This window comes from Strix aluco, chromosome 24, assembly GCF_031877795.1.
Source record: "Strix aluco isolate bStrAlu1 chromosome 24, bStrAlu1.hap1, whole genome shotgun sequence".
In the NCBI taxonomy this organism is placed as follows: domain Eukaryota; kingdom Metazoa; phylum Chordata; class Aves; order Strigiformes; family Strigidae; genus Strix; species Strix aluco.
The window spans coordinates 4,709,413-4,776,746 of NC_133954.1; the positions used below are offsets into that span (position 1 = coordinate 4,709,413).

The window sequence follows — 67,334 nt, forward strand, 5'->3', positions numbered from 1 at the left end:
GCAGGACTGCACCTCCAGGAGCTTTGGGCAGCGCTGGGGCATGTCCCAGAGCTCTGCCCCACAGCCAGCCTCTCCCGGGGACAGGGAGCGAGGGGTGAAGCAGGGGACAGCGCACACTGTGGAGCCCAGACTGTCACTGCTGACCCCTCTGCGCACCTGTGATCTCCCGGAGTGAAAGCTTCAGCTTCCAGCGGACACAACATCTGCGCCCTGAACCCCGGGGTGGGCAGGACAGCCCCGCTCCCCGGGTGGGTTTAGACAGCAAACTGGGCAGGATCCAGCCCCCCAGGCTCAGCCCACTGACCTCCCTGTGAACCTGCTGGCTGGTAGCATGCTGAAGGGAGTAAGAAGGCTGGAGGCTAGCTAGTGCTGGGAAATAAAAGAGATGTAAATAAAAAGAAATGTATGCCTCTATCGCCATGAAGTTATCTCTGTGCTGCCTTTATCCGCCCAAATAGAGATGGCAGCAAAAATGACGTCCCTAGATTCTGTAAAAATAGCTTGAGAAGTGAAAACCAAAATAGCTTGGTAACTGAAAAGCAAAATAGCATGAGAAATGAAAACAGGAGTGTGGTTTGGTTTCAGGGCCTTTAGGTTTTGCTTAGCCCTTTTTAGTCAAAACACTGATACTCATACGCTTGGCAGAGTATCTAAACCAGCAGCAACGATGAGGATGAAACAAAGGCTGCCAACCTAGTGACCTGCTGCTTGAACTGGGCTCCCTCTTCCGTTGGGTCTCCTGTGGTTTCTCCTTCCAACCCAGCAGCTCTGGGGCTCTGGTGCACCCTCAGCCGTTGACTCCCCAGCAGCGTCTCAGCCCGGCAGGCTGGGAGCCACAGCGCAAGGCTGGGTATTGCTGTCACCGGTGACAGGTCATGGAGGTTTCCCCTTTCTCCCGTGGGTGATGCACAGGACTGCGGAGTCGTGGGGGCAGTTTGGTCCTGGGCAGGACTGTCCTAGAGCAGAGCAGGGGTGGCAGCAGCTGAGGGCAGCCTCGCTGGCAGGGCCGGGGGTGGCAGGGCCTGTGGGGGTGATAGAGCCTGAGGGGGTGGCAGCGCCCAGGGCTGCCTCAGGCCCTGCCCTGACACAGCAGCCGGGTCGGCGCCTGGCCCGCGGCAGCTGGGCCGCTCTCAGGGGAGGTGCCGGGGCAGCGCTCGGCGCGGAGGGGCCTATCGGGGCGGTCCCGGTCCCGGTCTGGGGTTGCGGTGGGAAGGGCCGAGGCAGCTCCGAGGTCGGCGGCGCTGTCTCCCGGTGAACAACAGCTCCGCGGCCCCTCATTGGCGGGAGGGGCGAGCGAGGTGATTTTTCATTGGCTGGGTATTGCGGACAGGGGCCAATCGCGATAGAGCTCTGTTACCGTGCTCCGGGCGGGCGCCCCCGGAGTTTAATAACCGCGTGGAGAAGGGCGAGAGTCACGCGGCGCGGGGAGGCTCGAGGCAGCTGCTCGGCTCCTCATTGGCCGGAGGGCTCCGGGCTTGGCCAATCCCCGCAGCGCGCGGGGCGGGCCGGCGGTTGGCCCGGCGCGAGGCTAACGGCCGCCTGTCGCCTCAGGCGCCCCGCCATGGCCGCGCGCGGGTGGCGCGGCCGCGCTCGCTGCCGGTAGCCGCCGCCGACCCGGGGGTTGCCCATGGAGGTGAGGGACGGGGCCGCGCCACGGGCTGGGGAGAGGCTGGGCGGTGCAGTTCGTCCTGTCAGAAGCCCAGCGGTCGGTTGGAGCTGTCCCGGGCTCGGGCTTCTCAGTGCGGCAGCGCCCGCCTGTGTGGGGCCGTCTGGACCTGGGCCTGGCCTGTGGTAACGGGTGATGTGAAACTGAGCTCGAAGGTGTCAGGAAAACCCTTTTCAGTGTCCTGAAAAAGTTCCATTTGGGAAAAATATGAGCATCTGTGTTTTGGGGGGTGTGGGGGGTGTCACAGATTTGTACCAGCTCACTGTACCTGTGCATTTGTTTATTTGTTGAGCTCACAAATCGTGTAAGTGCTAGGTGTCCTTACTGAACAGGGAGACAACTACAGAGAAAGCGTGCTGTAATTAGTATAAGCAGTGGAGCTGTGCTCCACACCAATTCTGACTTTGCTTGTACACATATTTGTCAAATGTGTCTTAGAAAAACAGCGTGTTAATACATTGGTGTAACTGTGGCGTAAACTAGAAGGAAGATCACGCTGTGTACGTTAGATGTGGAGTCTGTTTTCATCAGATACAGAACATTTCTTTTAGAGAGGAGTGCTCATTCAGAAAGCTTTCGGAACGCTAGTCCTGTGAAACTTGAACTTTTTCTGAATGTAATAAATGTTTCAAATGAGCAGCTATGGTAATATTTTAAATATTATGCAAATAGCTTCGGGTTTTTTATTTGTGAGCTAAAGGGGTTTTAGCTAGTCAGTTTTATTTTAACTATAAATTTCCTTGTGTACCTCACCTGAGAAAGGGAAGGCGCCTAACGTTTTGTTTTCAGTCCTTGTTCCTACTGGCCAGCCATTTCTGAGCACTTCCAGGTTGATGATGGGGAGAGGGGTGGTTTTGAGGTGGAAGTTGTTTCTCCCATAGTTACAGAATGGGACAGATTTCCACCGTAGCTCCCAGGGTGTGTATTACAGCAAAATTCTAGCTCCTGAGACCTGAAAATGCACATACATGCATTCATGTAATGTAAATGATATAATAGAAACAGTGATGAAAAGACAAGGGGTGTGTAGTGATGCACAGAAGGCTAAATGGTGAGAGGGATGATAATTCTCCTGCAGCTGCTGTTCTGTGGTGGTTCAGCCCTTCAGAAGCTCAGCTAATGTACATGGAGAGAATGCAGGTTTCCTCTTAATCTGCACTCCTCCGTCTGTAAACAACAGGTGAATTTCTTGTGTGCTTTGTTGGGTTAAGGTTTTCTCTAAGGGTAAATGTGAAAGTGTTCTAACATCAGTATGTACAACTAGTTCCTTGAAAACTCAGATGGAGAGAATCCACAGGTAAATTAAAGTGCTAAAGAAGTTAATGTTGGTATAAAATCTACAACTCTCAGGTCTATGTGTAATTATGTCCTTTGATGGCTCTTTTTTCCTTGTCTTGTATAGCCTAAAGTTGCATTCAGAGGTGGCAGTCGCTGCTGGAGTAGCGCAGAAGCCGGCGGGAGGCTGACAGACGTATTCAGTAGCATAATGACAGGCTCTGGCTCACTGTATGGTTGCTACAAATCACAGGTTCAGTTGATTATAAATGAATTTTTTATATCTGTAAGAGTTTGGGTTGCTTGTAAACAAAATGGTCAAAAAATATTTCTAATACAGTTGCTTATAGTGGTGAACATAAATCACCATGTTTGATTTATTCATAATAAATCTCCATCATATTCATGTTCATCAGAAAGGATAGTGGCTTTTTTTAATACAGTTGCAGGTGAAGCAATATGTGGTACTTAGTAAAATAGTATTTCATTGTGTTCTTTGTTCTTCTGTTAGCATAAACAATTGTAGACAAAGCAAGGAGCAAATGACTATTTTTAGGAAAACTGCAAAGTCGGTAAGAAGGAGAAGCTTGGGTATTTCTATGGCATACCACAGACAGAGTCCAAACATTCACATACACCCGCCCGTTGAGCAGGGGGTTCTTAGTCTGACCAGTAGAAAATGCCATGTCAGTTTAGTACATCAGGTATCTCTTTTCATTTTTGCCTTTCGTAGCCATAAACTGTCACCGAGGTAAAAGACTCGAATGAAAACTCATTCCCAATACCTTCAAGAACAGACCTGTTACTTGCTCTATCCAAGACTTGTGTGGCTTTGTTCTTCCGTGTCCTTCAGTCCAGCAGCTGGGCATCTTTTTTTGCTTACAGAAGTATTTTACAGACATGGGGAACTGAGACGTGAAGTAGAGACACCTGTCCATAGTTAGGCAGAAAGCCTTACTGGGAATAAAACCTGGTTTTGTGTGTTGCTTTCTGTAGCTGCTGGATGACTTTGCTCCATAAAGGAGCACATCATGTATCTTTAACATTCAACCTTGTGAAAACACCGTTAATTTTTTCATTTACTAAAAGCTGAGAAAGCATATAGTGTGTAAACCAAACAAGCAATGGCTCCTTTTCACTTAAACTGGGTAGAAGGCCTTTTGTCTGGAAAATAATTGGTTGTAAGTCAGTAGCTTAAATAACCTGTAATGATTGGGAGGAAGGGGATGTCTCCTGACTCCTGTCGGTGATCATCTGTTACAAACTAGTGCAGATGTTTTAGGCTAACGTGGCCTGAAATTTTTATTCCAGTGCACTGGGCAGTAGTCGCCAGCAGAAGTTACCTGTAGCATCACGTCAAAAGTATGTGGCTTGCTTGCTTCTCGTGCTCTGGTTACTCTGAGGGGGAACTCAGTTACAACCATGTAGAATGATGAAATGACAGTTTGATGTGTTTAATATTAAAATCACTGCTTTTATTGTACATAAAATGCAGAATGAAGAAAATGTAGAGCTGTCTCAGACCTACAGTTCTGCCCTTTCAACATCAGACTACTCTGCACCTGTGGACTGTTCCCTTTTATATACACCATGGTCTACGTATGGAGATGATACTAAGCAGCCTGCTGCTTCTCAGATTAATATGAAATCCAGGTAGTCGTCTTTGACAGAGAATGTGTGTGTTGGAGGAGATGGATTATATTTTTTTGCTTAACTTAACAAAATATTTTGAGTGAAGTGATTGTTTTAACTAATATGCAATCCATTTTCAGGATTCAGCCTGAACAGAATGATTATGGCAGTGAAACAGATTTATATGGACTGGTGTCTAACATCTTGGAAGAACAAGATAAATCGCAGCCATATTGTGCTGAGGGGTGAGTGTGTTGCCATGCAGGCACTGCTGGCGTTCTCTTCCTCTGACAAAGACTTCCCTCACCCATCTCAGTGTCTGTGTTCTGTTAGTCATCTTCCTTTGCATCTGCTGCTGGCAAGTCCTTGTGCTCTTTATGCTTTCCCTTCCTTCCCCCTACTCTTCTAATATTTTGCTTCTGATACTTGAAAGCTTTTCTCTAGGTACTCAAATTACATGGTAGCTTCTGGCTTTCTGGTATTTGCAAAACTTTTTAATTGGCATTTTTTAAATTAGTCCTTAACAAGCATTGTGGAAATGGTGTATTAAAATAAATCTCCTTTAATATATGCCTTGGCCTGGGGTTTTTTTAGATCAAGATTGAATTCAGACTTTAGGTTTCTTTCGTAATTAATTTCAATTCACAGAAAGAATATACAAAACACGAAATCATACTCTTTCACACTTTCCTGAACTGGCAGGAGAGAAGAATTCATGCAAAATTAATGTTTCTTGATGTGAGTGCCACCTAAGCAATATTTACATATCTAAATGTCAGATTTATTATGCCTATATTCTAGCACCAGAAGAAACTGTTAGATAGTCATCATAACTTGTCACAGAAGGATCCCCGAGACACCTTGAGAGTTCACTGTCTTTTGCTCGAATCCAAGTATTCTAGGTCTGAGGGATGAGACAGGGAACCCAGTTCCCAAGGTTCCCAAGCCAGGCAGCACTCTTCCTTTCCGTCTTCCTAAACAATTCCACTGATTTCCACATGTGTGCTGAGTTCTGTGCTTGAAGTGAGGGAAAACTTTAGAGAGAGTTTTGATCAAGAGAGAGTTTACTAATTCCTTTGCTTCAGACAGTGAAGGTTGGATTTCTGTTTTCAGTGCTGCCAAACTTGGCAGTGACTGTAATGACTTCCAGGCACAATTCCATTGCTTACTTAGTCTGATTACAGTTTTCCTTGACAGTCGGTGACCGATTGTCCTGTGTTAATTCATGGTAATTAGTGAAAGGAAAGGAAGTGTGCTGAGATGCTTTTTCTTGATGTACCTTCAGGAAGCAGTGTAAAACACAGGCGATTCTGAAGCAGGATGATACAGAGAAGCGTTTTGTCTGGAGTGCTAGGATGTGGCTTTGAAAGGTTGTGGGTAGTTTTGGCAGTATGGTTATCTTAACTTGTTACTTAGCCAGGAGTATTTTGGTGGTGGTGGATAGTAAATCTCTTGACAGGATCGACTGACCATAACTTGGTATGTGCATATCGCTTGCAGCTTGAAGGCACTGTGCGTAGCTCCTAAGGTATATGGGTGGGTTTAGACAAGACAGAATCTGTTTTCTCATCTAGTTAAGGAGATGCAGTAGTGGGTAGAAGTTGGACTAAGACATCTTTGAATCAATCGAGAGAAATGATTAGGGAAGAATGGGGTTCTTAAACCTTTTTCTGCATTTGGGAATGGAAGAGGAGCACCAAGAGAAGAATCTAACCATGTGTTTCTTGTTTTCCAAGGAGCTGCACTTCCAGCTTGAAGTCAGTATGGCCCATGAATGCAGCCAGAATCATAGACCAGCATGACCTGTTGCCAGAAACTAAAAGACCAGTTGTTGGAGCTGTATCACAACAGGGTTTTTATAGCAGTGAACCTGTATCTGCTGCCGAAAAACAGTACTTGCAAAGTGGTAATTTTGCATCACAGCAAAAAGTAGATGAATGTTATTGTGGGTTTACTGACATAGACCTTGAAGAGCAGTGCTTATACCCTTCTAGGAACGATCACGGCAACTGTTACAACATTCAGACTAATGAGAATATTAAGACAACACCTGTATATCAGAACTATCCATACATAAAAAACACCTTTACACCCCAAGTTGGGCATTCAGAAGTATTCAAAGACTGGGGAGCCGATGCTTATGCTTACAGAAGGGAGAAGGCGTGTCTCAAAGGAGCAGACACGCAGTGGCACCAAAAGCGGGCAGAAACGTTTCTTCCACAGTTTCACAGATATAATGAAAACCCAGATTATAGTAGATACACTGAATATTCTCATGCTAGTAAAGCAAAGCCTAACAAGAGTACCAACTGTAACCTCCAAGAAAATAAGTTAGTAAATGGAACCACTGAGGCACCACCTCTGGACGCAGAACCCTATAGTAGATTATTTCAAGTTAAATCAGGGACTCAGAAGAAAATAGAAGATAGAATTTCAGATCAGCAAAACTTTACATTTCCCAAGGCTGTAGAATTTCTATCAGAAAAACAATTTGCAAATGAAGCTTCGTTCTGCACTGATTTGGGGCAAAAATTTGAATATGGACTAAAGTCTTCTGCAGCTTGTCCAGGGAATAGTGACTGTGCAAATGGTGTAGAAAAGCAGCAGTTTTCCAAGTCTGATCTTCAGAATTCTGAATTCTGTAAGTCACTTCCACTGTTACCAAACACAGCAAACCCTTCAGCAGGTGCTAATGTGAGGCCAGCTTGGATGAATGTTCAAACTAAAGCCACTGCTTCTGTCCCATTTCAGAATCCAAGTCCTTTGTTGAAAGTGAATAATCATTTACCTGCTTTTCCAAAAAGTTCTAGTCATTTTAATGATTTTTTTCAGGTACCATCTTCAAATTTCCCTTTAAATAGTAATTTATTTCACAAGTACTGTCAAGATAATCCTTCATTTTTTTCAAGTCTTGATTTTGGTTATAACACTGCAGAACGAGCTCGGAGTGCTGCTTGCATGGAGGCACTACTTAGGAATGGAGAAGAAAATCTCATTGAGTATTTAAGTGAAAAGAAATTAAAGCAGCCAAACAGATTCTGTGACAATTATTCAGCTCAGCAGTTTGGGATCATTGAAAATATGAACAAACACCATTTCCACTTGAAGCCACAGAGTCAACATTATGATCTGGAAGGACAAATATATGCAGAGGAGTTGCTGCAGAACATGTACCAAGATTTAATGGAGTCTCAGGGTCAGTTTAATCTCAGGCAGGGAAACAGAGACAATAACACCGTCAATCCCGTGACTCGCCTGCAGGCTCCAAGCTTTTCCAACAGTTGCATGATGGGTGATTTTAGACCCAATAAGCAGCTGGGTTCAAGTGCATTCCCCTTGAGATCAGGTCGCCTTGTTGGCCATTCCATTGTCCCCCCAATGGAGCCTCACAACTTGTTCTCCCACGATGATTTGAAACGCTTCTACCCTTATTTTAATGATAAGATATATGGTGACAGTGCTTTTTCTAGTTTTGTACCAGCATTTGGATTTCAGAAGCGAGTTAAAACCCATAGTGGGCCTGCCAGCGAACTTCATGTTAGGCTGGAAGAATGTTATGAACAGTGGAGAGCTTTGGAGAAAGAAAGAAAGAAGGTAAAAAAATAAAAATAATATGCCATATCACTGATTTGATTTAGATCTCATACTACTCAGGCCAGGTAGTTATGAGTTGAAATGCTTAATGGGACTTCAAAGTTAAAAGAGTTTGCTTCCCTGTGTATTTGGACTGAAAACAAGTTTTGAAGGTTTGTAGCCTGGTTGGGAGCATAATGAATGTTGTATTGAATGTTGCACTTAAAGCAGGAATTCGGTGACTTTTGCAGTCTCTGGGTTGGGGTTGGGGAAGGTGTGTTGTATGACTGACAAAACCATGTTCCTTTTTTTTTTTTAACACAATAAATACAATGCCTCTGGAAACTTTGAAAGCAAATCCATTAATTATATGTTGAATTGGGACTAAACTTTAATCCTTTTAAGAATTAATTAAAATTCTTAGGTCCTATGCTTTTAGTTGTTAAATGAGTTCTTCTCACCTCCTGTTTCCCTGAAGTTTTAAACCAAAGATGAATGGGCTCTTTTTTTTTCCCCAGAAACAGAGGCCGAGGAAAGTCTAATATTAAAACACTGAAAGATTCAGGTAGTTCTGCATAAAGCCCTACTCAAAGCACCTGCCATTTTGGTCATCAGCGGAAGTGCTTCAGGCTCCCCTTGTTGAATGTAAAAACTGTTTTAATTTCACCGGTTTAGCTGGTATTGAAATTCAAAAAACGATCTGGAGCTGTAACTTCCTGAGAGGGAAGTTGGCCAAATGTTACCTGGGAATCGTGGGGCCGGGCCTTTTGGCTGACAGCTTCTCCCTGGAAGCTCCACCGAAAGAAACTGAACTGTGAGGGGATTAACATGGGTTTTTTGCCAAAGTGCTTCCTGACGAAAACTGGTTGTTGCTTTGAATCACGGGATTAGGGGGAGAATGAGCATGGTTTGAGGAGGGGAGGCTGGTGTCCAGGCTTCACAGAAAAGTGCAAAAGAGAGAGTTGACACATGCTGAAAAGTTGGGGGGGGGGGGGGGGAGGAGGGGGAGAAAAATTAGTCTGCAGCTTTATGTGAACAACCACAAAGCAATCTAAGAAACACAATTTTAAAACAGATTTAGCTAGCTATGTATTGTTACAGGTGATCCAGACATAACAATGGGGTGAGAGGGATAGAAATTTGAAATCTTGAAGTCAGGTTTCAAAGTAATTTTCTGATGGCAAAATAAAATATGATTTCATTTTAACAAAACGAAACAAAAAAATCTGTAGTTTCTGTAGTTTGGCAAAATTTAGATTAATTGATGACTTAAACAATTTTACTTTAATTTTATGGGTGAGGTCCAAATCTGTTTGCTCATTCTTTCTTGCCTTGTAATTCTGACTTGCCTCCATTTTATTTACAGGCAGAATTAGTACAGGCTGTAGTCAGAGTGTGTGAAGACATAGCACTTCTGAAACACATTATGTTGGCATAATTACTTGAGTTGAACTGCTTTGAGTAAAGCAGTTGTTTTGTCTTACCAAATGGTTAAATCCTAAATGCCTGAATCCTCATTATCTGCTTTAAAAAAAATACAAAATCCTAAGGGAAAGAAATTGTATATCTGATATTTTTTCTTGATCCTGTAATAAAGCACACTTTGCAGCTTGCATTCTTACTGAGTTATTCTTTTGTTTTCCTGCAGACTGAATCGGCTCTTGCTAAGAATTTCCAAGGGAAAAAGGTTTCCAGCGCTAACAACACTCCAATTCCAAGGCTGGCATCAAACCCATCAAGAGTTGATCGCTTAATTGTGGATCAGCTACGTGAACAAGCCAGAGTGAGTTGTAGGACTAAAAAAAAAAATCTATTGAATTTATCAGACAGAACTTAGAGTATAGGGTAAGATATGCAAGATGATCAGAGGAGCTTTTACCAAAATAGCTTTGTGCTTAAATGTTGTGCAAGGAGTAGTATTTCAGCAGTCCCTGCTAGGATTCTACCGCTCCAGGTTCACTGCTGCTGTTACCAGGGAACCCGCTGAGCGCTGAGGCTCACGTTTACATCCGTACGTGCCAGGAGGAATGTGGTTTCTAGTACAAGAGTGTGCGTGAGATGCCTGAATCCAGTCATCTAGCCGAACTGCTCGCACAGCTCTAGATGTGCCTGCATTTTGAGCTGTTTCGAGCAGCTCAGCAGAGAAGTAGTCATTGTAGACGCTGCATTAGAGGAGGTATTTGTGGGGAAAAAAAGCAAGTTTGTTTAATGTTTGTAAGACTTTGATACATATTTGCTTGAGAGTCTTGTATTTTTTTAATGCTGAATGGTTATTTGATGCAACTTCAGCCTGAATTTCTACGTTACTAGTTTGCTGCTTAAACCAAACAGCCATAACCTGTAGGACAAGTGTGACTGGTGTCTTTTGAGCTGCCTGTAGCTCTGTGGCCAAACGATGGTGCCAGTGTGCAGTATCGTGCTACTTTGTGAGGCGGCAGCCTGCGCAGAACTCTGCAAGGGAGACTAGAGGGAGGAGGCGAGCACAGGCAGAGCTGATCTGAGCTGCCAGCGGAATAGCGAGGGTCTGATCTGGCTCTTCGGAGGCTGAGGGGCCCGAGCCAGGATGCTCCTGCTGCAGGAGGAGAAGTGTGGGCCGAAAGTGCCGAGCCGAAGCCTGCCCCGGTGAGGGGGTGTGGGACTAAAGGCAGCAGCTGTTGTGAGAAATGCTGGTTCTTGGAGCAGCCAGTGCTGCTGAGCTCAGCGGCTCCCACGGCAGTGGGGGGGAGAAGCAGTCTTTCCTACCGGTCTAGCCCAGGTGAAATAAGCCGTGGAGCCACGTCTGCTTAGTGCCTGCTGAAATCCATCTTGTGCAACTGCCTGGTTTTGTTCATACAGCTGAGTAGAGAGCATAGTGAAAGATGTGTTGATGGGCTTAGTGTACACTTTTAAAACTACTGTTCTCTGAACTCCAGAATAGTCGTCTTGGGAAGTTTCCACTTTCAAAAGGCTTGCCTGTCCTTGTCCTAGTACTTTAAAACTGCATCTAAAAAAGGACTTAATCCTTTTAGCCATTTGAGCTAAACTTTAGGGTACAGAACCTCAGACACTTGCTAGGCAGTCACGGAAAAGTAGTTTTAAGGATGCTCAAAAGCACAGTGGGGCTGTTGGATCTGGATTCTAACATCAAAAAGCTTAGTGACCGCCAAAGAGAAACACTGGTGCAAAGGTTCAAGTGGAAGTTGAGCTGGATGAATCTTGGGATTAACTCTTCGTAATGTGGAGCATCTAGTTAAATCCTCTTGGTGTTCACGCACGTTGGTTTTCTTGTTTGAGACTTCCACTTGCAGTTGCTTTCAGTTCCAGAACAAAGCATAGCTGATGGAGAGGTGACAGTAGCTTCCTTCACTATGTCATCAGTAGCTATTAAAACACTTAATAGTCAAAGAACAAACTTTAAACCAGGATCTCCTCCCTGCAGACTGTATCTCGTCTGCCTTGTGTCTGGAGAGATAGAAGGTGCACAGCTGTGTTGTAACTGGAGAATGCCGCAGTCACCCCACGCTGGGCCTGGACGTTCAGCTCGTCCTGTTGAAGCTCTTCTATTCTGCACCAATAGTGATTTCTGCCAGAGAGAGCAAACAGTCACTTACTTGCAGTAGTTGAGGGTACCTATGGGCAGAAGAAAGCTTTATAGTTCCTGCTCCAAACACAGTGTTTTGTGAAGAACAGTCATCAAACCTGGGCCTGAAACGTCAGCTCTTACCCCTGATGTGTCCTCACTTCTAGGCTGCGGGGCCCGCGGCTCTGCTGGCTGTTTGGCTGGGACCCTGCGCTCCAGCACTCAGCCTCAGGTGATGGTTCCTGCTTTTCCCAGTGAAGGATCCGAACTACTCAGCAAGCCCTGTGACAGTCAAAAGGCATCAGTTGTGCTTTGCAAGAGAAGGGCAGGTTTAGGTAATGCCCCTGAGTCATGAGTGGAAGCAGGCGTCTCTTGGGAGTGCAGGGTGAACTTCTGAAAAGCCTGAGGGGATGGGAAGGTGAGCTTTGAGCCATCCGTGGTTCCCAGTGGGTTGCTGGGGCAGCCCAGCTTTGCTGACTTTTGTGGATTTTGCTTTTAGACACCTGGCACTTCTCCCAGGCTCAGTGTAAGGAACGCAGGCATTTAACTAACTCTCAGCCGGGGATCCCACTGGATGAGGTTGTGGTACCTGAAAACCAGGTCTTCAGAACTAAAGTCCTTTTGTGGATGTGGACATACTACTAAGACTGGGAAATAATGACTGTCAGGTTCATCTACTTTGTTTCACTTGCTTACATGATCCTACTACAGCATTCCCTAAAATCTGGCTTTATCTTCAGAAACAATTCTAGTGATTTTCAAACAATCTTACCTACTTTAGTTTCCTAGGGATTGATTCCTTAGTTGTTCATGTGAAGTTCTTCCTTCACTTTTTTTTAAACTCTCAGCTTCCTTACAAATGTCACTTTTGTGTTTATTGGTTGTTGCTGCTGTCACAGGAACTTGTGCAGTTTATTCCTACATTCCCCCTCCCTCCTCAGGCTTTTGCCGGATCTGAGGCAGAGCGTGCTCCTTCCTGAATGCTCTCCTGGGCCCTTGGCAAGGGGCGGCTGCTTGTTCTGCTGGTGTGGATGCTGCTACCAAAATAACTGTCTTGGCCAACAGCCTGCTCTGAGGATACTTGGGGCAGATTGGGCAAATCGTCTTGGTTCAAAGGCCTTTGTTAGCCACCCTTTCTTACATTTTAAAACCTCCATGCCAGTCCTTTTCCTAGGGAAGCCTACTGTTGTTCTGTTGCAAGAAAACATCAAGAACTTTGCACTGTGCCCGCTGTTTCTTACTTTTATCTGTGGATGGTCATTAATCATCAGGCTTCTTTATAGGTCATCAAGTGTAGCCACTGCCCAATGAACATTATGAATTTGGAATATTTAGTTTTATCTCTTCCTGCGGACCAGTAACCAGGTTCTTCAGTGGTCTGTGAACCATGGATTGAGGAATCGCTCACCGAGGAGAAATTCATAGCGACATGACTGTTGTAAGATGAAGGTGCAACTTTTCAATTAACTAAACAAAACTGAATTATTCTGAATGTTTGTGCTCAATATTCTCTGAACGAGGTCCTTCAGTGTTGAGTATCCGTCCTGAAAGTCAGCCTGCGCGTGTGGTTCCACAGCAGCTTTAGCCAATCCCACGCTGCCCGTTGCTTTGTGCTGGCACAGCACAGGGAGATCATCTGGGTGAAAACTGGCCAGTCTTTGTGGGATTGGTTTTCACCCAGATAAGTGCAGCAGTGCTGATGGAAGGGAGGACCACAGGAATGCACATTGTCATGGAACCCCCTCCTGTTACCTGGTTGTCTCAAAGTTGTATATATCTCTTATTAACTAGTAAGCTGCGTCCTGATACTTGGGTATTTTAGCTTTGCTGTTGCGCTGTGCACACCCAGCTATTCCAGAACTTCAGCTTTGGAGAAGAAGAAACCCTAGGTAAGAATTTAGAACTACTTCAACTATAGCTTTATGAACTGTTCTTAAAAGAAAATAATGGTTATCATTAACCTGTTCTTCCTAATCTAGTTAATTTTCATGTAAGTCTAGATGAGTATAGTTTGAACTCCTGTAACATGTAAAATGTTCATTAGGTTGTGACTTTACTGGGAAAAATGGAGCGCCTTCGCAGTTCTCCCCTTCATGCTAACATTTCTACTGCTCTTGATAAACACCTGGAGGTAATTCGTGTAGTGCAGTCACGTAGAAAAGATGAAATTGTAAATGCTTCAAATCAACAGAGGCAAGGAGCTCCCAGATGCCAAGATGACAGAGGTATAACTTATGCTTACATATTTTTAGAAGGTGGCTGAAAAATTCTACACATATTGCAAGTCTATATAAAAAATAAGTGTAAGGGGTTTTGTGTTAAAGTTTTAATTCAGTTTTCAGTGTCTAGAGCTTTGGGAAAGGCGTATGGGGTTTAGATGATGGTTTTTAGAGGATACTAAAACTGGGTTTTAGAGATAAATGGGTTAAATCAATTTGGAGTGCATTTATTCAATTAATAAACTAGCAAGTAATGAAAAGGTAGTGGGGTTTTTTGGGATTGGAGATGATATTAAGATATTGCCTCTTTCTTTTTGCTGTCCCTCATATTCCCCTTCCCATGCCCTCTCTAGCGCTCTCTGTATTTCTGTGTAGAACTTCCTTGGTATCTCCATGCTGAATCTGTGCAAAGAGAGCAAGATGGCCTTGCGTTATGAATGGATTTCCTCTTCAAGCATGTTCTGTCATAGAGTGACATAAAATACAAATCATATTTTGGATGGATACACAAACATATATTGGTCAGAATGTTTTTATTCTTAATGGTATCCAACTGAATATTCAGCTTAATCTTTCACTAGTGCACAGGCAGTCTGGCAGATTCCCTTCTCTGAGATGTGAGTCAGAATAAATTCCTGCAGCCTGCGATGCTCTGACCTACTGCTTTGTGTTGGAAGCTTTCTTACATCTCTGAGAGCCCTCTGTTCACTTGCTGCCTTTCTTTCCAGAGCTGAATTAGGTGGATTATTTTACTTCTTTGGCGTGTCCAATCATGCGGTTCTGTTATTCTCAAGGTTACTTCAAAAGATACACTATAGCAATTTGTCTTTTCACCTGTTCACCATCATTCTTGTTTCTCTTTACCTTGATTGAAGATTCTGTGACTTGTTAAGATGAAGGGGGGTTTTTGGGTGTTGAAGCCTGTGAAAATAATTGGTGCTGGCTTTACTTGGTGCTACTTCTTAACCAGTGAGCTCTTTGGAACTGAGTCCTCTGGGAAAGAGCTGCCAGACCTCGAGGTCTGCTCCCTGGTCCAGCTGCTTTGAGAAGAAGAGGGCTTTGTGCAGTGGGATCCACCTAGAAGGGTTGTGCTTTCCTTGTCTACCTCATCCTCCGTACTGGCTGTCTGCAGGCTGTGTTAGCCTGCTGTGGCAACTGGGGACGATTTTCCAAACAGTAGATTATTGAATGTAGTAACTGTATTTGCTGCATGTCTGGGAAAGCCTTGATGCCTGAAGCTGTGCATCGCCTCTCTTTGGCAGAGCTTTCTTCGTGTTAATAGTTTAGTTTTGTTTGAAAAGAGGTCTTCCCTGGCCCAATCCTGTTTCCACAGCACCTTTTTATTCCATCTGATCTGATATTAAGTATCTGTCTGATCAGGCAGGATCTGTCTATTGTGTCCTCTATTCCAGGAACTTTGATTTAAACAAAATTCAAACGTAAGCCACGGTTGCCTTTTCTCCCAGCTCCCCCCACTTTAGTTGGCACACAGATTTACTTCAGTGGGAAGCAGATGGATCTGAGCTGCCTCATATCAGTTGTATTCATGCACAAAGTGGATCTGAAAAATTTTGCTGTTACCCTCTGAAGTTGTGGGACCGTACGAGGTATCTGGCGGTTGTTTGTAAACGTTTTTGACCACTTAATGAAGTTCTGGAAGAAATCACAATGATCAGAAAAAGGATTTTATGGAGTGCTGTCTGTCACCCAGAACAACCATCAAGCCTTTCAGAGCTGTCTGACCATACCTCTGCTTTGAGATTGCCCAAGATTTAGTTTTCAAGATCTTTCAGAAGGATGTAGATGTTACAGATCATCTTCTGAGGGGAGAAAAGACCTTTTTAATATCTCTCAGGCCCTGCATTCAGCCAAAGACTCTTCCTTATTACTGCAGGATTTTCCCTTCTTCCCTGGGTAGTGACCCAAATGCCAACCATATCTTACAGCTTTGAGATGCACACTTACGTGAGTGTCACTTTTTTCCCAGCTTCTTCTGGGCACTCCAGGTGACACCGTTCCTGTGGTCTCTTCTTGATTCCACAGAGCTTGGTGTGGAAATTGGAAATTTGAAAATACAAGACCCAATAATCACATCCTCCCACTCTGTATTCTGTCCATTTTTTCTCTGGAGTTATCCTTCCAAACGCTACCTTCTAAAATTCTTTGGATGGCTGACACTTGTGTTGGACAAGTGGATTTTCATGGTGATTCTTCACAGTTACCCAAATAGCTTCCTGTACCACTCCTTCCAGCTGCTTTAGCAGTGGTGGTGGCAGAGGAATCAGTGGTCACTCCCTGCAGAAGGAGGGATGTCTCGGAATGTTTCACAGAAACCAGCCTGGGGAGTGAGAGCCAGGCGAGCTGGTGAAGGGGATGGTGAGGGGATGAGGTTAGGCCTTTAAATTCTGCCCTTTTCTGAGGCACCCGCAGTCCCACCAGGAGGGCATGCCTTCACCTGGAACAGTGACTCCAAGGATATTGCTTGAAGGTAGGTGCCAGCTTTTTGCAATAAAATGAAACTGCAGTTGTGCTTTACTGAGCACGGGCCCTTGGAAGAGCAGACTTTGACTTAAAGTCTTCTGCTGCTTCCAAACCCCACGGAATGGCCTCAAGTTGTGCGAGGGAAGGTTTAGACTAGATATTAGGAAGTATTTCTTTACAGAACAGGTAGTTAGGCGTTGGAATGGGCTGCCCAGGGAGGTGGTGGAGTCCCCATCCCTGGAGGGGTTCAAGAGGTGGGTTGACATAGCACTGAGGGATCTGGTGGAGTTGGGATCTGTCAGTGCTGGGTTAACGGTTGGACTGGATGATCTTCAAGGTCCTTTCCAACTGAGATGATTCTGTGATTCTGTGATTCTGGAAGCATTTGACCAGGGATGCACACGTGCTCTTGGCACAGCCCAGCACACAGTGTGGGAACCTGCCCCAGAAGAACGTGTGAGTTCTGGCTGAAAACTCCAGGGCCTAGGAGAGGGGATTGGATTTGTTTCTCCACACATAGTCTGGAGTTAAAATCAAAGCATCATCTATGCATTCAGTCGTTGCTGTTGAATAAATGGAGCCCTGCACCACCCTACCCTTTACAGTAAAGCGGTGGGGTTTGACACGTTTGCAGAACGTGATCTGTATGCTTTAATAAAATGCCACAAACGAGTTATTCCTTCACCTGTCTTACCGACTTCTTAGGCAAGATGGGCAAAGGATCCACTTTGTGGATGTGCAGGGGTTGCTGTGAACATTCAGCAAGGAGCTCGCACAGGAAGGGGCGAGATGCCTGTAGTATGTGTGTGTACGTGGAATTCGTTCAAACCCAGAGGTGAGCGTAAGGCTTTAGATACTCCTGGGAACAGGTGACAGCTCAGCTTATTTAACAAAATAAGTACCTAAACTCCATATACCTGCCTCTGTACAAGGGCCTAAAAATCACTACTTAGATTCAGCTTTTACAACCTTACAAAGAGACAGACGCAAAATCAGGCACTAAAAAGGGTCTAAAAAGTTTTCCTGGGTGAATTAATCCCCAACAGTGCTTGCTGATGACCTTTAATAAAGATTAAAACGCCGTTTCCTCCCTGCAGATGTGCTTGCTCTTGCTTTGGCAATTAAAGAGATGAGCGTAGCAACACGTAAAGCACGTACAACTCTCTGGTGCGCGCTCCAGATGACCTTACCGAAGTGGTTAGCTGGAAAACTGGATCCAGAGAAAGCTCTTCGGGAGACGGTGCAACCTGAAGAAAAAGTGTGTGGAAATACCAACAGCTGCGGCATCCTAAATCAGAGGGCTGAAGTAAGCAAGCACTAATACCAGTTGCATGCAGAAATACACTCCACTGTGTGCATGTGTGAGAGGTGATACACTAATTCTTTTTAATTATTTGTCACGTTTGAACTACTAATATTCATATTTAAAGCTGTGTCTTGACAAGAAGTTGAATTTGCTTTCAGGGCTCTCAGGTTCTTCTTAAACCATTAACATGACAGGCAGCACCAGAATATTGTAAAGCCAAACTGGTGAATGTTAACTTAATTAATTAGTCTGATTATTTTTTAACAGCCAAGATGTTATTTAACTTCTGCAGGTGAACCCTGGTGTACAACTGTTCCGATAACTTCTTTTAGATTTGCTTTAAGAAATAGGTTTTAAAATAATGATTCCTGAAGACTGTAGTTTAATGGAGTGTCCAGTCAGTATCAGATAAGATTGTGATGTAAAAATACTTTCCTTATTAAACTAAAACCTGGAAACAGGAGGAAAAAATGCTAAGAATACCCAATATTCATGTAAAATTAAATATTTGAAATATATTTATGAATTTGAGATTTTAAAATGTAAGTTTATGAAAGGAGATGCACCAGGTTCTACTAAATTACTGGTATGACAAAATTGCTGCTGTGAAACCATGCAACTTAGTCAATGCGTTCAAATCATTTGGGCATGCTCTTGGGGAAAAAAAAAGAACCTTTGTTTTAAAGTATTTAAACATAATGAAAATATGACCCGCGCAGAGGATGATCGTACACACACAAAGCTGTGCAGCAGCTGAAATAATGAGTATTGGTTTTAACACCTTAACTTTAAAATTGGAAGAGGTATCACAAAGTTCTGCAATTTAGGTTACCCTTTCACTAGTTTGGTTTGAAATTTGGTTGTCATATTTTAGACTTATTAGTTTACCTCTGCATTTTTGACAGCTATTAATACTTGGTGTTCATCTGCATATCTTAATCTGTACGGAATAGAAGTAACTTATTCACGGATATGAAATGTTGGTATTATGTGGCTCAGGAGATACGGGGTTTTAACACTTCTAGCATCGCGTTTATAATGTGTGGATTAAATTTATTCAGCTGTCCTTGCCTAGATACCCTGATATTTTAAATGTCTCTGTTCTTCCTACTTCTGGAAATCCCGATACGCAAAAGGTGTGATCACACCACATAAATTGTCAATAGATGATGTGAGAGCGAAGCCAAATGGGAATGCAGCAGGAAGCGGAGTAGCTGCTTTGATCCCTGCAACGCCCAAAAGCACTGCCCGGTTATGGGGCAGGAGAACAAAGCACGTCTTCGTGGCACAAGTCACTGCATTGAGCTTTGTTGAGTTTAACCCAGGATACGTTGATGTTAAGAGCAATACTGTACTGACTTCAGTCTGTCTGGTAGGAAATAAATTAGCTTTTGTTGAAGAGCATTTGTTCTGTGCTTGTCTTCGTAGCCTCAGCTCCTAGAACTTGATCCGGTAATGGGGATTGTAATTTCCAGTTAGTCGTTGAAGTACGTTAAGAGGTACCAGGCAGGGGTGATACTGAAATTACTCTCTTGTAGGGAGAAACGATGGTAACGTTCGACAAACCCAGGGAGAATTGTATCAGTGCAGTGAAGCCGAAGTGGTGGATTTTTTCTCCCCGTTAGTTACAGGCTTTGTGCTTGCGCAATGGTTCCGGTATCTGCGCTGGAGCTCTGAGGGGTCTGGCCGGTCCCTGCTCCATCGGCCCCTCGCTGTTGATGTCAGGACCCTGCGTATCCTGAGCACCAGCCGGGCCCAGCGCCCCGGGACCAGGGGGGCTCACGGCAGGGGGGCAGCTGAACCCCTTGGGTGCTGTGGGGGGGGGCTCACGGCTGGGGGGCAGCTGAACCCCTTGGGTGCCGTGGGATGGTTGTGGCTCTCCCGCCCTGCCCCAGGAGGGCTGCTGAGGCGGGGGCTGGCCCTGCCCCATCCCCAAAGGGCCTTTCTGAACTGCGGCAGCGAAGCCCCGGCGGGCCAGGCCCAACCCCGCTCACCCCGGGCTGGGCTGCGGGCGCAGGCTGTGAACAAACGGCACCGTCGAGGTGTGAGGGGCAGCTCCCACCCTGCACTTAAACCCACACAAACTGCTAGAGAACGTAAAGATTTGGGCACATAGGGCGTAGCCTTTTGTTCTTTGATTGGCTCCTGAGCACAGTAGCGGGCAGAGGGGGTTCAGTTCCTGTCTGAGGAGGTGAGGGCAGCTCTTTTCTCTGCACCTTTACAACCAAAGGAGCAACTGAGGGAGCTGGGACTGTTCAGTGTGAGGAGGAGAAGGCTGAGGGGAGACCTCATCACTCTACAGCTCCCTGAAAGGACGTTGTGGAGAGGTTGGTGCTGGTCTCTTCTCACAGGGGATTAGTGACAGAACAAGAGGGAACGGCTTTAAACTGCAACAGGGGAGGTTCAGACTGGACAGGAGGGAAAAATGTTTCCCAGAAAGAGTGGTCAGAGAGTGGAATAGGCTGCCCAGGGAGGGGGTGGAGTCCCCATCCCTGGGTGTGTTTAAGGGTCGTTTGGATGAGCTGTGGGGGGATGTGGGGTAGGGGAGAACTTTGTAGAGTCGGGCTGAGGGTTGGACTCGATGATCCCGAGGGGCTTTTCCAACCTGAATGATTCTGTGAAAGGTCTCCAGCAGCCGTAGGGGGTTCGGCTGTGCCAGCAGCCGTGCAGCTCTGGCCCTGCCATGCTTTCTGCTGGAAGCAGAGGGTGGGGGGAGTTCAGCACCAGGTTGCAGAGCTTTTGGTGCCCAGCTTAGGGCCACAGGCAAACCCACGGCTGCTGCTGCCAGAGCGCCTGCGGCACGGGGGGGAAGTACCGGAAGACCTGGGACAGCCCGCAGCTTCCTCCAACCCGCCTGCAGCAGGGGCAGCTGGTTCGGGCCTGGTGCCCCCACCCAGGAGTTGCCAAAGGGCTCCAGGTGGCAGGAGAAAGCAAGAGCCAGCCCGTGGTGCCAGGGCTGACACCCCTCTCCTGCAGCAGCCGGTGCCTGAACCACCCCGAAACGCAGCAACGCAGCCAGGCTCCTCCACGGCGCAGCCCTGGGGGGACAAGCAGAGCTCTGAGAAAGAACAGGAGCTGCGGAGGGCTGCAGGGGGAACATGAACCAGCCAGTCTCTTAGCAGAAGGATGGAAACCTTCTCTTTGGGTAACCCAGCACAGCCGTGGGATATGGGGACCCAGAGTACAGCATGCCCAAATGCAGTGTAAGTCAGGACATGTTGCCTCAACGATACTTATGTGGCTTCTCAGTTGGTGTAAAAATCTGGAGTTGTATGGACTGTGGATTTCTCCTGGGAGATTAGAAATTATTTAAAATTTTAAAAATTAAAAAAAGAAAAAAATGAGGAGCAGCTGAGGGAACTGGGGGGGTTTAGTCTGGAGAAGAGGAGGCTGAGGGGAGACCTCCTGGCCCTCTGCAACTCCCTGAAAGGAGGGTGCAGAGAGGGGGGAGGAGTCTCTTGAGCCAAGGAACCAGCGGCAGGACAAGAGGGAATGGCCTCAAGCTGCGCCAGGGCAGGGTCAGACTGGCTCTTAGGAAGGATTTCTTTGCAGAAGGGGTTGTTGGGCGTTGGAATGGGCTGCCCAGGGCAGGAGGGGAGTCCCCATCCCTGGAGGGGTTGAAGAGTCGGGTTGACCCAGCACTGAGGGATCTGGTGGAGTTGGGAACGGTCAGGGTGAGGTTTGTGGTTGGACTGGAGGAGCTTCAAGGGCTTTTCCAACCTGGATGATTCTGGGATTCATTCCCTGCAAGGCCCCGCGGAGGGAAGGGCACTGTGGGATGCGAGGTGTGAGTGAACAAGGACCAGCACCACAGCAGCAGGGTCAGCCCTCTGAAACGCCGCTGCCAGGCAAGGGGACGGGGAGGAGACAGGGCAGGCACGAGGGGAGCCCCACACCGCGCGCCGCAGGCGCTACCCACGATGGTCACAAGAGAGGAACCCGCTTCTTGGCCAACCAGTTTTATTATTCAAGTCCAAAGATAAAGCAGTTATACTCACACTTGCAGCAGCTAGTTAAACAGGAGGCACAGCCCTTCAATCAGACGTGCCGAAAGCAGGCGCTGGGGGCCGGCGCAGCAGCAGCACACACGAGGCACACCGGTTCCTCCCGCGCCCCCGGAAGCGCTGCAGCTCCTCCCTCACGCTCCCTTTACAGAAATTAGTGTTCCCCTCTCCAGAGGCGGGTGGCACCGTCACGAAAAAGGCTGGGAACGGGCAGGTAATGAGCCCTTCGGAGGCGGCTCCCGATCGCAGCTCTGCCCCGGGAGAGCAACCAGCCTGTAACCGCAGCGCATCCAGCTCCCTTACAGCCGCCGTTAAAGCGTTCGCCCCGGCAACCACCGTGGAAATAACAGTCGATGTTCACCCACAGGAAACATCGGGGAGCACCATTTTCCAGTATCAGCACGAAGTCTTAAAATAGCATAAGGACTCAACCAATTTGCTACCGCTGTGGCTGATGCTCAAATCAGCGCGGAATTACCTCGCCAAGAGCCTGCGGGTGGTGCAGTCTCGTAGCTGCAACTCATATATATTTCATAACGTTTCCTTTCTCTTGCTGCAGAACAGCACTTGCCCTCGCTGAGGTCAGCTCCAATCTCCGCGCTCTCAGCTCAGCCAGAACAAAGACCTGGCGTTGTTCTTGGCAGCATAAATACATGTATTTGCAAATACATTTTTCAAGGCTAGTGTTAAATAAATTCACATTCGCCCTGTAGCAGCACGTCCTTAATTACATGTCAGGAAGGGGCTCTGCTCTGTTCGCAAATCCTAACACGCTGTTGCTGCAAACCAAGGCCGGCAGGAGGACGCAGCCAGCTCGGAAGCCCTCTCCTACAGCTTGTTTTGCTTTGCTTGAAGTGGTTAGGAGTAAAACTCAATCAATTTAAGAACACGGACATAATTACTTCACCGTTCTTTGGTACAGACATTGGCCACAATAACTGACTGGGACATCTGACACCACAAGCACATGGCACGCTTCGAGTTTAAGAGGTGCTTGAAATTTCTTTTCTGCTATGAAAAAAAAAAAAAAAAAAAAGAAAAAAAAAAAGAAAATGCTTCCAAACAACCACTTGCCAGCCACGTGCCCAGAATTTCTGCTGCTTTTTAAACACACACCATATTCATAATTAATTTTATCCCTTGAGAGTCCAACTGGAAAATCCCGGCTATCGCTTCCGCTCGCCTTTTTGTGTCCTTTTCTTCTCCTTCTCCTTCCGCTCCTGCTTGGCTAGCTTATCCTTCTCTCGCTGGAGTTTATCTTGCTCTTTTTTCTTCTGGAACTCATCTCGCAGCAGCTCCCGTTCCAGCTTCCTGGCATTCAGGACATCCTCCACGTTAGTGTTTCGGAACAGCGCTGGCGCTGCGTTAAGGGCTGACAACGCTCGGGCTGAAGCCGCGCAGCTTCCGCTCCGCAGCCGTATTTCAGAGCTCTGAACTAGACTCTGGCTTCAGCTCACGGGCTGGTTTGTTCTGCCTTCACCTTCTCACTCCCACTTCTGCTTCCTCACCAAGCAGGGAAGGAATTTGGGAATGAGGAATGGAGAAAGAAAAAGGAATCTCGGCCTGTTTTTCCAAATAGAAAAGTCACGTAGAGTAAATGCACGCTCCCTAGAAAAGGATTTTTTCCTACAAAAATCAAGTTGCCTACAGGTTCTTAAGACTGATACGCGAAAAAATTTGTAAAACCTCTACAAACTGAAGAGGAAGGGAAAGAACACGCACGGTACAGCCTCCTCCCATGGACTCACCCCAGCTGGGTGTACGACACACGTACACGTGTGTGTGTGTCTGCACCCGCAGCCGCTGGGATCGCGGCTGACGCCCCACCACAGCGAGCCCACGGCCAGCGGGTGCCAGGCGTCCCAGTCACTCCCAGCCACTGGGATGGGAACGGGGCCGACAGCACTGGCTGGGGCAGCTCTGCCCGTCCCGCCAGCCACGCGGGAAGGCTGCAGACGTGGGAACGGAGGAGGCTGCTCACGCCAGGGATCCCCACGGCCTCACGTCCTCCCTCCCGCAGTGACCGGTGCCAAATGCTTTGGGAAGAGCATTAGAAAGAGCAAGTGGGTGTCTCCTCCGCTGCCTCCTCCTCCTAACCATCAGTAATGTAGGGACAAGAATAATTTAGGCTTCACTTTTTAATTATGTGATAAAACCTGCTTCCATCTTAAACCTGCCAGCTGGTGAGCTTGAGGAATATCCCAAATTATTGTGTTGAAAAAAACGTGGGATACCTGGTCCTTGTTCATCTTTAACGTTCAGCTGCACCACGGCCTGACGAGTTTCACAGTAGTTTTCCTTCTGTTACACTTTTAATAATTCCTGATTTACCTCTCCACACACCAGTTAACATTAAGCTGATGTTCTGGGAGAATTATCCCTATTAATAAGCATGTTCTGTGAAGCTTCAGAGAGGGTGGAAGAGGGAAAGAAGGAATAGAGGAGAGAAAAGAGAATGATCAGATCAGTCTCAGCTGTGCACACAGGGCAGGGAGCAGATGGACCTCTGACTTTCATTAGGAGCAAGGTTATGAAAAGAAAAATGAATTACCAAACTTAAAAGGTGGCCCTAAAGAAACAAGGAGCATCAACTCAGACATGGATGGGAAACTCACCGTGGAAGCTGCCTTCCTCCCAAAACACCTTTGGGTCATTGACAATTCAAAGGATACATTTTTCTGATCCAATATTTACTGCTGTTGCAATCGATCCATCCTGTTCATCCTCACCAGTGAGAGAATTAAGGAAATATGGACATCAGTAATGAACTTGTGCCTCTATACAGTCACACTTAAAACATGTCAAATAACTGTTTTATCAAGCCACAGGGAAGAAGCTGGAAATTAATGCAGACAACCATGGACCAGGCAAGCACAAACCCCCACGTTCAGCTCCTTCCTGTTGCTCCAGTGCCAGGGACGATTCCCTCCCTTCAACTTTGCACTTCAAGGAAGAACTTGTTCTTCAGCACTGCGAAGACATAACGTTAAACTCTCCCACTCTACACATACTCTCTAAAGAGAATCTTTTCAATAGGTTTCTCATCAGAAAGCAAGCAATAAATCCGATACACGAACTACCGTGCAGTTACTGGGAGGTGATTCACTACAGCAACACACCTGGACTGGGCAAGCCTTACCCAGCCGAGCACGTGTTGGTGGGGAGTGTGAACATGGAGGAGAAACATACTCAAAGGAGCGTCTGCTCATGGCACTCCACAAACTAGGAGCTTGCATGCTTTTTCCCATGGAAGTTACTCTATCATGGAGAAGGAAGATTGAAAAGTTTCCCCAATTCTCCCCACTAGACACTGCAAAGCTGGAAAGGGGTTGTTTTAGGAGATTTTTAATAAACATTGTCCTTCAAAGCACCAAGTCTCAACTGGGTCAGGAAAAGGATATTCCTCCTCATCCGTCACGTTGGCATACTGGGCCAGGAGGGCAGCTTTCCTTTGCTTCTCTTCCTGGGAGACCTCCTTTGGCTTCACCACTATCTTGGCCTGCTTCTCCATCATGCTGGCGATGGCTTGGATCTCATCTGGCCAGGAGAAGAGTCAGAGCATCAGTCAGGCCCTGCAGACACGGCAGTGAAGCCCCAGCTGAGAGATGCCACATGCCGCTGCTTCCTGCATCTGCAGTCCCCCAAAGGCACCGTCCCCCCGTCACAGGCTGTGTCCCTGTCGCCGGGGACAACACGCCGAGCTAAAGGGAGAAGTCTCACCCAAAAACATCCCCGCCCTCCTCCCACGAGCCTTCTCCCAAGGTCACTAGTGGTGCTGTCAATGCAGGGCACAGCGAGCCGGCCTTTCGGGGAATTCAACCTGACTCGAGAGCAGGAGCTGCTGAAGAGCCACCGAGGGGATGGCTCAGGCCAGCGCGGCGTCTGACGCGGTGACGTGACCCCAGCTTCTGCCCACCAGGAGGAATCCCCTCGTGCTGTGCACAGACACCATCAGATACTGTTTTTCCTGGACCAAGGGAAGTTTCACAATGAAACTTTGAAATCAGTAACACTCTTGCTAGTGAAAATCCATTTTACTCCCAAGTTGCACTCTCTTCTGGTTAAAAGCAGCCAAATATGTTTAACTATGTACTAAAACCCACATCCACAGAAGTTCTGAAACCCGAAGTGACTGATCAGTTTAATATTCTTCCTTTTCTACCTACCTAAGGAAACAAACAGCTGATTCACCTTTTAACACTGAAGTTCTGCTGCCTGTTTCTCAAAGTGACTTTTGGGTTTTGAGACCAAATCTTTTCTAGTTTGTTAATAACTTATCCTCAGGATTCTGTTATTCTAAGTAGATACAGACTTCATTGGGGATTTATCCTTTTATGGAACCACAGTGAAATAATTAAATCCTTGCACTTCTAACAACCTGGACACATACTGCTACCTCCTTTCTGTGACAAGTAAGAAAAATCCCTGTGGGTAACCAATGGTGAGGAGTCCAGCAGCAGCTCCAGCAATTCCAATCACTTGTCCCCAAAAGAGGGATTTATTTTATTTAATCCACAGAATAGCATAACTTTTTCCTCTCCCCAGCCAAAGGCAAGGTTGTGCCAAGGACAGACTTCAGTGAATTTTCAGGGAACGCCACTGAGCTGCTGTGTGGTTCAGCCGCCTCATCTATAAAGAGGAGGTGAGTGATCTGGGTGAAATGCTGAGGTTTAGACAAGAAAAGCGCTATATAACCGCAGCCTCACAATAAGGCTCACTGGGAGAACTATTTCTAGAATGACATCCATCAGTGACAATATTCTGTTTGCAACCAGAACCAACAAAAAAATGCAAAACAAACAAAAAGCAGGATTTAGCCAAAAGGGATGTTACATTGTCACGGGCTACGGTTAGGTCCGTGCAGTTGGAAGATTACCAATTGATCCATGCAGTATGCTTAAACCAGCAAAATCTTTCCAGCATGTGACTTCATTGTACTCCAGAGCTCTGCTCAATGACCAGAACAAGCCTCCCCGATGAACAAGAACAAGACGGAGGTGTTCGCTCCCGAGCCGACAGCTGAAGACGAGGGATGAATTCAGAGAGGGTACAACGAAACGGTGGGACTACACACGACTGGGAAAGGAGCAGCATTAGTACAGCAGCAGCGGCCTCACAGAGCTTCCCCCCCACAGGCATTTATGGAAAAAAGGGACAGTTTTAAGAGAAGATTTTGGAAGAGGAAAATAAGAATGCTTTCCTGTCGGGTACTGGGGTGAGCAGCAGCAGAAGGGACAGCACAGCTCTCCATAGGTGCAGTTGTAGTTGTATAAAACCACCTGCTTTCCAAACCAGCATAAACTGAAGTAGCATGGGCATTTTACAGTACGCTATACCATAATAACTGCATCTGCCATCAGCGTTAGCTGCCATCGCTACATTGTTAGCGCTGAACGGAGAGAAAGCCCTAGGTGTTTTGTGAAACTGAAAAAATCCTACAGAAGAAAAAAAAAAAAAAGAGCTTATCCTCTGCAGCATTATGAACCCAAAGAGCAGGAGAATGCTAGGGACAGCCAAACGTGAAACTACTCATCCTCATTTCATATTTCAAGACAAAACAGTAAATAAGCAGCAATAGCAATGAGAAGCAAGTCAGATCTGCAAACATATTAATGCAGCATTGGTTTTAACTCCTAACAGGACGAACACACAGTCCTCATCTTGAGAAGGCCCTGCAAATTACTCATACCACGAGGAAAGGCAAGGCACACCGAGCAGCGACACTACCTTCTTTTTTCTCTTTGGCGTCAACAATCTGAGATTCAGACCACTTCTCGACTACTTCCCTGCAAACATCGTTTAAGAGATCTTCTTCCTAGTAAGGGAAAAGAGACTTCTCAGTCTTAGAACAAAGTTGGTCTGTTTTAAACAGGCACGAATCAGATATGAAAAGTATCAGCTGCAAAGAATCTGAACACCCAGCAATGAGCTCAAGCGATTTTCACATGAAGTCTGCTCGTTAAATGCACACACAGGACTTTTGTTAACCTGGGACGATACGAGTCATGCGATGCACTTACTTGTGGACACAGCTCAGGACTAGAGAATCCTTGACCCACTAGGCAAACGCAAGGTGTCGAGGCTGCCACCCAACAGCTCTGCACCGCGCCGGGCGATGCCTTATCACCGCGGCCGTTTGCTTTTCACATGACAGCTCTAACACCACACGCTGGTTTCGTAGCGGCTGGCTCCAGGTGCAACAGCCCTACAAACACTGAGGAAAGGCAATTGGGGTATCTTCACTCTAGAAATCTGCTGCCCAGCATCATCTCTCTTCTTGAGCAAGGCTGCAGAGAAGCTACTCAAAGGCCACCTCCAAACAGTGAATAAGTTAGACTGGATGAAACATGGGTCGGGGCCAGTATGGAGCTGAAACCACTCTGGTGGTACCAACAGACTATCTCCTCCCACCAGCAGGGATGTTCTCGTCCCCCTCGACCTGCCTGGAGCATTACCCACGATCTAGGGGTGGCAGCGGAAAGCATTTACACTGTTGTTCATTACTGAGGAGGACTAAACTGAAGGGAGAAAGGAAACGCACCCAACCACACCAGGATGGAATCCCCATCGCCAGATCCTTCGCTTGTGCAGCTCCACCGTGACCCGCTCTCTCCCCAGAGCCTACGCACAGCTTCTCGGGGCACTGGTCAACACCGTAATTCAAGTTCCCGCAGCAGACGGGCGACACACTGCCCTACCACATCTCAGCACACACGGACGCTGCATTTCTGCAAGGACTGCCCAATATGCAAGTTCAGATTACAGAAGCTGAATCCTGGCGAGAAACACAACCCTGATAAAGAAAAGTGTTTTGAAGAGTTACAGCCAGTAGCACTTCACTGAAAAGACATATGTGTACAACGGGCAGGGAGTTTCGATACCTTTTAATTTATTTTGCTTATTAACACTAAATGGGGTTTGCCCAGAGCTCAGAAAAACACAGCAGCAGAGAGGCTTGAGGGGAGCGGATATCAAATAGAAACTAGCTGGCCAGGGACGCCTCAGGAATGAGCCAACTGGCATTGAGACGTGCCCTTCCCCTGCCCCTCGGTGCACGGCAGCTGCTCGTGCTCAGGCTGGAGCCGGGCGCTGCCTGCAGGTCCCCGCGGTCATCCCGCTCTCCCGGGGCAGCCGCACTGCGCTCGAGCAGGGACCAATCCGGCAGCAAAGCAACGGTGACCTCTTACTAGAGCTGTTCTGCCAGCCCTGACCATCGCCTACCCTGCCTATGCCAAAAGCTAGCTCTGAGGCAGAAAACCTGATAAACTCGGCCTAGAAAAGAACTGCTTTTATAGTTGTGTAGGAACCAGACCTCCACTATCTGCCCCTTTCCCCACCTTTCACAGCCAGGCGTGCAGCAATTGGCGTTTCAAAGATAAGCACATCAAAGCCCTGTGTACAGACTTCCCACCAAAAAGACACCAAGTTCACAATCCTTATCTTGAAAACTTGGGACACCAGGTACCTAAAAAAAGTGCCTTCAATTTCCAGGACAGACTGTCACTGAAAACGTTACCCACCCAGCAGAGCAAACCTTACCTGCATGGGGGACAGCAAAAAAAGTTGAGTTCTCCACAACTGTGGGACAGATGAGGAGATAAAAAACATACAGAAAAATCTCTCCACCTTCTGCTCCAATACTATTAAAGAGCAACTCAGAATAAAGTCCTCCCACCCCTACAACAGCTAAGCACAAAATCCTGCGTGTAACAGGCAGATGGCAGGAGAACCGAGACACAGCCATCACACAAAGCGGCCGAGCACCGAGATCACGAGCACAGTTCAGGGCCGTGCACACAACAGAACAAGGTCCCCGGGCTGGGGAGGAGACACTACAAGGACAAACACGTGGGATATCTGAGGTGATCTGCAAACAGAGACAGCAGAAGGACGAAGGGTTTGTGATTCCCACCGATATCAGACTGTTTTAAGAAGTCAACATGCCTTTAATGAGGGTGGATCCAGAGGACAGATGATGCCTAATCTGATAAGATCAGGTATAAGAACAGGTGGGTCAGGTCTGGACGAACCCGCTGACCCCACTCCCACCAGGAGATGACACTGAGATCCTCACAGGAACACGTGCTGGATGAGCAGAACAGCAACAAGGATGATGTGCACAGAAACACCATTTCAAGTGCCAGTCAGAGGGACTCTTCCAGCCCTCAGACACACAGTAAATCACGAAAAGTAACAAAAATCAGCATTGTTCAAGGACACAGAAGACATGAAGGTTTTTAAGTGTCAGAAACACTCATAATAAAAGGAACCTCCTTAACAGATGGGCTCCCCTGAGTGCGGGGAATACTGGCCCACTGGAATCAAAGCGGGCAAAATGATGAGCAACTTTATAGTAAGCCAGGAGAGAAGGTTGGCACCTGGTTTCAGTGTGCAGGAGGAATAAAATCAGGCAAGGGATGATAAAGGAATGGCAGCAAGGGGGAAGGAAAATGAATGGCAGAAGACTAACAATGAAGGCAGAGACCTGTGCAACCTTCTAATAAGGGTCTGAGCAATATCGGGTATTTGTGTATCGTTGGAGGCAGGCCTGTGAGGGGAGAACACAGAAGTGAGATGTTTTAGTGATCCCAGAAATGATGAAAAAACAGCCCTGGAGAAAGGAAGCTGGAGAAAGGCAGAAACAAAAGACCAAGGTGACAGCACATGAATGGACATGAATGAAGCAACAGAAAAGAAACATGATGGGGCAGCCTGGGTGAAACTAAACTGTTACAGGAGGAAGCAAAGAGAGGTTCTGTCACGCAGCGCAGGCCGTTTGCTGTAGCACCCTTCTGTCTCACTGCGCTCTGGATGGAGACCTTGAACACAGCACTGACTTCTGTGCCTCTGGGAGACTCGCTCCCCACATGTAAGAGCAAACTCTGCTAATAGTGGTGGAGTTCAGAGAGCTGAGGGTGCAACTGCCAAATACCTTCATCTAGTATTCCCCAAACAAACAAGAAATGACATTGGTTTAGAGGTTAGTAAATACAGAGAAAAATTAACTATGGAAAATACAAGTGAGCTGGATTCTGCCTGGTTTAAAGAGAAGAACTGAACAGAAATAGATCTCAGTTCTAAGTTTCTTGATTTGAAATGGTTACATAAACCCAGGGAACTAATGCAGGACATTGTCAGGACTGAGGAACCATGGACATGAGTGCAGAGGTTCCCTGAAATTCATTTTTATGAAGGTTGTCAAAAACAAACAAACAAAAAAATTACCCGGAATTTGTGTATAGAACAAAGATAAAAGACTTGGCAAGAAAAGCCCCAAATTAACGTAATAAAAGATTGTTTCAAAAGTCAATACAGAAGTAAGCACAGAGTCTATAAATAAAGGAAAAAAACACACCGACTAAAGTAATTAGAAACTCTTAAGAATGTAATTTTTAAGAAAATACTTTAAGAAAGTCATTAAAAAGTTTGAGGGTTCAAGAGACAAAAATGTTTTATAAGAATTGCAGAAAAATCCAACTGAGCTCAAAACTGCAAATGAAGCAAAAGTCAGCTGTGATTGTGTCACAAAGAAACTAGAGAGAAGAAACGGGGCTGGGGTGCAACATGTAGAGGGTAAAGACAGCCCATAACTCGCTGAACATGAAAATCCCACACTGGTCCTCAAACTGGGCGGCAGTGCAAGAGAAGGGTAACTCAGCACTAAAGAGAAAAGGGGAAATGTCAGAACATCACACAGGCATGGCGGGGCGAGGGCGGCCGCCACGCTGCACACCTCGACAGCTCGCGCTGAGCACGCGCAGCGAGACGCCAGGCCCAGCCCAGGCCTGCGAGTCTGCAGCCAGCCTGGGTGAGGAAATGAAATGAAGCAAGTCTGGTCATTACACGTAAGTTAATCAACCTCAGCTGTTTTAGAAGAGCATTTTCCAAAGACATTTTGCTCTGTCCCTAACACCAGCAGGATGCACTCTTCGCTTCTCCTATTATTTTAGGCACAAAGCTACACTGGCACAGTTACGCTTCATTTAGAAACTACTGCACTGCTGGCGCCCCAGGGTGGGGAAGGGATGGTGGAAGGCAGTGAAGAGGTGCTCTGTCTCTTAGGAAAACCCGTTAAAAAAGGCATGCAGTTGGTGCACAGAATACATGATATAGTTACCTAGGATAACAAAAAGCTGACTGTAGAGACTAAGTCCCTTTGAGTTTCATGCTCCTATACAGACATTTTGGGAGGAAATCAGCAATAGCCATTGAGCAGACTGTTATTCAACAGCAGCACACACGCATTATTTAAGGTTTTACACTACAAAATATCCATTTATGCAACATCCTAAGATGCAGATACTGTAAAAATCCTACAGCTCGCAGTGGAGATGCCTGTTGAAGAGAAACTCTCTTCTACACCCTCCTAAGCTTCTCCCAGAAATCTGGCATGGGGAGAGGCGAGCGCTGCCCACTCCTGAGAGCTCCAGCCTCTGCCCATGCAGGCAGCTTGTGTCTGTCTCAGCTGGGAATGTGCTGCAGCCTGATCCAAGGGCCTGGCTCCTGGGAGACGACACGGTGCTCCGAGGAACGAGATCTGCTGGAGGAACGATGACCACTTAACACAGCTACCGTTGGGCCACTCTAAAGGAGCTGTCATTAAAAATCACCTCTTAAACCACAGTCGGATGCTACCAGAAAGCCACCCTGCTCGGAGGCTACAACCCTGTGTCCTCCACACAAATAAGAAGTGACCCTGGTCTTCCCCCACACAAGCAGCCACGCTCCGCAGCGCCTGCCAGAGTTTCTGATCTGTCTCAAAACTGGCCCAAACACCTCTCCCCAACAAACAAAAAACCCCAAACAAACTCCAAACACCTGAAGGACCCAGAAATGCCCCCAGAGAACCTGGAAAGGTCCCCAGAGGTGTTGGGGACCCCCTGGGGAAGGCGCTTATCCACATCAGGGGTTTGGGGGAGCAATGCCCGCGTGTTCCCCGCGGTTCTCCACGCCAGCCCCCGCGGAGCCTCGGAGCCCAGCGAGGCCGCGGCCGCCCGGCGCCTCCTGGGCACGTGGGGGAGTCCCGGCGATGAGACAGAAAGCTCAGGGGCGCGGAGCGGGCGGCAACACCCTCCGGAACCAGCCCCTCGCCCCGGGAGGCTCGTCCCGCCCGGCCCGGCCGCCGGTGAGAGGAACCCCCCGGCCCGTCCCTCACCAGGCAGGCGGCCAGGACACCGCGCAGCGCCTCCAGCCGCTCCTCGTCGCTCTCCTCCTCGCGGAGCAGCCCCTGGATGTAGGCACCGTAAACGGCACGATCGAGGCCCAGCGCCTCCAACCGCGCCGCCAGCCAGGCCGCGAAGCCGCCCTCCGCCTCCGCGCCGGGCGCCGCCATCTTGGAGCAGCAGCGCCGCCGCGCATGCGCACCCGGCCGCCCGCAGAGAGAGGGGAGGGGGCACGACGGCGGCCGCGGAGGCCAAACTTATGGCGGCGCCGGAGGGGGAGCGGCGGCGCTCAAGGGCCAACCCGCCGTGCCCGGGGCCGGGGAGCGGCGGGGCTCAGCGGGGCGGCTCGCCGGTGCCCGTGGGCAAATCCTTCCCCTCAGGAGCGGCGAACGCGCTGCGCCGCCTTGGTGGGCGAGCGGCGTGTCCCCGCGCGGCTGCCGTAGCGCCGCCGTTACGGGCGGGGCGGGAATTTAAATGACGGCGGCGGCAGCGGCCGCGCCTCCCCGTGCGGGCGCCATGGCGGGCCCGGCCGCCCCGCGGCCTCTCGGCGGGAAGTCCTTCTACCTCGACCTGCCGGGCGGGCGGAGCGCGCGGGAGCTGGCGGAGACCATCCGGCGCCTCGGCGGGGTGAGCGGCCGCGGCGGCGCCCGGGGCCTCCCCTCGCCCCGGCTCCTTCCCCGCCTCACCCCCCCCCCCCCGCCGCAGGCGGCCCCGGCTCCGTTCTCGCTCTGTTTCTCTATCTGCCTTTTTTTTTTTTTTTTTTAAAGCCTCTTTACTTTCTTGGTCGCTCCCGGTGTTGATTTGGCGTCGCAATGCAACCGCCCGGCTCCCCTTCCCGGTGCCCGCTGGGCGCCCGGTCTCGCCTCACAGCCGGGGAGCCACTCGGGGAAGGAGGCCGCCCTCCACCGCCTGTCCCCCCGCCCCCCCGTCCCCTCGCTGCCCCCCATTCCCCCCCCCCCCCCCCCCCATCCCCTTGCTTTTTGGTTGCCTGGTCCTGGCAGCATCTTCTGGGTGGTAGCAACAGGTTGCCCAGCCATGGAAGCACCGTCCAGGTGGTGGTAACTAGTTGCCTGGCTATGAGAGCGCTTTCTACTGAGGGGTAACTGGTTGCTTGGTCCTGGGAGCACCTTCCAGTAGATGGCAACTGGCTGACTGGATGTGCAGGTGCCTCCCAGGCGGTGGTAACTGGTTGTAAGGTGATAGGAGTGCCTCCCAGTGGGTACTAACTGGTTACCTGGTGATAAGAGCACCTTCTAGTCAGTGATAACTGGTTGTCTGGTCATGGGGAGAGCTTTTTGGGTGGTGGTAACTGGTTGCCTGGTTCCCCTTCATCCCTCATAACACACTGTGGCAGCGTAATTTTTTAAGGAAGTTGTGGGACTTCCAAATATTTCCAGGAATTCAACATAGGGTAAAGTAGGGTGATGCCAGCCAGTCTCTTTTGTGATGTAGCTGTGTGCTTTTCTCATGGTTTTCCCAGAAAAGGCATCTGGACCCTTCCCCCTAAGAAGCAGTTGTTTGGGTGGATCCATACAATATTCATTGTGGCCTCTCCAGATTTTCTTGGTGCTGACTCTGCTCACCAATTCCTTATATCCTCTCCCAAGCCCCTTCAAAAAGTGTCATCACTTCAGTCGCCCAGGCTGGAACTGAGGACGGGAGTTGTACCCAGCAGCTGGTTGTTCATCTGTCTTGTCTTTCGGTTTCCTTATGACTCTTGAGTACAGTTTGGTTACTGTTTGTTGTTACTGTTTGTTTTCAGACTGTTTAACCTCTCTGTTTGAGGTGGATTTCTCAAATGCACCCCAAAAACTTCCTTAAATCTTCAGTGCTACACACAGGTGTAAAATTTTCATTTAGTTCTTGTTGCTGCTGTATCTGTGCTGCCAGGAGCACGTGTTGGCTGTAGAGACATGTGGGGAAGCTGGCTTGCACTTTTTTCCCTGTTTTTTTTGATCACACCTTCATGCTGAACTTGGTGGTTTCTTTCTGTCCTCCCCTGGACACTCAGGGACACTCTCCTTGTAGCATCTCCTATTTAACTGTGCGTCTTCAAGTTGGAGCACTGCTTGCTCCCAGCAGTCAGTTATTTCTCTGCGTAGCTGCCACATACTTGGAAATAATTGTAGCTTTTTGACTGTCTCTAGTTTCTTATCAAACATCATCTCAGGTCACTTCCCTCTCAGAAATGCAGTCTACCAGGAATGGAGTTCTCATTCCTTTTGCTCCTGTGGAGATACTGAGTTCAAGTACACCACAGACACCATCTGTAAAACAGCTCTTCAACAGTAATACCCAAATCCAGGTCCTGTGTGTTGTTCATGACCAAATTAAGGGCATTTTATGGCCTTGGACTTGCGTGTGGTATCTTGTACTTAGCCTTGACGCAGGGCTGGTAACATCCTGGAGCGTTATTTGGACGGGGAGACTTTGATTTACTCTCCTCTGTGCTTGCAGCCCCCTTGATCTCCTGTGACACAAGTCACTGTTGCAGGGCAGTCTGCAGTGTCGCTTGGGGCACTTCACACAGGTCCAGGCTCTGGAGCCACAGGATCTGTAACGCAGCAGAGCTGCCTTGTTCAGCAGCTGTGACTTCAGACCGCTCAGATCTTTGTCTTCCCATGGGCTCCACAGCTGTGTGTTAGTGCCCCACGGCTGAGTTTCTGACAAGCCTACTGTTAGCGTGCCGAATTCGGGTTTTCCACCTCTTCCTTGGGCTTTGAGCTTCTGTGCAAAGGTGTGTGTGTGTGTTTTGGCCTTCTAGTTCCCTCCTGCCCTGTTCTATGTGGAGCTGCTTGTGCCAGCTGTTCACTTACGACTTTATTTTGCTACAATGAGTTCTGTTCTGCTGAGAACAACTCTTGCACACTGATACGTGGTGTCCAGGGCCTTTTTCTCAGCTATTGCTTTTTTCTGAAACCATTGCTTGAACAGTAGATAATGGTAGACAGTGTCATGAAGGCCTCAGTCGGAAGGTTCTGGTGGTTATTTGCAGTGTATCTCCAGGGCATGCACTCTGTGCATCATGAGATCCCCTCCTTCTGGGAGACAGCAGTAAGGAGTGGAAGAAGGAACTACCTGTTGAGATGAGTACTTTCAGCAGTTCCTTAACTGCGTGGGGGAGTAAGCTAAAGGCAGTAGTTCTCGTTTAGCAGGACCCTTCCAGCTCAGAGTTGAAGAGCTTCAGAGCTGCTCTGTTCTGTCTCTTGCTGCAGGTGACCGAAAGCTTCCTAAGCAAAGAAGTCAGCTACGTGGTTTCCAGCAACAAAGAAGCTAAACAAGACAAAGCCCAGACTCAAACTGAAAAGTGGAGCAGCGTAACTTCAGAAGATGCAAAAGCCACGAGCCCAGTGCCTTCTGCCTCCAAAGGGAACCACACCAGACCTCACCAGAAGCCACCAGACACTGTAAGAGCTATAAAGGTTTAGGCCACCTCAAAGTTTGGCCCAAGGGATCTATAGAGTAGAACCTGAGACCAGTGTTGGAAGGTAAAGTTATTCCTGCTCTGAGCAAACATGCTGTGTTGGTTTTTCTCCCTGCTCTGGCTGTTCTTATTTGTACCCCTGTTCCTTGTATCTGCACATCATTGTCCACTCAAATGTGTATGTCACAGCTTTGAGCCAGTAAACAAGGATATCTACTCAAATGGCAGAGGAAATAGAGGGCTTGACTGGCTTCCTAATAGAACAGGCAATTGTCCTGATGCAGAGGTGTGTCTAGAAAAGCCAGAGGAATGTAGAGAAGGCAGAACGGTTGCAGGCTCACAGACACAGGTAGGGCAAGGCCGTTGTAACCGGGGAGGAGATCTACAAGGGCAGCTTGCAAGGAGGGATTTCTCTAGGTCCTATTCACCCTGCCAGGGCTGGGATTTGTGGTCAGCAGTGCTTGTGGCCAAAGCTCCATCATCCAGCATTGAACACTGGTGTCCACTGGAAGCTGTGACTGTGGGGAGAGCCTACGAGCCCAGTCTCGGCCATGGGCATCTCTGCCACTGGCCCACGACCACCTGCAGGTGGGAAGACTCAGCATGATGTCAGGGGTTTGACTCACGGGTTTGTTCCCCTGTCCTTTGCTCACAGTGCTATCCACTTTCTAAGAAAGAGCTTAAACTATTTGCTGAAGTAATTTCCTTGTGAATGAGACTCCATTCCCAGAAAGGGCTAGCAAGGATGTTCCTAACCCCTGCCAGCCCATTGGGATGTGGCAGACAGAGTTTCCGAGCTAAGCTGCTGCTTCCTCTTGGCTCTCTCTGGAGTATTCACTGCTGTTCAATAAAAGCCAAGCCTTGGCTGAACAGCTGCTTAGGGTAAACCTAATGGGTGCCTTTGCGGTTTGTGTTCTCTGGAAATGCTCAGTCCTGCTGTCTTCGAGATGAAGTGTTGGCCAGACTCCCCTCCCCAGCAGAGAGCCGGTATCACTAGTAACAGTTCTTACTGGACAGCCACGCTGTCCTCAGCTTGCTGCTGCCTGGTAGCTCTTTGCTTTAACGTCGTACTTGGCTTCTTCCTCTGCAGGCCCTGATCAGCAGGGGGAAGGAACTGCTGCAGAAGGCCATGAAGAATCAGGTGAGCAGCGTGTGGATGGGCTTTTCTCTAGCTGGGTACATTCAAAGTACTGCTGAGCAGTGCAGAACCAGTGCCAGGCACTTCTCCAGAGCCCCTGCCTGCTGAAGGGAGCAGACTGGGGCTGGTAGAGGTATGAAGCAGCTGCCTGTGGCTCTGCAAGATATTGTGCAGTGCTCCTGGGCACTGTTCTTCATGGAGCCATGTCATCTGTCCACAGTAGTACTTCTAAGGCCTGTCCCAGTGATCTGGATGCTCAACACAAGAGAATCATTAACACAAGACCTGTTGTTAGATGAATTTTTAACCTAGAAAGAACTAAAGCCACATAGCTGGGGCAAAAGGCTACCCAGGAGTCCTTTCACTAATATCACAAGTGGCCAAAAGAATCTCACTGCCCACTGAGAAGTTCATGCTGTAGCAGGGATTAAAAATTTGACCTAGATGCTACTGTTAATTTGGGGTAGATAAAGCATGACTTCAAACCTTTTCTGCTGTGCCCTGATTTTAATAACAGCTACGCAATGGTCTGTCAATTGGACAACAGGAAAATCTCTCTAAACTAGATTTAGAGCTGCATGAGCTCATACAGCCCTCTGCTTTGAGCTGTACCTTGCCAAACCTCTCTGTTTGTACAGGACACCTGCAGTGGCAGCAGTATCCTCGCCAACGCTCGCCTGTGGGGAGTCCAGATCTTGCACGTGGATGGTATCCTTCTCTGGAGGCTGAAATTTAGCTGTTGGTAATTAGTGATTTTTGAGACAGGTGGATCAGAAGTGGTGTAGTGAGTGTGATATGGGAGAAGGAAGAAATTGCAGGCAGTACCTGGCAGCTGACTGATGCCATCCTGGCCATGGCTAGCGAGGTCTGCCCTTCAAAAACCAGATTAACTTGTATGTATAGAATATGCTACGGTCACATTTACAACAGCAAACACTGAGTATGTTGTAATATACCGAAGCTGTAATATTAGAAAATGATAATAACTTGGTCAGTGCATTAGTTTGTGCCAAAAAGACCGTTTTTACTAATTGACCTGGAAGTTCAGATCATGATAATGGCAGGACTTGGTCGTTTTAATTAGGAAGTGCTGATGTTTGAGGATCTGTGCTGGAAGGCACTTCCCGTCTCGGTGATGAATGGGGAGGGGGTGATGGGAAAGACAGATGGTGAAACTCTGATTCTAATAATAGGTCTGGAGTAAAAGGTTCCTGAGTGTCCAATGACAGTGACATACGGCTGTGGCTGAGCTTGTCTGGATGCACGATGGAGGCAGCTGCTGCCAGTACATGTTCCTGAGCAGCCAGCTCTGCCGAACCGCAGCGGCGTTGCAAGGCTGTCAGGGCTTTCAAGTGCCAGGGTCTGGTCTGCATGCTGCAGAATTCCGAACAGTGTCTTGTTTCTGCAGAGACTTAAAGCCAGCTCCAGCTCTGCTAAAGAGCAAAACGGTGCCATCCTTCAAAGCACTCTTTCTTGGCTGCTCCTTGGGCAAATTAACTGTGTAGTGGTGATGCTCTGCCAGGGGATGGCAGGCTCAGGTGCCAGGTGCTTTTCCCCGGTGCAGATGGGGAGTTACACTTGTGCTGCAGTCGGTGCAGGGGAACAGCTCACCTTCTCTTGTTGAGCTCTTTGACATCCCACCTGCGCAGAAATGGTGTCGTATGCTCAACAGCTGCTGCGTGCTGTCTCGGGAGCAAGGAAACGGTGCCAGAAGACAGAGGTAACTGTCTTAACTCCAGCCAGTCTGAGGCGCTCAGGATCCCTCGGTAGCTCTAAGCAATCCTCCTAGCTCCTCTAGTGCTAATGGGCTAGTAAACAGGGTGATTCCCTAGGTTTTCATCCAACACTAGGCAATCTGGTGCTTCTCTTTATTGATGGAGATGACAAAATGAAAAGAATTTTTCCTTTTATGAAGTGGAGGTAAAACCAGATGAGGGTGAGGCAGCTGTTAGTTATCAACGTCATCTGTAGCAGAGCTAATACTGATTTTTGACTTGCACGGGACTGAGGGTGAAATGATGATCATATGCAGCTAATACACTGGCTTTCTGAGTGTTTTTTAATGCATTGGGGAGGTCAGTGAGAAGGTAGGACGTAAGATCAGAGAGTGGCAGCCTGTATGCTGTATTTAAACTAACTCTAGGTAACTTGGGAGACAAAATATTAGGGGGAGGTGATACAGTCTCTGATGCAGGAGCTCTGAAGTGGTGGGTGAGACTGCTCTAATCTCTTTGCTGCTCTGGGATCAGTAATTACAGTTCTGCCTGTGCTGGTTCCCATACTAAATATGTCACTTTTTCCTTTAGGCAAAATGCCTTGCATCTGGATCAAAAATTCACAAAGGTAGGCCTGGAAGTTGTGCTTCTATTTACACTCAAGAGGCGGAGCTGCTTGAAGAAGCCTTGTTTAAAATTTGAAAATCCATCCGAAACTTCAGCAATCCAAAATATGCCAACTGTTAAGGCTGTTTCTCTTGAATGGGTTTTTTAACTCCTTGTCTGAGTCTAGCTGCAACCTCCTAATACAGCTGAGGACATTATGCCTTTGATTGCAGGCAGTGTTTTTAAAAATCCCATAAAATGTTTGCAGTGCAGCTCCCAGAATCCTGAGGCACCTGAGAACTGAGCTGCTGGCACTGCACACTGAATCCACTGGCTCAAACGAAGTTTTGAAGAATAATGCATCCTACAGAGGAGAGCGTGTTCCTCACAACCCACTCACTTCTGTTAGGCTGAAATGTACTGCTGAGACACCAATCTAGGGATAACACTTCCAAAGGAGGAGGGAGGGGGGAAAAAAGCAGGTTCTCATCTGCAATTAGACAAGAGCCAATTGTGGTACTGAGATTGGCACCAGTGATGTAAGTTAATTTGTGACTTTGCTCGTTGGGGAGTGAACACCCAGTAATATCTCAGAGCGGGCTCCAACCTGGATTCTGTGTGTGACACTTGGAAGATTATTTTCCAGTCTGGGGGGGAAGGTGGTGAAAAAAGGCTGGAAAAGCTGTTGGATAAGGCAGATCGTCTGCTGCAGGCTCAGAGCTCTTCGTTGTGGCATACTCTGAACCCTGCCTGGGGACTTGTGGTGACAGCTGAACCGTTTGTCACTGTTCAGCACTCTGCCATGAGAGCTCAGGACCTGCGCACCAGTCTGAGTTTTATCTAGGGCCTTAAACATGGCCTTGCTTTCAGAAGTGCTAAGCATTTGGCAGCATTTACGTGGAAAAATTGATCCTGTACTTAAATAGCTACTTTAGTGACATAACAGCACATTTGATGCAAGCTCAGGATGAGGCTCGAGGAATTAACTGGTGAGGACAGGTGGACTCAGCCTTTCTGGAGGATGAGGTTAAATTTTCTTTGGAGAAAATAGCATTGAGTGCCAGGATCGCAAGAAAAAACACCTCGCCCTTCAGAGGCAGTAAGGGAGGCACGGGAGGCTTGGTTTCAGGGTCAGGCAGATGCCCTGTGGGAATACCTTGGTGTTCATTTGTTTCTTAACCGGATCTGTACTCGTATTTCCAGGCTGAGCGTAACGTTATCACTTGCCAGTTGAACATACCTTCGAGACAGGAGGGACCCGGTAGCCTCTTCTCGCAGCCTGGCTCTGAAAACCTTTTCCCTGAACGCACTGCTGAGGCTTTCTTCTGCTCCCTTAATATATATTATGCCTCTGGAGGAAGTATAGCTGCTGTTTGCCTTCCTCGGGGACCAAGTAAAGGCCAGATATTGCTCTTTAGCGTGCCAGGCTTGGCTATGCAGCATGTTGGTTTGGCTCCAGCAGCTCTTACTGCTTTGACTTAACTATCCTGGCCTGAGCCATTCTGAACTCCGGGCTGTTGTGTAAAAGTAAAGGGAGAAAAAGATGCTGGAAAGGTTGATGCAGAGCTCTGTGCTTGTGCAACTGCTGCTGCAATTTGTTTCTTACAAACCTGTGTCTCGTGCTTGGCGGCATGTTGTGTTGAGGATGTGTGACAGTTTTAAGGGTTTGAATCAGAATTGGAGGCTTGGGGTTAGGTCACTGGCTGGTAAGACTGAGTAGACGTTAAGATGCAAGGAGCTTAGCTGGAGGTTCTTTCAAAGGTGGAAACAGTCCACAGTTGGGCTGCCTCTGGGGTTTAGTCACCCTGCTCTGGAGGTGGGGTGGGGGTGGTAGGTTACCCAAGGAGCTGTTTTGGCTGCACTGAGCCATCACTTGGCATTCATGGGTGTCAGAAGTACTGATGAGCCTGGCTCTGCAGCCCGGTTCTGTTGGGGAATGAATAAGTAGGGAATTTGGCCAGGGCAACTTCTAACCAGCTTGCTTTCGAGCAGGAAAATTGAAGCCCCCTTTTCTGAAGGTTGAAGACCAGAGCAGGTAAATGAGGTCTTTCTAAATATCACACCTTAAAACCTCGGGGCTCCCAGGGAGGGTGTCCTTTACTGGTTTTATTTGCAGTGAATATTCCATCTGCAAGGCAGAGCGTGGCTTCTCTGAGGACCCTGTTACACACCGGGAAGTTGACACTCTCCTAGAGGGAGGCAAACGGAGTGTAGAGAAACAATCTAGGTGGCTCAGATGTCAGGGGGGAAAAAAGGTGTTAAACGAGACTTGACAACAGAGTTTACTTCCTTGCTCAGATTCTGTTTGTGATCCTCAGCGGGTCACTTAATCTGCTTGAGCCCTCTGAAATGAGGAGAGAGATTGAAACACGAGGTCAGGGCCTGTAACTTGATTACAGCATCCAGCACAAGGGGATCTGATCTCTGTGGTGTTTCTAACAACTCTGTAACTCTAACAGTATCCAGAGTGCTAATTAATTATTCTGAAGACAACATTTAAAGCAGCTTTAGAGTCAAATATTAGGGTTTACATGCTGCATGCAATAAAGTGTGAAGAGAGAGAGTCCTGGGAACCAAAACCTTCCCATGCTGCTGTGTAGCTGAAAATACTGCACTGGCTGCTGCTGATGTGCCTCGGGGGCAGAAGGTGGGTTTTTAGCTGAGCAGGCAAGCCTGCCTTCTGTCCAAAACATCCCCCCGTCAGTGCTGTCACTGGGAATTGGGTTTAGTACTTCCCGTGAGAAATGGGGAAATCTCTGGAACAGCCAAATGAAAGGACAGTGATAGCCAGCATCCCATCATAGGTGAGACAGCACCTTGAGCCCCTCTCGGGGGGGACAGCTCTCTAGCCATGCTATCACTGCCAGAAGTCTGATGTCCTGTTCTGCTGCTTTCAGGCAATTCCGACCCTTCCATCACCAGTTCAAAAGCTTTCCCGACCTGAATTTCCTGGCACCCAAAAGCTCCAGTCCATTTGAGCCTCTGAAAGGCCTCTCAAATTCTTGCAGAGCCAGGTAAGTTGTAGCTCTTTCTGTGCAGGTTTTTAACCCAAGTCCTCTGCTAACTGCTGCCCTGCTGGTTCCTGGGATTTAGAGAATCCCTTGCCTTCTGGATGCGGGCGAAAGGAGCCGTGTTCTGGGTTGAACAGCTGTAGTTATAAAAGGCAGCACTGCCTCCTGCCCCGTACGCCAGCAGCTGGGCACCTGCTGCTCTGTCAGGTGAGGGCAGGGGGGATCTCTGCTGTTGCCTTGCAGGGCTGTGGAGGGCTGTCCGATGCGCAACGACGGGGAGAAGAGCCCCCGATCCACAGCGGTCACTGTGCCAAAGAAAAAGAGGGGATTTTGTGAGTGCTGCCAAGAGACCTTCGAAGAGCTGCAGAAGGTAAAGGCTCCCCCGGGACCTGTTTCCTTGCAAAAGTTACAGGGGCCACTCGGCAGCTTAGTTATGGTGATGTGCCTGTTCCCAACACACACCCTTCCGGAAGGAGGGCCGGCTGCTGTACGTGCAGCCTTGGTGGTATCTCCTAGGATCAGCCTCGTAGATGAACACCACAGTGTGTCTGTGACCTCCTGGTCTGTGCAAACAGTGGTTTTGTAGCTTAGAGCACGACATGCTCATCTCTGGGGCTAGGAAATCCTTAAGGATCATCCCCTGACCTGATCTGTGAGGTGGGAAGCCTGTTCCACAGCAGCTGGGGGACACAGGCTGATTGAAAAGGTGGGAAGAACTTTTTATTCTCCTGGAAGATGCCGAACAACGTGGCTTTCAGAGCCCAGCCTTTAGTGATAGACTACGTATTTGGAGTCTGCTTTTTTACTAGCTGCAGGGGGAAGCTGTAGGCTGCTGTTGGATACAGACACAACCTCCTTTCAGCAGGTGTCTATGGGAACAGAACACTCGCTGTAGGCAACCGGGGGTAACAGCACTGCCTGTTTCCCAGACCTGCTTCCCAACAGCAGCTCTATCTGGTGAAAAGGCTGTTTCCCTCTAGTCTGTTAGGCTGTGGGAAGCAGCTGTTACCGCAAATTTCCCTCCTGTGAAAGAATAAGTGTTGTAAAAGGGTCTCTGCCACCTTCCAGCATCTCCAGAGCCCCCAGCACAAGCAGTTTGCGCTGGACGACTCGCAGTACGCCCCTGTGGATCGTGTCATCTCGCAGCTCACCAACAACTTTGTGGAGCAGTCAGCCAAGTAAGTCTTTGCAAAACTGGTAACTCCCAGAGCCAAAAAGCAGCACGGTGTCACACAGCACGCTCGCAGAGTCTCTGCTGCTGTGGCACTGATCCCTAGCTCATGCCTTCTGCCAGGGAATGGGCCAGGCAGGAGCGGAGGGCTGCGGCTGACTGCAGGCAACCTGGCACCTGCCAGGCAGAGTTCAGACAGGCTGTGGGAGATGTTCTTGCATTTCTGTGGCTTCTCTGCTTCGGGGAATTTCCTGCGGATTTCAAGTGCCTCTTAAACTAGGGAGGGCAGCTGAGCCCATCTCTTCTGTCCCCATGTCTGATGCAAACCCTGCTGTTCTGTAGCACTCCTGCACCCAGGCCCTGGGCTGTTGAGAAGGCTGAGAGATCCCTCGTGCTGCCCATCTCCTCTGCCAGCAGCAGTATCACTGTTTGCTGAGCCTCACCAGTCTAAAATTTCTTACCACCTCCTGAGCAAGGGCTTCAAACACCCTGCACTGCAGAAAACGCTTCATCTTGCTGGGGGGAGGGTGTTGCTAGGCCCAGAGAGAGCGAGCATTAACTGATGGTTCTTCTCAGGGTGCCTTGGTCCTGCCTGACAGATGAACGCTTAGTGCCTCAAGCACAAGTCACTGGAGGAATTGAGATGCTGACAGCAGAGCTGGGAAAGGAAAGGGAGCAGCCTGGGCAGGGTGCTGTGGAACTGGTAATTGATACGGAGTGTGATCGTGACCTGAAGACCAAGGGATGTTCCCCTTGCCTGCCCAGGGACGGGGTCAGTAATCCCAGAGAAGGAGGGGGCTTGCCAGAGAACTGCTCTCTGGGGCTGCCTGTCAGAGCAGGACTCGCCAGAGGGGTCTGTGCTGCGCCTGGCACCATGGAGGAGTCTGCGGTGGGGAGTACGGGATGGGGCTCAGCTCCCGACCTGGGCTGGGGTACTCACGTGGTGGCCGCTCGTGTCAGAGAGGCGATTGCTGCTTCATCTGAACCTCAGAAACAGCAAGTGCTGGTGTCTAGCAGCCACCTTCCCCAAGCACCGCCTGCCTCCAGGAAACGCCAGCTCTCCTCCAGACAGAGCGACCAGGTGGGAAAGAAGCCCCGGCAGGAGCTGGGTGTTGGCCTCTCTACCTGCACGCAGACAAACCCAGCGGATGGTGGGGTGGGTGGACAGGGTGCAGGACAGACGTCTGAGCCTAGCTTGCCCGGTGTGGTGGAGGCTGGCAGCTTGCCTCTAAGCACAAAGCTCTCCAACAGACCTCGTAGCTCCCTTGGTTTGGAGCTGTGCCTGTGTGGGAGCCCTGGGGACCCTGCATCACGGCCGGGTTCCCTCCAAGCTGTGTCTGTGGGTTTTGATCCTGCAGAGGCTCCTGCTGCCAGCGAGCGTGGCTGGAGTGGAGCGAGCGCGAGTTCCCAAGGGAAGCAGCTCAGAGGGGAAAATGAAAACACACCCAGAAATGTGAATAGTCCCGAGCTGGAGAGCACAATGAGCAAGACCAGCTGTCGTACTGGCCGGGTGTCCTCTCCAAAACTGCCTGTGGCTGAAGCCAGATGTTGCTGCTCGCTCTGTGTCAGAGCAGCAGAAAAAATAGCACCTGAACTACCTGACCTCCCGGGCCACAGCAGGGAGCGGGCTCCGTGCCCTGGGCAGCTCCAGCCTCGTCCATGTAATGCACAGGCTGATCAGGACTTCAGCAAAAGTTCTTCAGAGTCAGACTGGGATGTGCAGCTGCTCTCCACCCTAACGAGTGTCCAGGACGGCAGGATTCAGGCTGTGGACAGGGACTTGCTCCAAAGGACACAAGTCAATGTGAGGAACAGTGGGTATGAGTCTCAGCTCTGCTCAGTCCTGAAGCAGAAGTCAGAGCTTGCCTGGGCAGGCAAAGAGGACAAGAACTGCCGGAACTGTTGCACAGAGACAAAAGGAGCCTCTTTCCCCATATTTGGGACCTTTTTTGGCAGCTGGACTAGCTAAAACAACCTCCTGGCAGTTCTCTGGGCCTTTAGTGGGAGCTGTGAAGTGGCTGGGAAGGGATTTAACAAGCCACCTCCCTGTCAGGATCAGGAGGCCCAGCCAAGAGCCAGAGCGAGGACCGTGGGCTGCTCAGTGGTCTCCAGACAGCGCAGACAGCCCGGGCAGCTCTGCTGTCGGGAACTGATGGGTGATGCGGTGGTTTCACTGCCCTCGGCTGGGAGAGGGGCTGGGATCTTCCCTCCTCTCTGCTGGTAACATTTAAAGCCAATAGCTTCCTCCTCTATCTCCTCACTGGGCTGCTGACAAGATGGTCTTTCTCTGGAAGTATCTGTTCATCAGGAATGTGCTCTTTGCCCTTCCAGATTGAGAGCACGGCCTGTTCCTCCTTTCGCCCACTCCTTGGACGTGCAGATGGTGGAGAGGAGGGCCCCAGGGGTGAGATCTGTGTTCTTCACGTGGTTTGGGGGTTTGTTGGATGTCTGAGTATTTACAGATGTTTGTAACTGGTACTAAGTTGGAGTTTTTTAGCAAACCTTTAAACTTTTAAATAAAATGGAAGATGAGATCCTGCTCTGCTGTGTATGCTGGATAAAACTTGTCTGGTGGCCTAAGCAGAACCAAAAAATCTTGTGAAAATCCGTCAGTAGAGGTTGGGCGATGACTGGTCAGAAGCCTTGCTGGAAAGGATCTGTGGGTGATGGTGAACACCAGGCTGGATACGGTGGCTCTGGCCACCATACGTGGTTTGCCCTAGGGATGGGGTCAGCGGGCTGTGGGAAGCTGCTGTGCCCAGCGCGGGGCCTGCCACGTGTGGGATGGCCCCCAGTAAAGAGGCATGTGGAGAAACTGGAGAGCAGTTGGTGGGAGACTATTGACCTCCCCTGGGCGTGGGGCCGAGGAGAGGAGGTCAGAGCTGGGCTGGGTTGGTCTTGCTGAGGAGGTTCTGGGGTATCTAAAAGCAGCCTGTGACTTCTTGAAGGGCAGTTCCGAGTAGGATGGAGCCAAGCTTCCCGTGGTGCAGATGTCCCAAGCTCGGGCTTCCAAGATGCAGGTTGGGAAAGTGAAAGGCTCCCTCCCCAGGAGGGTGGGACAGCCCTGGGCCAGGCACCCAGAGGAGTGGAGTCTGTGTGTCCTTGGAGATTTTTAAGCCTTGAGTGGAGGACAACCATCCCTCCTTCACTCAGGGCTTGAAGTGAAGCCCTGAGCAGGTGAATAAGGTACTTCTGCTGTGAGCAGGAGGCTGGGCATGAGACTTCAGAGGTTCCTGCTGAGCTAAATCATTCTCCAGTGCAACAGCCAAACTCCAGCTACTCTTCACCTACTGAAGAAGCTGTGCAGGTTACAAAGGGCTGAGCAAAGCTGCTGCAGGAGCTGAACCACACCAGGCATGGGGCTCTGCTCTGGACATGTCCCTGTAGCAGCTTGATGTCCCAGCTGGAGGACAACCCTGGAAGAGAGGTAGAAATGGGCTTGGTGCACCAACTGGCCAGTGTCTCTGTGTGCTTGGTCTCCTGGAGGGAGGTGCCAGCTCAGCAAAGAGGGGTGACCTGGCCTACAGGGTGAGCCAGAATGGGTTCCTCCAGACTGCTGGTGGATGTGACTGAAACTCAAGGTGGCCAGTTGTCCCCTGCAGAGGTTGGGCTACCTCATGGCAGCGCTGCTCAGTGGAGGAGGCTTCCCCGTGGTATCAGCAGAGATGGGGTGGGAGATCAGCTGGGGGGTGACAGTGGTTGTTCCTTCACTTGGAGGTTCCTTCACTCCACACTTGGCCCTTCTGTGGAGGGGGGAGGGAGCCCTGGTTGTGGCCTGCCCCCTCCTAATGTTGGCCAGTGACCTACATCATGGGCCTCCCTGGTCGTGGGGACTGTAGGAGCTGCTTTGCAGACCCTGGGGGACTATTCAGGCCTTGGCTCAGATGTTCTGGCTGGAGATACGCTTGTCATCTGGTGCAGACCCTGTGCAGCGCCCGGCCCCTTTGTCACTGTGGTCCTGAGCACCACCAGGAGAGCGCAGGGAGAGAGGTCACCCTCGGGCCGGCAGCCTTGCAGCCCTCCCTGCGGTGCAGAGCAGATGCTGGATCAGCTCCGCTGTGCTTGGTGCCGCAGGTTCCTCGCCTCGTTGCTGCGTTTGTGGCTGATTATTGCTGGAGGAAGATGAAGGCCTGAGGGCAGCAGGTCACAGGCCTTCGAAGCCCTGCCTGCCCCATGCTGGGCTTCACGGGAGGGAGGTGTGGGGCTGCTCCGGGCAAGGTCGGCCCTGGAAGTGCCACTTGGCAGCCGGGAGCCGCCGCGGCGTGGCCAAGGAGACGATCGGTGTTTCCCGGAGCCTGTTCCCCAGTGCAGCTGCCTGACAAAACCAGCGTGGGAGACTCTTCCCTGCACACGTGCCAGCCCCCGCGCACACGGGGTGGGGGGTGCTGCGGGGGTGGATGTGAGCCCCCCAGCCTGAGCGTGACCCTACAGCAGCTCCTCTCTGCTAAAACCAGGCTGAGACGAACCTGCCCCCCTCCATCCCCGAGAGCTGCTGCAGGTTTCCGTTCGTTAAGGCTCTGCAAGGTGTTGATGATAACGAGGTGAGCGGCAGAGTTTGGGGAGGGGAGAGAAATGGGGCTGGAGCTTGTCCCCCTCCCTGCTCCCTGACCTTGGGCATGTCTCTGTCCTGTCCTGCCTTCCCTGCCACCTCTGAATGCTTCTGCCCCCTCACGCCTTTTGCACAAAAATGATGAAAACCGAAGCAGCTGCTGTTAATGGGGGTGTCAAGGTGGCTTTTGGCACGGGCAGGGAGGGGGCCTGTTGTCCTGCCTTGACTCACCACTTAAAATACTCGACAAACTTCCCGGGAAGGTAAGGCCGGTGCTTCTGCGGGTGGCTTTGAGCTGCAGAGCTGCCACCAGGTACCCAAAGGCTTTTGTCACCAGTGGGAGTGTGAGTCCTGGGGGGAGAAGGGAGCGGGTGCAGGGGGACTGGAGGAAGGTGTTTGGAAAAGAGGGGGATCCACAGGGAGGGGGCACACACACTGGTGTGACTCCCTGATGCCCCGTGGGGAGGGGTTGGGTGCTGGCATGAGCAGGGAATCCTTTTCCTGGGTTCATCACGGCTGTGGGAGGTGCTGGGAGGAGGAGGTGGGGTGCGACGATGCCTCTGGGAGATGCAGGGAGCCCCCCCGGGTGCTGGCTGCCCGGGGAGGGGGCTGGAGCCTGATCTGAGGTGGCACAGCAGGGGTTTAGCAGGAGTGGTGACACAAAATGGGTCAAAAGGGTTTAAATGTGGGATGAGTTGTCCTGGAGGAGGGTGAGGGATGCGAACTGGGGGTTCAGGACCCCTGGCTTGGTCTTTTGTGGGGGCTCCAGGACCCTCCCAGGGCAGCCGGCCTCTGGGATGAGCTGGGGGACACCGAAGTGTCTGAATCCCCCCACTGCTCCAGAGCACCGTGGTGGCTGAGCCGTGCCCCTTGTCGGGGCAGGGGCTGCCTGTCACCACCCCTGGGGACACCCAGCACCCACCTGGGTGCGGCCCTGAGCAGCCCCAGGGGTGGGGCTGATGGTCTCCAGGAGGTCTCTGTCCCACCTCTGGCCCGGTCTCTGCGGTGGAGGGATGAGTCCCCCCTGCACTCCATCACCTTGGGGCTTGGAGCCCCCCTGTGCCCCCCAGGACAGTCCCTCTGTCCCCCGTGGGGCTGAGCATCACAATGCTGTGCCCCCCCTCCATCCCACAGCTGCAATGAACAGGAGTTTATTGGGGCTTTTCACCCCCCCAGATTGTTCCGTTATCCCCAGGTGGGGAATGTGGCCTTACAGCATCCCCTGAAATTGGGGCAGCCCAAGGGGGGGGCCTCGTTTCTGGCACCTCCCGAGGGTTACGCGTGGCTGCGGGTGACAGCACCCACCCACTGGTGACGGCCCAGGGTTGACCCACTTCCCCGAGTGCCGTGGGTGCTGGCACCCCCCCTTTCAGCATCCCGGCCCCATCCTGAGCCGCCGCCATCAGCACCAACTGGGGACCCAGGACCGGGGGGGGCTCAGTGCTGGCTGGGGGGCCTTAGGCCCGGCTGGGGGGCTCTGATAATGGCTGGGGGCACTGGCACTGGCTGGGGACTCGCCTGGTACCAGTTGGAAGCTGCAGCACTGGCCAAGGGGGCTCTGGCACTGCCTGGGCACACTGGAATGGCTGGGGGCTCTGGTGCTGGCCGGGGGCCACTGAGGGACTGGGGACCAGTCAGGGACTCAGCCCCAGCTGGGGGTCTGCTGCCAGTTGGGGGGGTCTTGGTACAGGCTGGGGCTTCAGTCCCAGCTGGGGGCCCAGTACTGGTGTGGGAGGGTTTGGTACTGGTGCGGGGGGGTGGTACTGGTGGGGGGGGGTCCTGTACTGGCCGGGGGGGGGCAGTGCTGTTTGAGGGGGGGTCCAGTACTGACTAGGTCCGGTACCGGTGCTCCTACACTGACTGGGGGGGTCTGGTACCGGCTGGTCCGCTCCCATCCCAGCTCGGGGGCTGGACTGGGCGGGGGGGGGGGCGGCTCCGGTACCGGCCGGGGTGGGGGCGATGCCGGCCGGAGCCGCCGGTGCTGCCGGTGCTGCAATGCCGCGGGGGTGCCAGCGGCGCTGCGGCAGCCGGGGCGGGAGCGGAGCGGGGGGGGACCCGGGAGCGGGGAGGGGAGCGGGGGGGCGCGGCGGGGCCGGGCGGGGCGGGGCGGCCCCGGGGCGGGCGCTGCCGGTGCCGCTGCCGGCGCCGGTGCCGGTGGCGGCGGGCCCGGTGCCGTGCGCGCGTGCAGGGGGCGGGGGCGGCGCTCCCGGCCCGGCGGCCGCTTCCTGCCCGGCCCGGGGCGGAGGGACCGGCAGGACGGTCCGGACGGTCCCCGGCGGTCCCCGGCTCCGCGGGCCCGGCGCGGCCGCGCTCGGATTATGAGGGAGCCATGAGCCCGCTGCGGGGCTGGCTGCTCGCCGCGCTGCTCTCGCTCACCCCGCGGGCAGGTAGGTCCCGCCCCGGCCCCGCTCCGGCCCCGCTCCCGCTCCCGGCATCGCCCCGCTCCGGCCCCGCTCCGGCCCCGCCGCCGCTGCGGCTTTTTCGCTGCATCGACACATTTTTCCGCAGCGCCGCCCCGCAGCGCCCCGGGAGGGGCCAGGCCCGCGCCCCCCCCCCCCCCCCCCCCGACTCTCCATCCCCGCACCTGCCGCCCCACGGCGGGGGGGGCCCGGCCCCGCACCCCCGGCCCCTGGGTGTCCCCGCGGGAGGTGTCCCCACGCCAGCTCTCCGTGTCCTCTCGGGAGGCGGCCCCCCCGTGTCCCCTGGGTGTCCCCTCCGGGGGGTGTCCCCGCAGCAGCCCCTCACGTCCCCTCTGGGATGTGTCCCCATATCGGCTCCCCTGTCCCCTGGGTGTCCCCCCAGGAGATGTCCCCGTAGCGGCCCTCCATGTCCCCTTGGGAGGTGTCCCCATAGCGGCCCTCTGGTGTCCCCTGGGTGTCCCCTCTGCAGGTGTCTCCACACCAGCCATCCTGTCCCCTGGGTGTCCCCTCTGGGGGGTGTCCCCATAGAGGCCCTCCATGTCCCCTCAGGAGGTGTCCCCCTACCAACCCCCCATGCCCCCTGGGTGTCCCCACCGGAAGGTGTCCCCATACCAGCCCTCCATCTCCCATGGGGATGTGTCCCCATACCGGCCCCCCATGTCCCCTGGACATACCCCCAGGACGTGTCCCCATCCCAGCCCTCCCTGTCCCCTGGACATCTCTTCCAGGCTGTGCTGCTGTGCCCAGTCCCCCCTCTTCCTGCAGGTGCAGTGGCATTGCTGGGTGCCCCCACATCCCCTGGGTGCCCCCCTCTGGGATTGCATCGCTTTACCAGCCACCCCTGTCCCCTGCGCATCCCCTCCAGGATGTGCCACTGTATCTGAGGCCCTTGAGCTTTCCTTTCCCAAATGTGTCCCCACACTGGTCCTCCATGTCCCCGGACACCCCCCCCAAGCCTGTGCTTCCTGGGTGTCCCCTCCTGGACACACCACTACACCTGGGTGACCCCCCCCATGTCCCCCAGCCGTCCACCCTGGGACATGTCCCTGTACTCACCCTCCGTGTCCCCTGGGCCTCCCACCCAGAACACAGGTGTCCCCTTTGGGATGCAATGCCACACTTGGGTCACCCCCAGAGCACGTCCCCAGCCCCGGTGTCCCCAGCCCTCCCTGGGCCGCCGCGACTGGCTCCCCTCGCCCGCAGGTCCCGCCGCGCAGGCCGGCTCGCTGCCGCGGAGGCTCCCCCGGGCCGGATGGCAGGACGGGAGGGTCGTTGCCCAAATCACCCACCCCAGCAGGTTGGTGGGGCAGAGCTCAGGAGGAGAAGTGCAGAAGCATCAGCTGGACACCAGGGTCAGGAATGAGCCTGGAGGAGGAGGAGGCCCCGTAAGTGAACCGCAAAACCCCCCCCCCCATCCTCTCTATTTCTGGGGTCCCCCGGTGGGTGGCAGGTCCCCAGGCAGCTGCCATTGCTGGCCTGGCTGCACCCCACCACGTGCGTGGCCACCGGCACCCCAAACTGGGGCCGTCATCCCCCCAGGGACCGAACCACTGCCGCCCCCCCGGCAGGGCACCGATGTGCGCCGTGAAATCCCATTAAATCTGGGCACCGGCGGCGCGCGCGGGCGTTGGGAGAGATGAAATGGGAGCGGGCAGGCAGGCAGCAGGCAGGCAGCAGGCAGGCAGCAGGCAGGCAGGCAGCCGGCAGGCAGCAGGCAGGCAGCAGGCAGGGCTCCTGCAGAATGAATGGGCTCATGGCTCTGGCGCCAGGGAGGACGGATCCAGGCCACGTGGGCGCAGCCCCGCACATCCCACCCGGTGCCGACCCCCCAACTGTGGCCGTTTCCCCGCTCTGGGCTCGGTGCACTCGCCCCGGCCGGCGACTGTCACCCCCGAGCCGGTGGCAGCTTTTCCCGGCGTCCCGGGGAACCGGTACCCGCGTCCCATGCGGCACGGGGCGGGGGGCGACGCTTTCAGAGGCGGTGGCGGCTGCAGAGGCCGACGCGCATCGATCCCCCCATCCTCACCGGATAAAAGGTGAAATAACGAGCTGCAATTGCCGCAAAGGTGATTTAAACCCGGTCTTAAGTAAAACCGCCGGACGCCGGGAAGTGCTGGGGGGTGGCTGGGCCGCAGCTGGCGCTGACGGGATTTCAGGGAGGCGTTAAGCCAGGGCGTCGCGAGGGGATGGAGCGGCTGCAGACCCCGGGGAGTTTGGGGCTGGGTCCTGGCAGCGGCACCGGCAGAGCCCCCGTGAGCCTCCCCCCGACCCCGCGGGCGCCGTCTTGGCCTGGGCCATCCCCTCCCCGGGGTGCTGCGCGGTGGCAAACGGGTCCTTGTCCCCACGTCACCATCCTGAGCTGCGCCCGGGGCCTCAGCGAGGGGACCAGGCACCCCAGGAAGAGTTTGGCTTTTCCTGGCTGCCGTTTCCCCCGGTGCGAAGCCCCAGGACTGCCGAGGTGGTGATGGACCCTCACCCGTGCGACGAGTTTGCCGGGTCTCAGGCGGGCGCCGCAGAGCGCGGCTCCTGCTGCTGCCGGCAGGAATTAGGTCAGGAGCGCCGAGCGCCGCAGGGCGGGTGAGACGCCGGCTCGGCACCGCCGCGGGGCGGGGGGGGGATGCTCTGGCAACCCCCACCCGAGTATGGCCTCTGGGGAGGTGGGCGACGGGTGCCGGTGCCCTCCTGGCACTGCGGGAGTGATGATTTTGGGACCAAAACCCAGTATTTTCCTTTATGTTTAATTTTTTGGGGTTAAAAATAAAAGTGCACCTTTAGAGGCTGCACATTTGGGTTGGGGTTTTTTTCTATTAATTAATTTTTAATTTTCTTTGGGGGGCCTTTGCGGGAGAGCTGACGGCTCCAGCTCTCTTGCAGGGGCTGCACCTGGCGCGGGCGAGCTTCGTGGTGCGCGCCTTCGGCTCGGCCTTCACCCTCGACCTCCGGCTGAACCAGTGAGCGGGCCCAGGGGTCCTGACGGGGTGGGGGGCACCTGCCGTGGGGCTGCTGCTGCCCCCCAGCAGGAGGGAGGGGGTGGAGAAGCCGGGGGTCCTTGGGGACAGGGGATGGGTTGTGCGGGGCCATCCCAGCTCCAATACTGGGACTGAGCTGGGGGGTGGGTGGGGGAGAGGGGCCCATGGGGTGCCAGCACCCTCCCAAAGCAGGGGGGTCCCATGCTGGGGTGATGCCACGTGCACGGGTGGTGGGTGGGTGTACGATGAGGGTGCTGCCGGCAGGGCCACGGCTGCTGCCATCTCCCTTCTCCTCCTCCTCTTCTTCCTCTTCCTCCCCACCGCCGCGGCCTCTCACCCCCCGCCTGCTCCCGGCAGCCACCTCCTCGCATCCCACTACGTGGAGCGGCACGTCGGCACGGGCAGCAACGGCAGCCACAGCACGGTAAGCTGCGTGCCGTGCCGTGCCGTGCCGTGCCGTGCCGTGCCATGCCGTGCCGTGCCGTGCCGTGCCGTGCCGTGCCAGCTCTGGGGTCGTGGTGGCACATTTATGAATCCAGCAGAAGTCCAGGAGTGGCCACCCTCAGCTCAGTGTCTCCATCCGGGTGGCGCTGGGCTGCCCCCCGGTCCCTGGGGTGCCCAGCCCATGCATCGGGGTGCTGCCCCGGTGGGTGAGTGGGGGGTGCTGATGGGTGCTGGGTGATCCCCAGGGTGCTTTGGCACAGGCTGCCAGCCTTGTCCGGGCAGTGGTGGGTGCCCACCCGGTGCCACGAGTGCCAGGCGCACCCCAAGGGTGACAGGCAGCGAACCCCAGAGCCACCAGCCCAGGGGCTCCTGGGGATGCAGTGAGGGGGGCAGCTGCCTGCGCAGTAGCGGGCAGGATGGGACCCAGGGGCAGGGGCAGGGTCCGGCCGGCTCAGCCGCCTCTCCCCGCTCTGGCAGGGCGCGGGGGAGCACTGCTACTACCAGGGCCGGATCCGGGGGCAGCCCCGCTCCTTCGTGGCTCTCTCCAGCTGCCAGGGCCTGCGGTGAGTACCCTGTGCCGTCGGGCAGCCTGAAAGGGGAGGTCAGGGGGGCTGCACCCCTCTGCACCCTGTCACCTCCATCTCTCCTTGCAGCGGGGTCTTCTCAGACGGCCGAGCCACCTACCTGATCGAGCCCCAGGCGGGCGCCGAACACAGGCAGGTGAGTGGTGGCACCGGGACCCGCCACGTGCCTGCCTCAGCTTCCCCACTGCAGCGTTACGGTCTGGCGGCAGCTCGGGGACAGCCTTGGGGACACAGGGACGTGGAGGTCCCCCCGCCACGCTGTCACGTCCACGTGTAGCTATGACACTCCTCTCCCCACGGCAGGGCCTTCAACCACACGTCATCCAGCGCATCCCCAGCTGCGCCCGACTGGGTGAGCCCTCGCACAGAGCCAGTGCTCATCCCCGAGGACCGGTGACAGTGGCCCTGGTGGCCTCGTGTCCTGTGCCCCACCAGCTCTGTCCCTTCCCTCCAGGCTGCCTCTTCCCTGCGCTGAACCAGCGCGTCGCGGGCGGGTTACCAAAGCTGCGGCGGCGGCGGCAGGTTAGCAGGGACAGCGGGGGACATGGGCAGGGGACAAGGGCGCTTGACCATGGTTGGTCTCCAGCTGCCAGCTCAGCCTCGCTGGGGGGGGCCACTTGCCCACGGCACGGCTCTGCCGTGGGTGCAGCCGGGCTGGTTTGTGGGTGCTGGGGTTGTGTTTGCAGGATGCTGCTCCTGCACAGGCTCGGGGATGCTCTGGGGACTCTCTGGCAGTACCCGCGGGGATCTGCCCCAAGCCCACCCCTCCACGCAGCCCAAATATCCCCCATGAGCAGCCACAAAAGGGGTCGAAAAGCCCCTTCGCTGGGGCTCGGTGCGTGGATCCTGCCGGAGGCGGCTCAGCCGTGGGCTCCCGCCGGCAGGTACGCCGAGCCCAGCACACGGTCCACAGCGAGACCAAGTACATCGAGCTGGCGGTGGTGAACGACCACCAGCTGGTACGTACGGGGGGTCCCGCGGCTGTGGGGGTGGGGGTCAAGGTGGCCCTCCCAGCCCAACCTGGCTCCTGGTGTCTCCCAGTTCCTGCAGCTCCGCAAGTCCGTGGTTCTCACCAGCAACTTTGCCAAGTCCGTGGTCAACCTGGCTGACATGGTGAGAGGGGGTTTGTCCCAGGGGGGGTTTGTCCCTGGGGGGGGGGTGTCCCTGGGTAGGATGTCCCTGACACCTGGCAGGTTTGTCTCTGGGGGGTTCATTCCCAGGGGGTTTGTCCCCAGTGGGCTTATCCCTGGAGTGCGAGGGATGTCCCCCGTGCCTGGTGGGTTTGTCTCCTGGGGGGGTTTGTTCCCAGGGGGTTGGTCCCCAGTGGGCTTGTCCCTGGATGGGGGTTTGTCCCTGGGGGAGGTTGTCCGCAGGGAGTTTGTCCCCAGCACCTGCTGGGTTTGTCCCTGGAGGGCTTGTCCCTGGTTCCTGGTAGGTTTGTCCCCCGGGGGGGGGTCTATCCCTGGGGGGTTGGTCCTCAGCACCTGGTGGGTTCATCCCTTGGGGGTTTGTCCCCAGGGCGTTTGGCCCACTGGGGTGTTTTTTTCCCCAGCACCTGGTGGGTTTGTCCCACGGGAGCCCAGCTCCTGGGGGATTTGTCCCCAGGGAGTTTGTCCTCAGGGGGTTTTGTCCCTGGTGGCTGGTGGGTTTGTCCCTGGGAGGGTTGTCCCAGGGTAGGATTGTCCCCAAGGGGTTGGTCCCTGGCACCTGATGGGTTTGTCTCTGGGGGGTTTGTCCCCAGTAGCTGATGGGTTTGTCCTGGGGAGGGGTCTCACCGCCGGCGCTGTCCCCTCGCTGTCTCCCCGCAGATCTACAAGGAGCAGCTCAACACCCGCATCGTGCTGGTGGCCATGGAGACGTGGGCGGCGGAGGACCGGATCCGGATGGGGGAAGACTCCCTGGAGACCCTGAACGAGTTCGTGAAGTACCGGCGCGAGGGGCTGGCGGAGCACAGTGACACAGTCCACCTCTTCTCGTGAGCACCATGGCCGTGTCCCCTCCCGGGGCCGGGAGCCGCCGTCCCCCGTCCCCACCGTCCTCTTCCTCGCAGGGGTCGGACATTTCAGAGCAGCCGCAGCGGCACCGCCTTCGTGGGGGGCATCTGTTCGCCCGCCCGCGCCGGGGGTGTCAACGAGGTGGGTGCAGTGAGACCCCCACGAGAGCGGGGTGGGGATGGGGGGGTCCCTGCGGTGACTCCCCCGTCCCCCCTGCGCAGTACGGCAACGTGGCGGCCATGGCGGTGACGCTGGCGCAGACACTGGGGCAGAACGTGGGCATGATGTGGAACAAGCACCGCACGGCCGCAGGTACCCACCGCCCCGCCGGGAGCGGGGTGGGGACGCGGGGGACACTGTGATACCACCACGGTGGCAGCAGGGTGTCCAGCACCCCCAGCCCACCTCTTCTCCTCCCAGGGGACTGCCGGTGTCCAGACTCATGGCTGGGCTGTATCATGGAGGACACAGGGTGGGTGCCCGCTCAGGGTGGCACTGCCACCGTCCCCTGTGTGCCCCATGTCACCGCTCATGGGCGGGGCCATCGCCGAGGGTCCTGCCCCATTTTGGGTGACCAGCTGTGCCCGGCGATGCCATCCGGGTGGCGCGGGGGGGGTGACGGCAGCCCCCACCCCGCAGGTACTACCTCCCGCGGAAGTTCTCCCGCTGCAGCATCGACGAGTACAACCAGTTCCTGCAGGACGGCGGCGGCAGCTGCCTCTTCAACAAACCCCTGAAGGTAACGGCCCCCCCCGGCCCCCGATCCTGGGTGGCCATTGTGGGGGGAGCGGGGAGCGATGCCCCAGGGGTGGCTCCGAGGGTCCCTCGGGACTCACAAGTCTCCCCCAGCCCCTGCCACATCCAAGGTAACGGTGCCGGCGTTGAACCCGGTGTCCCCCGTGGGGGACAGAGCCAGACCCTTGTGCTTGGTGGCAAGAGGTTTGGGGGTACCACCATCCCCTGGGGACACGATGCCCTTCTTGGGGGGCTCACAGCAGCACCCAGCTTGGGCCCCCCCCAGCATCTCTTGCTCCCCCTCCCCTCGGTCCCGGCAGCTCCTGGACCCTCCGGAGTGCGGCAACGGCTTCGTGGAGGCGGGCGAGGAGTGCGACTGCGGCTCGCTGGCGGTGAGCGGGGACCGGGGGCTGCTGGCCGCAGCCGTGCCAGGGCCACCTGCCTTGCCAGGGTGGCTGAGGCGCAGTGCGGGGCCGCTGTCCCGGCAGGAGTGCGCGAGGAGCGGCGGCAACTGCTGCAAGAAGTGCACGCTGACCCACGACGCCATGTGCAGCGACGGGCTGTGCTGCAAAGGCTGCAAGGTGCGGGGCCGGGGGGGCCGCAGCCGGGGTCCCGCGGGCTGTCGGGGTTCCTGGGCCGCCGGCGCCTGACGTGGTGGCGGCTTCATCCCCCCGGTGCAGTACGAGCCGCGTGGCGTGTCCTGCCGGGAGGCCGTGAACGAGTGCGACATCCCCGAGAGCTGCACCGGGGACTCCAGCCAGGTGAGCCAGGCCAGGGGGGACGTGGGGACACACACCGTGGGGCCACGCGGCATCACTCATCCTCTTCTCCATGATCCCCCCGCCAGTGTCCCCCCAACCTCCACAAGCTGGACGGCTACTTCTGCGAAAACGAGCAGGTGAGTCCAGCACGTGGACACGGCCGTGGGACTCAGACACGTCCCTGTGGGCCCAGGCACCTCCTGTGGGGCTTGGACACGTCCCACGGCTCGGGAACATCCCAAGGGGCTCAAGCATGTCCCCGTGGGCTCGGGCACATCACCGTGGAGCTTGGGCACATCCCGTGAGCTCAGGCACATCCCCTGGGGTCGGACACATCCCTTGGGCCCAGCACGTCCCCGGGGCCTCCAGCAGCCTGGAGCTTGGCTGTGCCCACAGCTGCAGCCACAGCTGAGCCACGCACGTGTGCACGGGGGTGGGTTTTGGGGTGTAGCCGGGGTCCCCGGGGTGTGTGAGCCCTCCCTGAGCACCGGCCCATCAGCCCTGGGCCACACAGCCCTTCCCTGGGCAAGCCGGGGCCGCGGGCCCTGAGCCACGTGCCTTCCCTGTGCGCGTGGCCGTGACCACCGTACCCCGTAATTTTTCCCATCCGTGTGCTCCTTCCTCGTGCACACACGCCCACAACGATGGGCCGTGCAAACCTTCCACGCACACACGCGCGTGGGGCTCCGTGCCCCAAACATTGTCCCGGTGGGGGGGGGGGGGTGCATGTGGCTCCCCCGTCCCCTTCAACCTGCCCCTGCAGCCAGGACGGTGGCCCTGGGGCACGGCGGGGGGGCACATCGTCCTGGTACCACCTCCGTGGCCACGCACACGCGCGTGCAAGCACCTCCCCATCCCCGTGACCCCTCTCCCTGCTCCCCAGGGACGATGCTACGGCGGGCGCTGCAAAACCAGAGACCGGCAGTGCAACGCGCTGTGGGGCCGCGGTAAGTGCCGGCCCCGGGGTGGCTTTGTCGGGGGGGGGACGGGGGGGACACAAGTGAGTGACACTCGTTTTCTCCCAGGCTCGGCCGAGCGCTTCTGCTACGAGAAGCTCAACGTGGAGGGGACCGAGAGGGGCAACTGTGGGCGTGAGGGCCTGGGCTGGCTGCAGTGCAACAAGCAGTGAGTGAGCCCTGTCCCCCCCGTCCCCCCCGGGTGCCACCCGCCCGCGCCGGTGATGCCACCGGTGCCTTGCAGGGACGTCCTCTGCGGCTTCCTCCTCTGCGCCAACATCTCGGGCGCGCCCCGGCTGGGCGAGCTCAGCGGCGAGATCGCCGCCACCACCTTCTTCCACCAAAACCGCTACGTGGACTGCAGGTGGGTGCCACCGCCACGGGGACGGGGACGGCCGCGGGCGTGGGGGGGTCCCGGTGTCACCCGCTGTCATCGCCCCGGCGCAGGGGAGGCCACGTGCAGCTGGTGGACGGCTCGGACCTGAGCTACGTGGAGGACGGGACGCCCTGCGGGCCCGGCATGCTGTGCCTCGACCGCAAATGCCTTCCAGCCACGGCCTTTAACTTCAGCTCCTGCCCCGGCAGCTGGGACGGGAAGATCTGCTTCGACCACGGGGTGAGGGACACGGCGGGGCAAAGGGGACCTGGAGGGGGTGTCACGGCAGCGGGGGGGGTGACGCCATCCCCTCGCAGGTTTGCAGCAACGAGGGCAAGTGCATCTGCCGGGCCGAGTGGACGGGGAAGGACTGCAGCGTCTACGACCCCATCCCTGAGCCGAAGCCGACGGGGGAGACGGAGCGATACAAGGGTCCGTGCGCCCCGGGGACAGGGGAGGGGGACAGGATGGGCTCCCCGTGTCCCTGTTGTTCCCGGTCCCCACGGGCTGGGGCGTCCCGCTTTGTCCCCAGCCCCGCCCCGGGGGCCCAGTGTCACCATCCCCCCCTCCCCGGTGCCCTGGCTGCGCTGGACACAGCTGGGTCCTGTCCCCCCCCAGGTCCCCACAGTGCTGGGGCTGCCCTGGGGCTGTGTCCCCATGTGTCCCCCCCACTGACGTGTGTCCCTGTCCCCTCCTCCCCGTCCCCTCTGTCACAGGTCCCAGTGGCACCAATATCATTATCGGCTCCATCGCGGGGGCCGTGCTGGTGGCTGCCATCGTCCTAGGGGGGACAGGCTGGGGATTTAAGTAAGCGGCCACCGCATGGCTTGTCCCCTTCTGCTGCCGGCACGTCACCGGCCACGTCCCCCCACCGCGCACTGTCACCGCACCAGGGCCAGGCCTCTGCCCTCCCGGGCACCCCTGGGTGGGGGCATCGCCAGCCCCCCCGAGCTGGGCATCACCTGCAGTGTGGCCCCTGGTCCCCTTGTCCCTGCCTGGTCCCCTTGTCCCTGCCTGCTCCCCTGGCCCCGCCTGGTCCCTTGCCCCAGCCCCTGCCTGACCCCCGGCCCTGCCTGCGCTGCCTGCATGTGGCACTGGGGGTTCACTGTCACCCGGCCCCCCTGCTCAGTCCTGGCCGTGTCTGTCCCCAAGCATGGGGGGGCCGGGGTGGGGGCTGTGTTGGTGGCCCCCGTGCGCGTGCTCCTGCCTGGCACTGGGACACGTCTGCTGCCTGTGGGACACTGAGGGGGGACGGGCTGACACAGCGGGGGGGACACGGGGGTGGCACTAACACTCCTCTCCTCTCCCCCCGCCGCCCCCCCCAAGGAACATCCGCCGAGGAAGGTACGACCCGGCGCAGCAGGGAGTGTAACCGTCCCCCCCCCATCGTCTCCTCCTCGTCACCGTCACTGTCACCGTCACCGTCCGGCAGCCTGACGGCGTGGGAGCCCCCCCGGGCCGGGCCCGTCTGTCCGTGTCGCTGTGTGTCCGGCCGTGCTGTCTCCATCTCTGTGCCCCCCACAACTGAAAAGAGACGGCGGTTGGGGGGGGCCTGGCAGCAGCCCCCCCACACCGGTGCTGGCTCTTTTCAGCTCAGTGTCCCCCCCATGTGTCCCCCCGGTGTCACAGCCCCACACTAAACACACCCCACTTCTGTGTTGCAGGTCTGGGGGGGCCTGAGTGGGGCTGCTCTGCCCCACCCCACCACCCCCCCCCCAGCGCCTCATTAACAGCAATTAAACGGGGCGCCGCTGCCGAGAGTCCGGCCGAGGAGGAGAGCGGGGGGGGCACCCGGGACCACCCCCCCCGACCCCCACCGCACCACCACGAATGTACGGGCCCCCCCGGCCCCCGCCCCGGGGCTGGCGGCACTGCCGGCACCGGGATGAATGTACCTGTGGGGGCGAGCAGGGACCCCCCCAGCCCCACATTCCCCCCCTCTTCCTCCCCCATCAGCATCTTCCAGCTTTGGGGCCTGGGTCCCCCAAATGGCAGGCCAGTGTACCCCAGGATGAGGCCAGTATACCCCAGTACCAGGCCAGCACCCCCCGCCCAGTGCAGGGCCTGGGAGTCGTGTCCCCCCCCCCCCAGATGCCAGGTCTGGGATAGGGTCCATGGGGGTCTGATCTGCACCCCCAGATGTGCCTCCCCCCAGAAAAAAGCAGCTCAGCAGCTCCCCCCATGTCCCCCCCGCCCCAAACCTTCCCCCACCCCCAAATGTCATGGCTGTACCCATCCAGCCATCAGACCCCGAGATCCCCAGCAGTGGGGACTGGCACCCAGGGGTGCCAGACTCTCCCTCGAGGGCAAGGACTGCCCCCCCCGCCCCCCCCCGCCACTTCCCCAGCTCAGGCAGGTGAACCCCAAACTGGTGGCACTGGGGCTGGTGGAGGGGCAGGTGACAGCAGAGCCCACCCTGGGGGGCTGGGGTACAGGGTGAGCCCCGGGCTGGTGGCACCTGTCCCCCTCGCGGGTGGGTGCACAGGACCCACTGGGTGCCCCCCATCCCCATGGCAGGTGGGTGGGATGCATCACCCCGTCCCCATGGCCAGGTGGCGCTTGTCACCCTGCATGGGGTGGCTCCATGGGGCCACCCAACCCACAGCACCACGGAGCACCGGGGGCCCATGATGGTCCCTTCAACCACTGGTGACACTCAGCATGGGGGGGGGGACAACACCCCTGGTGACACTCAGTCTGTGTGTATGTGTGGGGACACTCAGTGGGGGGACAACGGGGGATGACACCTCCTGCCCACAGCGGTGTGGGGGTGTCCCCTCTGTGTCCTCACTTGCCCAGTGTCCCTGCCCGCCACCGCGCCCCTTTGCCATGGAGGCAGAGGGTGACCAAGGGTGTCCCCAAGCCCAGCCACGGCTGAGGCTCACAGTGGCCCCCAGCGTTGTGTGACAGCCCAGCTGGGTGCCCGCAGCACCCATGGGTGCCGTGGCTGTGGTGGCATCAGAGAGGGGACAGGGCATGGCCGTGCCAGGGTGTTGGGAGGTGACAGTGGCACAGGGGGTGGCTGGACGTCCCCGGGCTTGGCTTCAGTGGTGGCTCCTCGCGTGACACATCAGTGATGGGCTGATGGGGCCTGGAGCCACCGCAGGCACGGGGGGGTCTGGACCAACCCCCCCACCTCTGTCACCACAATGTCCCCACAGCTGTCACCGCCACAGTGCCGGGGTGGTCCCCACGGTGAGGGGCTCCCCTTGTTTCAGAGCGAGAAGCCACCTTTGTCACTGGGTTTGGGGACATTAATATATATATATATAAATATTGGGTTTTTTTCTTAATGATTTTAACGCTGTATGGTCAAGCGGTGCCGCTGGTGCCGCCACGGATGCGCCAGGGAGGGCCCATGGCCGGGACGGGGGGTGCACCCAGTGCTTCCAGAGCCAAGAGAACAAAACACCCCCCCAGGCCCCCCCAGCAGGCTGAGCCCCGTCCTGGCACGCGGCAGGGGACAAGCACACCGGGGCGGCGGCAAACCCCCGCCCCGCCAACTCACCGCCAGCCGCACCGCCACCCCGCACCGCCTCGCTCCGCGCTACCGTCCGCAGCCGGGACGGGGCCCCGGGTCGTGGGGTGGGGGCTTCACCGCCCCCCCCGAACGCCTGCGCCTCGCCTCGCGCTCCTGCTTTGCACGCGCTGGGGAGCTGCCGCCGTCGCCGGAGACGCCGCGTGCTCCTCGCTCGGCCCCGGCTCCGGCCCCCGGGAAGCCTCCTGCAATGTCGCAGAATTTATTTACAATAAAGATTTGGAAAATGATGGGGGTTCTGCTTTTCACCGGTGCTGGCGGTGGGGGGTATGGTGCCAGGGAGGCAGGAACCTCCCCAGATTTCCTCCGTGAGGATGCTCCGATCCCTGCTCCCCTCCACCTCAGCCCACCAACATCCCCCCTGCGCCCCACGCCCCACCCTGGCCCATCCCCAGGGGTTGGGACTGTCCTGACCTTCATGTCCGAGTCGGGGCTCCCATTGTACGGAGCTGGCAAGTGCCACCGAGCTCCCTCCCTCTGAGCTTTTGCCGGGTCGGGGACCCTGCCCCACCACGGGGACACGTGGCTGCTCCCCATCCCTCCCGGTCCTGCGCCTGTCCCAGTGCGAGGACACCACCCAGCCCTGTCCCAGCATGGGCACTGGGCCCCGGCACAGCTCTGGGACACAAGAGCTGTTCACCACCGCAGGGACACAGGGGCAGGTCCCTGTCCCCTCCCCGGGGCACCCCCAAGGCTGGGTCAGCTCCCTGCAGGGTCCTGCCTGGCTGTGCAGCGGGGGGAGCAAAACCTGGCAGGCGGGGACTCGGGGACGGGCCCCCAACTCCCAGAGGATGGAGCATCTTCCCACGGGACCAGCCTGGGTGACGCTCAGCTGGGGCTGGTCCGGCAAAGCTCAGCACAGTCGGACTGACCGGCACAGCCAGACTGGCACAACTGGACTCGTTGGCACAGCCACAGAATCCCAGAATCATTCAGGTTGGAAAAGCCCTTGAAGCTCCTCCAGCCCCACCATGAACCTCCCCCTGACCGTTCCCAACTCCACCAGATCCCTCAGCGCTGGGTCAACCACCCGACTCTTCAACCCCTCCAGGGATGGGGACTCCCCCCCTGCCCTGGGCAGCCCATTCCAACACCCAACAACCCCTTCTGCAAAGAAATCCTTCCTAAGAGCCAGTCTGACCCTGCCCTGGTGCAGCTTGAGGCCATTCCCTCTTGGCCTGGCGCTGGGTCCTTGGCTCGAGAGACTCCTCCCCCCTCTCTGCACCCTCCTTTCAGGGAGTTGTAGAGGGCCAGGAGGTCTCCCCTCAGCCTCCTCTTCTCCAGACTAAACCCCCCCAGTTCCCTCAGCCGCTCCCCATCAGACCTGTGCTCCAGACCCTGCACCAGCTCCGTTGCCCTTCTCTGGACACGCTCGAGTCATTCAATGGCCTTTTTGGGGTGAGGGGCCCAAGAGAGCCGGACTCGTCGGCACAGCCGGACTGCTCGGCACAGCCACCACGAGAGGGCTCCCCCAGTCCAGCCCGTGCACGCCTGGACTGGACGGCACAGGAGATGCTCTGACATCTCTGAGATGCTCCAGGGCCACACGTGACCCCGCGGTCCCCAGCCCCGAGCTGCGAGGACAGAGCCTGAGGACAAAGGTACAGGCTGGGGAGGGGGCTGCAGCACATCCCCCCCGTTCAGGGTCCTCTGATGGCAAAATCGGTGGCACATGGGGGACAAGAGCGGTGCCACCCGCCCCCTCGGCCCTGGCAGCAGTGGGGGAGCCCCAGCGTCCCCTCGACCACGGGGGGTCACTTCCCTGGGGCACCCCCTTCTCCGCCAGCCAGGGACGAGGGGCGGGATGCAGGACAATGCACGCTGCAACCACCACCCTGGACAGGGCCAAGCCCCTGACCTGTGGGGCTGGAGGTGCCCCTCGCTCTGCAGAGCCCCGAGGGACCCGCTCTGGTGTCCCCCTATGCGTGGGGCACAAAAACGTACCCAGATCCAGCACCTTGCGGGGAGATGCTGAACACTGGGGCCCGCACACACGATCTGGGGTGCTGGGTGGGTGAGGACAGGCGCTGCCGGCTCTGCCCCACTCGCTGAGTGGTGCCCAGGAGCACCTCGGGGTGCTGCCAGGGTGCTCCTTGGGGTGCTGCCTCCCTCGGGGAGACCCAGCCCCCGGCGGGGGGGCCTCTCTCCTGATTTCAGAAGGGCCAAGCCCATATTATTAAAGCGATCACCGTCATCCGCTCGCTCTGTCCCCCGCAGCTACGGCCTCGCAGGAGGCAGTGAGGGGTGGGGAAGATGCTGGAGGAGCCTCTGGCTGTGACGGGGAGCACGGGGCAAGCAGCCGCCTCCCCTGCCAGGGCAAGGCTGGGAGCAAACAGGGCCGCTTCTCCCCACGACACCGTGAGCCCATCGCAGCGGAGACATCTTTGTACCCCTCAAGGATTTTAGCCGCAGATTTGCTACCAGCCACCACCGAGCTGCATCTCGGCAAGGAGCTATTTTGGGCTGGTGTCTAGATACCAGCGCGATGAGTGAGCCAGAAATATTCCAGATGCACAGACTGTTTCTGAATCTTGAGTTATTCAGGGCCTTCAGGGTCAGAAGGGCAAAAAATATGACTTACAAGTCGGCGCAGCTCCAGCCTGCAGCCCCACAGGGTCGGGCAGCACCTACGCTGCTTCGTGTGCCGGGGAGGCTGGGGCTCACGGGGACACTGCGGCGGGGCTGGACGTGCCCGGCACAAGGGAAATGCTCTTGGTTGACTCCCCAGGACCACAAAAACTACAAGGAGCAGCAGGGTCCAGCGTCCAGAAGCGCTCGATGCTGCACTTCTGGCTTGTATCCGCACTAGCGTGGCCAGCAGGGACAGGGAAGGGATCTTGCCCCTGGACTCGGCACTGGTGAGGCCACACCTCGATGAGTGGGTTCAGTTTTGGGCCCCTCACTCCAAAAAGGCCATTGAATGACTCGAGCGTGGCCAGAGAAGGGCAACGGAGCTGGTGCAGGGTCTGGAGCACAGGTCTGATGGGGAGCAGCTGAGGGAACTGGGGGGGTTTAGTCTGGAGAAGAGGAGGCTGAGGGGAGACCTCCTGGCCCTCTGCAACTCCCTGAAAGGAGGGTGCAGAGAGGGGGGATGAGTCTCTTGAGCCAAGGAACCAGCGCCAGGACAAGAGGGAATGGCCTCAAGCTGCGCCAGGGCAGGGTCAGACTGGCTCTTAGGAAGGATTTCTTTGCAGAAGGGGTTGTTGGGCGTTGGAATGGGCTGCCCAGGGCAGGGGGGGAGTCCCCATCCCTGGAGGGGTTGAAGAGTCGGGTTGACCCAGCGCTGAGGGATCTGGTGGAGTTGGGAACGGTCAATGTTAGGCTGATGGTTGGACTAGATGATCTTCAAGGTCTTTTCCAACCTAGACGATTCAGTGATTCTCTCCATCACAAACTTCTCCAGCTCCTTTCTAGCTTCCCCCTTTGCATCACCAAGCTCCTCTGCCCTGAACCGCAGAGCACGAGCTGGCTGGATGCTGCAGCGTTCCTGCCTGTCCTCAAGCTCCTTCTCCTACTCCTAACTCGCCAGTTTTATGTTAGAGACCAGTCCTCATGCTCAGCTCTTATCATCCCCTCATCCACCACTGCCAGAATTGAGCTGCACTTGCTAAAGATTAACCACATGGCCCAAGGGAGAAGCCACAGTCTCCCATTTCCATGCTGGGTGCCGCGATGCTCCTCCGACGAAGGCTGTGAGGTCAACATCGGCTTTTCAGTTCCCCCGAGGTCCCTGGCAGAGCTCTCTCCCTAATCCTGGTGTGACACATCCCCCTGGAACGCAACACACCTGGAAGGACCCGCGGGGAGGAACAGCTTGGGCAGGCCTGGGGGATGCGCCTGTGTGAGCAGCTGTCACTGAACAAGGATAAACTCAAAGACTTACTCGTCCCTCTTTTCGCTGGAAACAGCAACGGGCCTCTAAGGGTGGATCCTGCCAATCTCAAACACCTGCGATGAGGAAAAAAATAATAAATCCCTCATTATTAGTAAAACCAAAGAAATAAGAAACCAACTCTTCTGCAGCCGCCTCTGTGTCTGTGCCATTACATAATGGGAAACCCTTCAA

The 67,334-nt window shown here is 54.2% G+C and overlaps 4 protein-coding genes across 8 annotated transcripts; 3 read left to right on the forward strand and 1 right to left on the reverse strand.

The window, feature by feature from the left end:
* Positions 1-419: 419 nt before the first annotated feature.
* On the forward strand, positions 420-17,728 carry MEIOC (meiosis specific with coiled-coil domain). Its single transcript, XM_074849660.1, has 11 exons — positions 420-424; positions 764-850; positions 913-1,139; positions 1,331-1,791; positions 3,069-3,194; positions 4,437-4,594; positions 4,714-4,818; positions 6,310-8,167; positions 9,795-9,929; positions 13,750-13,930; positions 17,503-17,728. Exons 1-11 carry the CDS (start codon positions 420-422, stop codon positions 17,724-17,726), a joined length of 3,567 nt encoding a protein of 1,188 aa, XP_074705761.1. The 3' UTR covers positions 17,727-17,728.
* A 3,926-nt stretch (positions 17,729-21,654) lies between these two features.
* Positions 21,655-33,240, reverse strand: CCDC43 (coiled-coil domain containing 43). 2 transcript variants are annotated; one of them, XR_012626330.1, is made up of 6 exons: positions 32,871-33,240; positions 27,443-27,530; positions 25,117-25,252; positions 24,388-24,446; positions 22,832-23,069; positions 21,655-22,723 (listed from the first exon to the last, which is right to left on the reverse strand). XR_012626330.1 is itself a non-coding variant. In XM_074849916.1 (5 exons), exons 1-5 carry the CDS (start codon positions 33,045-33,047, stop codon positions 22,882-22,884), a joined length of 648 nt encoding a protein of 215 aa, XP_074706017.1. In that variant the 5' UTR covers positions 33,048-33,240; the 3' UTR covers positions 21,655-22,881. The 2 variants fall into 2 exon arrangements, 1 of the variants encoding a protein (XP_074706017.1); XM_074849916.1 differs by having other exon boundaries at positions 21,655-23,069.
* Positions 33,241-33,250: 10 nt separating this feature from the next.
* DBF4B (DBF4B-CDC7 kinase regulatory subunit) lies at positions 33,251-46,476 on the forward strand. Of its 3 annotated transcripts, XM_074849914.1 has the most exons (12): positions 33,251-33,504; positions 36,093-36,284; positions 37,392-37,442; positions 38,078-38,147; positions 39,089-39,159; positions 39,746-39,782; positions 41,753-41,795; positions 42,658-42,774; positions 43,015-43,141; positions 43,840-43,949; positions 44,519-44,645; positions 46,274-46,476. In XM_074849914.1, exons 1-12 carry the CDS (start codon positions 33,352-33,354, stop codon positions 46,412-46,414), a joined length of 1,239 nt encoding a protein of 412 aa, XP_074706015.1. In that variant the 5' UTR covers positions 33,251-33,351; the 3' UTR covers positions 46,415-46,476. The 3 variants fall into 3 exon arrangements, with proteins under 3 accessions (XP_074706015.1, XP_074706014.1, XP_074706016.1); XM_074849913.1 differs by having other exon boundaries at positions 44,519-46,476; XM_074849915.1 differs by lacking the exon at positions 44,519-44,645.
* Positions 46,477-50,638: 4,162 nt separating this feature from the next.
* ADAM11 (ADAM metallopeptidase domain 11) lies at positions 50,639-61,482 on the forward strand. Of its 2 annotated transcripts, none has more exons than XM_074849373.1 (26): positions 50,639-50,878; positions 52,115-52,296; positions 53,786-53,862; positions 54,238-54,304; positions 54,802-54,887; positions 54,978-55,044; positions 55,212-55,260; positions 55,363-55,430; positions 55,793-55,867; positions 55,950-56,021; positions 56,717-56,883; positions 56,959-57,043; positions 57,124-57,214; positions 57,323-57,374; positions 57,542-57,641; positions 57,958-58,028; positions 58,122-58,218; positions 58,318-58,398; positions 58,485-58,535; positions 59,282-59,345; positions 59,424-59,523; positions 59,599-59,718; positions 59,802-59,970; positions 60,048-60,162; positions 60,447-60,537; positions 61,057-61,482. In XM_074849373.1, exons 1-26 carry the CDS (start codon positions 50,821-50,823, stop codon positions 61,100-61,102), a joined length of 2,301 nt encoding a protein of 766 aa, XP_074705474.1. In that variant the 5' UTR covers positions 50,639-50,820; the 3' UTR covers positions 61,103-61,482. The 2 variants fall into 2 exon arrangements, with proteins under 2 accessions (XP_074705474.1, XP_074705475.1); XM_074849374.1 differs by having other exon boundaries at positions 50,643-50,878; positions 57,958-58,029; positions 58,126-58,218.
* The last annotated feature ends 5,852 nt before the right edge of the window (positions 61,483-67,334 follow it).

What these genes read in the sequence shown, in the direction of transcription:
- CCDC43 (XM_074849916.1), bottom strand. Translation starts at nt 33,047, where the DNA reads ATGGCGGCGCCCGGCGCGGAGGCGGAGGGCGGCTTCGCGGCCTGGCTG. An exon ending in GTGTCCTGGCCGCCTGCCTG is followed by an intron (nt 27,531 to 32,870) that starts GTGAGGGACGGG and finishes TTCCCTTACTAG; the next exon opens with GAAGAAGATCTCTTAAACGA. An exon ending in CGCCAAAGAGAAAAAAGAAG is followed by an intron (nt 25,253 to 27,442) that starts GTAGTGTCGCTG and finishes TCTCCTGGCCAG; the next exon opens with ATGAGATCCAAGCCATCGCC.
- DBF4B (XM_074849913.1), top strand. Translation starts at nt 33,352, where the DNA reads ATGACGGCGGCGGCAGCGGCCGCGCCTCCCCGTGCGGGCGCCATGGCG. An exon ending in AACGGTGCCAGAAGACAGAG is followed by an intron (nt 39,160 to 39,745) that starts GTAACTGTCTTA and finishes TTTTTCCTTTAG; the next exon opens with GCAAAATGCCTTGCATCTGG. An exon ending in TCAAATTCTTGCAGAGCCAG is followed by an intron (nt 42,775 to 43,014) that starts GTAAGTTGTAGC and finishes GTTGCCTTGCAG; the next exon opens with GGCTGTGGAGGGCTGTCCGA.
- MEIOC (XM_074849660.1), top strand. An exon ending in CTGGGCCGCTCTCAGGGGAG is followed by an intron (nt 1,140 to 1,330) that starts GTGCCGGGGCAG and finishes TATTGCGGACAG; the next exon opens with GGGCCAATCGCGATAGAGCT. An exon ending in CAGATTAATATGAAATCCAG is followed by an intron (nt 4,595 to 4,713) that starts GTAGTCGTCTTT and finishes ATCCATTTTCAG; the next exon opens with GATTCAGCCTGAACAGAATG.
- ADAM11 (XM_074849373.1), top strand. Translation starts at nt 50,821, where the DNA reads ATGAGCCCGCTGCGGGGCTGGCTGCTCGCCGCGCTGCTCTCGCTCACC. An exon ending in CTGGAGGAGGAGGAGGCCCC is followed by an intron (nt 52,297 to 53,785) that starts GTAAGTGAACCG and finishes GCTCTCTTGCAG; the next exon opens with GGGCTGCACCTGGCGCGGGC. An exon ending in GCGCCGGGGGTGTCAACGAG is followed by an intron (nt 57,044 to 57,123) that starts GTGGGTGCAGTG and finishes CCCCCTGCGCAG; the next exon opens with TACGGCAACGTGGCGGCCAT.